The following is a 72,089-nucleotide window of genomic DNA, read 5'->3' as shown; positions in this document are numbered from 1 at the left end:
TAAAGTTGCAAATAAAAAGCTGGTTTTCTGCACACAGTGAAGGCAAAACCGTACTTCTTCTCCCCTCATCTTGAACACAAGACTGAAGTTCTTTCAATTTTTCACAGTCCCAAGCCTACATTTTGTGTACATGACCACTGGTTACTTGATGATAAGGTTTACAAAGTCCTTTTCTTTTGCAACAGTAACACGTGGTGGTTTCCCTAGCTCCATCCCATGTAATGGTCCAGAGCCCCACTGATATCTGTTGTTCTGTTAGATGAGTGCCTGGTTAGAATCTGAACTTGAGATTTCATATTCTTTAATGAGAGGATTGCCATAAAATTAATTTGACATCTTTTAAGGACACACTATAGTCCTGAGCAAATGTAAACCTAGATTAAGTAAGTAAGAAAAATAGTTAATCAACACTAGTAAAAAGCTGGAAATTTATTAGAGGAATAAACAACCTCCAGTTGATGACCTCCAGTTAATTCAGAAACTTGAAGTTAGTTGGTAGCTGATAAAGGTGAAGAAAAATATCTTTCTATTTTGTGCACCACTATCCCAGACACTTATCTTGTTTATCTCCTGGTCCATATAATGGAAATGATTCAAACGTAAACAAATAAATTAAAGTTTAATAAAATGAGTAATATACTTTTGTTAATAATTATCTTTTAAAAAATAATAAAAATTATCAAATATTTCACTTAGATTTTTGGTTATTGCCCATCTTGGTAAAATTGCATATTTCATCTACATGATTTTCATGGAAAATGAAGTTTGTCACCCATAGTACCACATATATGGGGGTTTCATCCCGTGACTCCTGAAATGATATTCTCAAATATTTGCTCTATCAAAGTACACACTTTCAATAATTATTCATAAATAATTCAGTAACTTGAAGCAAAAACCTTTCTTAAAGTTTTAGAAATAGAATCTGGTTAATAGGCATTAGCTAGATTATTCCAGAAATTAACAGGAATCTGAATTCTAACTGGTGTTGGATTATAGTTAATTTTTATGAATATATATTTATAACTTTGTGTGTCAATTTTCAAATAATAACAAAATTCTTTCATTATGCATCTTTTGTAAGTGGCTTTTTAGATATATGTTACATTTTTGGCATTATTGTGGGAGCCTTGATTTCTGTTCTGATTTTTTAAAAATTTTTGTCTAAAGGCTTCTTTCTTCTATCAGAAATCCCTGTCACTGCAGATGAAGCATATATCTTTACTGTCTCACTGATTTTAAATGATATGCTGTCATTTAGATGATGACTGCCTCAGCTCTGTCATCTCCGGTGCATGACATGCAAAATTATTGCATACTCTGTGAGAAAATAAAAGTTGTCACAGAAATTTTAAAATGAAAATATGTACACAGAATTATTATTTTGTGTGTGTATAAGAAAGAAAATGCTGTTAAGAGTTACTCACAGTGGGGATCTGGTCTAGCCTACTTTCTGCCTTACAGGTATGGTGTTTTTAAAAAGTGTTTTCTTTTCTTCCTCTGAACTTATGTACTCCAGATTTATGTATTGCACTGTCTCCTTGACATATGCACTTTACAGTCTATAGGGTGATTTTGAAATTTTAACATGCTGTGGGCTTTCGTCAGTGAGAGCAGACACAGCTGCAAACAGTCACAAAGTTCAAACAACTGAACGGCAGCCTTCAACTCCCCTCGGTGTATGTGCCCTGCCCAGGTCCACTCTCGCAAGCTGGCATATCCATCCCCCACCTGCCATCAGTGTTGACCGCTAATGGCCCCCACAGCTACCCACTTCTCTGAGAAGTGCCCTGGCCTAATAGAAGACCCCTCTTGTTGGAAAGATTTAATTATTACTTCTATATAAATATAGAAAATACTTTTCATATTATCTATTTCTCTTCGATGGCTTTTGGTAGTTTCTGTCTTTCAAGAAATTGGTCCATTTCTTCTAGATATCAAATGTGTAGTTATAGAGTTTTTTATACTCTATTCCTTTAATCTTTTAATGTCCATGGAATTAGTAGTGATGATTCCTTTTTCATTTCTGATTTTGATAATTTTTTACCAAATAAAACATTATTTTTAGTTGGTCTAGAGTTTAATCAGTTTTTAATCAGTTTTTATTGATATTTTGAAAGAACCAGTTTTGATTTCAGTCATTTTTCTCTGTTATTTCTCTGTTTTATTTTTAAAGTATAGAAATGATTGTTTTATTTTATCTTGTGTTTTGTTGAGTTATAATCAGCAAGCCAAACTGTAATGTGTTTAAACATGATGATTTGATATAAAGATACGTTGTGAAATATTTTCCACAATCAAGTTAATTAACATATTCATCATCTCACACTTAGTTCCCCTGTGTGTGATGTGTGTGTGTGTGTGTGTGTGTGTAAGACTGCTGAAGATCCATTCTCTTAGAAAATTTCAAGTATAGTCACTGTGCTGTGTATGTTAATACCAAATTCCTAACTTATCCCTCCCTCCACCCTCTTCCCCTTTGGTAACCATAGTTTGTTTTCTGTGTTTTCACTCTTTTTTGTCATTTGCATGTCACTTTAGGATATTTCCCACGGACATATCTTCAAGTTCACTGGTTCTTTGCTTGGTCATGTCAGGTCTACTGATGAGCACAATGAAGACAGCCTTCATTGCAGTTAGAGTTTTGACTGCTAACAGTTCCTTTTGAATTTTTCTTAGAGTTTCCATCTTTCTGAATATATTACCTCTATGTTCTTACACGTTGTTCACTTTTTTTAGAGTACTTAACATATTTTAAAAATAATTATCTAAAATCCCTTGTCTGATCATTCTACCATCTGTGTCATATCTGAGCGATTCTGATTTTTACTTTGTATCCTTATGCTCATTGTTTCCTTGTCTTTTGTTATGCCTTGTAATTGTTTTGTTGAAGAGGGTGGGGCATTGCTTCTAGGAGAGAGTCTGTGTGTGTTACAGCTCTTTTCACTACAATCCACTGTTATTAAACTGGAGCTTGTGATGTGGTAGTGAGGGGTAAGAAATTATAGTATTCCGTACTAGTCTGATTCTCAGTCTTTTAGTGGATTTGTGTCAGTGTGAGTGACTTTACAAGTTTTTCTGTCCTTTCTTCCCTCATATAGTTTTGTGTCACTTGCCCCCTACTCTTTTGGCCGGCTGCAGTTTTAATTTTTCTTTCTTTAAGTCTCATCCCTTGTTTAATAGGTTGTTGTCATTGTCCCATTTAGAGGAGACAGGAAGGCTGGAAGAGGATGGAGCGTGGGAGACATTCCCTTGAGCCTTCTGTGATGATGTTTCAGAACATGCTTTGGTGAATTACAGATGCTTGGAACTGTTCCCCAAGAATGAACAACATCAGTGCAATCTTAATATCCCATCAAACTAGAATGTCTTTAAGAATTAATCAAAAACAGAGAAAATAACACATGGAAAATAATCAATATTTTTTTCATCCCCAAGAACTCTTTATTCTTTAATATGTGCCCTGACCCATATCAGAGACCTTCTCTTAAAGTCAGTAGTGAGGCAAGGAAACGAGAGAGAGTGTAAATCAATTGATATGAATATTCAACTTTCGTAACAAAGTTAGTAAAATATAGTTCTTAAACCAAACCTTTGCCTAATGAACTTGCACTGCGCTACTAGAACTAATCTAAAATTTCAATTGACCATTATCACACTTAGAGTACTAATTCTTCTTTCTCAGTGTTCCCCGAATGTCAATGCTCTTATTTGCAATGTTATGAAGATTGATAGAGTAATATGAGTGTAATACCCTGAGTTCCTAGGGAGAAATTTAAGCAGAAAGTAGTAGTATTAGTTATTATATTGCTACTCATTTTTGCCTCATTTTTAGAATGAGATGGATGACAGAAAGCTAAAAGACGGAAAGTGAAATTAAATATGAGCTGCTTCATTAATGGTTCTTAGGTTATGTTGTAGCACTCCCCAATCCTTTCTACTTCAGTGTTCTCTGAAGTGCAAAGTGCCTCACATTTTCAGAGATTTTTTTTTCCCCTACTTGGGAAACATATATCCTAAATATTGAGAAATCAACACAACTTTTAACCTCATTCATTGAACTTTGGAGTCTGGTCACAGTCTTCTTCACTACCTGTCTTCTCAGATGCATTTACTTTTCTCATCAACCCCCATCACCCTCACCTAGTCCAAGATGCCATTATTTATTACCTGAATTAGTCTCTTAACTAATCATGTGAGCTACGGTATAGCGCATAAACACACTGCCTGCTTCAAACACTTTCATTACAGAGAACAGATATCTCTCCATGGGCCCCTTCATCCATACCAGCCTGATTTTGCCCTGACACTTTCTTGGCCACATTAACTCTTGAACATTCCTTCCGATATTAATTCAACTATCTCTTCCTCCAGAATCATTCTCTTAGTTTCTGGGTTTTATTAATTGATCCTATTGTATGACCTCATGGATTGTGTATTTCTCCTTCACAGAATATACGACAGTTAAAATTGTTAATACATTTATGTAATGACTTGATTAGTGCCAGCCTTACTTTGTGACTGTATAAGATGCCTAAGTAAAGGAACTGATTGTTTTAAACTGGTTTCATCTCCATCAATTAGCTCAGGTTTTCTTGTGCAGATGTTTTCTTCCTCTAAGATAAATGCCCAGGAGCGTGACTGATGAGTTCTAAGGTAAATGCATACTTAAATTTCAAAGAAATAGACAAATTATTTTCCAGAGTGGCTACAGCATTTTACATTCCCCTTATAATATCATGGTTTTACTTTTCATTTTCCTAAGTAAGCATGGTATTGAACATCTTCTCATGTGCTAAGTTGACATGCATATATACTGTTTGTTAAAATATCACTTCATGGCTTTAGCCCATTTTCTAATTTGTTTCTTTTTTAAATGTTGAGTTTTGAGAATATATATTCTAGATATAAGTCCTATGTCAATATATGGTTCACAAATATTATTTGCTACTCTTTAGTTAGTTTTACTTCATTCTCTTAAGTAGAGTCTCAGCACATTTTTAATTACAATGAAGTCCAATTTTTTCTTTTATTGATTATATTTTTGTTATAATATCTAAGAACTCTTCTCAACCATTAGTTCTTAGAGATTTTTCTTCTATGTTCCTTTCTAAAGTTTTATGGTTATCATCTACAAATAGGAACAGGTTTATTTTACTTCTCCAATCTATATGCTCTTAATTACTTCTCTTGCCTTTGTCTGGTTAGGACTTCCAGTACTGTGCTGAATTTGAGGCATGAAAATGGATATCCTTACCTTATTTCTAACATTGGGAAAAAGCATCAGTCTTTCATCATTAAGTGTAATGACAGCTATAGGTTTGATGTAGATGTTATTTAGAAAGTTGAGGAAGCTTCTGTCTCTTCCTGGTTTTCTAAGAGATTCTATCGTGAATGTGTGTTAAATTTGGTCAATTATTTTTCTCCATCAATTGATATGATCATAGTACTTTTTTCTTTAGTCTTTTATTATGGTGGTTATACTGATTGACTTTTTAATATTAAATCAGTCTTGCATCACTGGAATATTTCTCTAATGGTTGTGGTGGATAATTATTCTATCATACATCATATATCATACATAATTTTGTATATTGTATATTATATATATGTTACTGAATTTGATTTGGTAATATTTTGTTAAAATTGTTATGTCTATATTCATGAACTATACTGTTCTGTAGATTTCTTTTCTTCTTCATTTTGTCTGGTTGTTGAATCAGAATAACATTATCCACAAAAAAATGACAGGAAGCATTCCCTCTTTTTCTATTTTCTGGAAAAAATCATACAGTTCTATTATCAATTGTGCCATAAGTGTTTGATAGAATTCTTCAGTGTAACCATTGGGACTCAAGTATTTCTTTTTTGAGATTTAAAGAAAATTCAAATTCAGTTCAAAGTATTGAGTTGCAGTATCTTGCGCTTTTTAAGGATTGGTGCATTTCATCTAACTTGTCAAGTGTATCTCAATACTTTGGTCATAGTGTTCCCTTATTAACCTTTTTGATATCTTCAGTGATGTAGTGATACACCCTGTCTCATTCCTGATATTAGTAATCTGTTTCTTCTCTCCTTTTCTTATTTCTTGTGTCAATTTTTCTTAGAGGTTTCTCAATTTTATTGATCCTTTTAAAGAACCAGCTTTGTGTCTCATTTATTTTTCTCTATAGTCTTTTCTGTTTTCATTTTATTGATATCTGCTCTTATCTTTATTAGTCTCTTTCTTCTGCTCGCTTTGGGTTTATTTTGCTTCTTTTTCTAGTTTCCTGAGGTATGAGATTGTATTATTATCTTCTGATTTGTCCATTTGTAAAATGTATTTATTTAGTGCTATTAATTTCTCTTCCAGCACAGCATTAAAATATATTAAATACATTTTAATATGATGCATTCTCATTTTTATTTACTTCAATATATTTTAAAATTTTTCTTGAAACTTCCTCATTGTTAATGGATTATTGGCAGTGTGTTGTTTAGTTTCTAGGAGATTTTTCTGTCATCTTTCCGTTATTGTTTTCTAGGGTTTTTTCCCTACTGTGTTCAAAGAACACTTTCCACATGAGTTTAATTATCTTACATTTGTTGAAATTTTGTTTTAAGGCAAAAGATTTGGACTGTCTTAACAAGTGTTCCTTGGAAACTTGAAAAGAATGTGAATTCTGCTATTGTTAGGTGTAGTGTCATAACTGAGAATTAGATACTGTTGGTTCACAATGTTGGGTTTTTCTATTTCTTGATGATTATCTGTATACTATGAATTGTCTAATCATTCTACCAATTGTTGAGGAAAATACTAAGAAATTCTCAGATTATAATTGTGGATGTATATATTTCTTCTTTCATTTCGAGAAGTTTTATTTCTGCATGAAACAGTTCTATTGTTTGATGCATATGCATTTAGGATGACTGTGTCTTCTCACTGAACTTCTGTTGTTGTGTAATGGTCCTCTTTGTGGTAATTCTCTCTGCTGTGAAGTTTGATATTAATGTAGATACTCCTGCTCTTCTTGATTAATGTATACATGTTAAATCTTTCAATTATTTTACCAAACCTATTTCTATTGTAATATTTGAATTGTGTTTCTTGTGGACAGCTTATGGTTGAGACAGGCTGTTCTTTTATGTACTCTTCCAATATCTGCCTCATAAAAAGTATGTTTAAAATGTTTACATCTAATGTTACTAGTGATATTTTAAAACTTAATGTCTAGCTGGCATTTTGTTTCTTAGTTTCTGTTTGTACTCTCTGTTTTGTTTCTTTCTCTGCTTATGTTTTTTTCTGCCTCCCTGAGCACTACGTGAACATTTTTAGAATTGCATTCTGAGGTATCACTAGTGTTTTTTAATATATGTTTTTGTGTAACTTTGCTAGTGGTTGGTATGAGTAATCATGGTCTCCTGGTGTCACATTTTACTAGTGCAATGTAGAAAAAACTCAATTTAGGTCCCTTTACCCTCTCCCATTTATAATAATATTTTCTCAAATATTTCCTCTACATATACTGGGAACTACATTAAACAATGAAAGAATGGTTAAAGCAAGTTTTCTAAAAATAAAAGATATAATAAAAGAAGGACTCTTAGAACACTATGAGGGAAGAAATTACTACAGAGTAAAACCCTGAGTACCACAGTGGCGTTTCTCTTGAGCTTCCTAAATTATGCTTAACATTTGAAACAAAAATTATAACCTTGTTTAATGTTCTTTATATACAGAATTCTGGGTAAATAGTAAAGAAAATAGAACAAGGAAAAAAGAGTTTGAGATTTTTGTCCAATAATATATCAAAGTATTTAAAGGCCTATTTCTGTCAGTTTAAATAGCAGGCAAACAATAAACAGGAAAAATAGCTCAGAAAAAAAAAATTCTCTCTATTTTAATAAATAATAGTAGAAATTTTTGGACTAAAATTATTGTTTAATTAATTGTGTGAAAGCAAGTGATTGACCATTTAGAAACAAACACAACAATTAGCTTTTGCTTCAGAGCTAAATAATTTTGAAATAAATAATGGTTAACTATGACTGTAAAAAAATAGGAAAAATTGAGGAGATTCTTGCAAGAACTTGAAATGTAAAAGAAATTCTTAAACATAGAGACAATAGGAGAATTCACTGAGAATAATTGGTAATTTTTCCAAATAACAAATTAAATTTTTTCTCATGTGAAAAAATACCAAAATAAAATTTATTTTAAAAGAAGTATTGAGATTAAATAACTAGAATAAGCAAAACAGAAAAAACGTAGAAATATTTCTATTATTAGCTCCTAAAAGGTTTAAGAAAAAAACTACAGATATAGTATATGATAAATGAATAATTAAGTAAAGTTTTTTTTCTCTCTCTAAAGCAAGTATAAAAATGACTGTTTGAACTAAAAAAAGTTAAACTTCTTCAAATTATTTTTAGTACTTCTTAACTTTCTTTTAATTGGTTATACAAAATGTACACATATCTCTTTGGGACCTATTTCAAGAATTTTTATATTGTTTGACCTAGTTATACAACTTCATTCAAGATATATTATAGCTTAGTTAGTAAGGAAATTACCTCTGTGAAAAAGACTGTCACCATCTAACTGTGTAATATTGTGTAACTTATCTTATCTATAGAGATAATAATCTTATCTTCCTTACTGGGTTGTTTAAGATACTACAGTCTTACACTGCCAAAAAATCATATAGTATTTAACTATTAAATTACATTTTCAAACACTGTATTGTATGATATGATATTTAGCAATTATTTAAGTGATAAAATCCTATATTCATTATGTTCCAAATTTATGATAAATATATACAAATGAGCTAAATATACTACAGAGACACCACACACAAACAGACATGCGCATGCACGCACATATATTCTGTATTGTGTAATTAGAGGTCATTTAAAAATCTTCTCTTTCATGTCTACTATGTGTCCAGGAATTCCAAATATTTCCATTTTCCAAAATATCCCACTTGAGCGTGTGTTACTTATTGAGTCAGGAAACAATAAAAGCAATCGATAAACTTTCCAAAAATGTCTCTTTGTTCTCATTTTGTTTGTTGTTCAACAATTATGTAGTATGCCAAGACTAAAATTGCCTGGTGTTTTTTCTTCATGGGGAGTCCATATTTACTTCTGCCATCTGGAAATGTGGTTTACTGACACCATAGAGAGTAGCAGATCATAATACAATGAACTACCATATGTGACAGAATTCATTTTTGTTCCAAAATGTCGTACATTAAATCTTTGATTGTATGCAGTATTATACCACCTGCATTGTCACAAAGAGGTATTTCCTTTGGTTTTTCAACAATAAGACCGTTCATTTTTTACTTTGTTTTCTCCCCACAGATATTAACACTATAATTCATATATTCTCTGGTTAATTGAACTGTCATGAGTTGAAATTAGTCTAAGATAATTACTCCTCCCACCTCCTACACAAAGGAACAATGTCACTACATACAATAGAAACTGAATTCCTTAAAGCAATGCAATTCACTTCAGATTTGACTTTCTATTTTGTAATGGCACTTTTGCCAGGGGAAATAGAAAACATTTTTAGGGATGTTTGCATATAATCAAGTACTGGATTTGGAAAGTTTATTAGGAAAAATTATCACACATTCTTTGTCAAGATTTTCAAGTTACTTGAGATTTGTTTATAATTCTGAAAACCTTAATATATACTTTCTCTTTGCTTTAGCCATTAAATATATTTCTTTGTGTTAGGGTGGATGATAAAGTAAAAATCTTTCTATAACTCTTAACTTTTACCATATACTTTACATAATTCTAAATACTCAATATTAAAGTATCAACCCTATTCCCTTCTTGTTGCCACCATGTAACTGAGCTTTTATGAAGCAGTTTCGTCAACTAAGAAAATGTGCTTTAACTTTACAGAGGAAAATTCTGGGATCCTAAGTTTTCCCACTAATTCTAGCTAATCAATAATTTAGACTTTTAAATCATTTTTAATTGAAGTATAATTTACACTGTTAATGTTAGTTTCAGGTGTACAGCAAAGTGATTCAGTTATAAACACACACACACACACACACACATATATATATATTCTTTTTCAGATTATTTTCCATTATAGGTTATTACAAGATATTTAATATAGTTCCCTGTACTATATAGTAGGTCCTTATTGTTTATTTATTTTATATACAGTAATGTATATATGTTAATCCCAAACTCCTTATTTATCCCCCCCACTTTTCCTGTTGGTAACCATAAGTTTGCTTTCTATGTCTGTGAGTCTATTTCTGTTTTGTAAATAAGTTCATTTGTATCATTGTTGCAGATTCCACACATAAGTGATATCATATGGTATTTGTCTTTCTCTGTCTGACTTCATTTAATATGATAATCTCTAGGTTCATCCTTGTTGCTGCAAATGACATTATTTCCTTCTTTTTTATGGCTGAGTACTATTCCATTGTGTGTGTGTGTGTGTGTGTGTGTGTGTGTGTGTGTGTGTATCTATAAATCTATCTATCTATCTATCTATCTGTATATCGTATCTTCTTTATCCAGTCATCTGTTGCTGGACAGTTTGGTTTCTTTCATGTGTTGACTATTATAAATAGAGCTGCTATGAATACTGGAGTACATATATCATTTTGAATTAGAGTTTTCTCCAGATACATACCCAGGAGTGGGATTACTGGATCATAGGGTAACTTTATTTTTATTTTTGTAAGGACATCTATCCTGTTCTCCATAGCGGCTGCGCCAATTTACATTCCCACCAACAGTATAGGTTAATGTAGTTCTTTTTTCTCCACACCTTCTCCAGCATTTGGTATTTGTAGACTTTTTAATGATGGCCATTCTGACTAGTGTGAGATAAAACCTCATTATAATAATTTAGACTTTTGTGTCTAAAAAGAAATCCCTCTACTCCAAGTACTTATAACTGGCTTACTTCACTGATGTTGGCTCTACACCTTTACTTATATTTAGTAGTTCTTAAATTTTTCAAAATGATACTAGATAAAGAAGTTGTGTATATTTATACAATGTATTATTATTCAGCCATGAGAAAAAAGGAAGTTCTGTCATTTGCAACAGCATAGAGGGAGCTTGAGGGCACTATGCTAAATGAGATAAGTCAGAAAGAAAATGAAAAGTGCTGCATGATGGAATCTAAAAAAGCCAAGCTTGTAAAACAAAGTAACAGTAGAATGGTGTTTCCCCACGGCTAGGTGTTGAGAGAACTGGAGAGATGTTGCTTAAATGTGTAAACTTGGAACTAGTAGGTAAATAAATTTGGAAATCTAACACACAGCCTACATTTACCACAAAGGCAGTTGGCCACCTGCTGAGGGTCCAGGGAACAGCTGGTTCTGTGAGGTGAGCTGCAGCCCTGCACAAATGGGGAAACACCTTGACAAGTTAGATGTTCAGAGACAAACATTTTACAGAGCAAATAAGAGGCACATCTTAGGTATATAGTTAATAAATTTTGGTATGTAAGGTGAATGTGAACAAACTCAAGGGGAAATGATAAGGAAGAGTCATCCTGGTGCATACAGAGGACAAGTACATTTCAGGATGTGCAAGAGTGAATTATTGGCACCAATTCTCTGGACACAGTTTATAAAGTCACACCAGGCAAAAACAAAGACAATTACCTTTGCCACATATGGCTGAGTATTTTTGCCAATTGCTCAGCATTGAATGGATGTGACTATTATGTCTTTGCCAAAATTTAGTTACAGAATCTACTTCATCTAGCTTTAACAGAAAGGGTCTTATTACAGGCTATTTGTCGGCTGACAGTTTTTGGAAGGGTCAGGATATCAAACTGTGACACAAAGCCAGGACTTACTCATGTCCAAACAGCACAACTTTCATAACAGAAATAATTTGATCTACTGCATACCCCTAGATACTCAAAAGGCCAGGGCCAGATACCACACAGGCAGCATCTCTGCCAAAGATGCTACAGACCCAACACTAACCTCCACCTTGAATACAGCTGTGAGAGCCGAAAGCACACTCTGTCTTTACTCCAACTTTCAAACATCCTAGGAAACACCACTCTCTGATTCTACCTATGGAAGGTATGACTCATCATGTAGAGAAAAACCAAAATGAGGTCCTGGGCAAGAACATTTAACAAATGGTGACTATAATATAATTTCTCATTTGTTGCATATGATTATGCCTAACCTAGTGTTGAAATAAAATACATATTGTTTTCATCCCCAATAACAAAGCTTTCTTTCTTAGTTTAAATGTAATCTTCATGAAGTCCAGTGATCTTTGCATATATGATAGAGATAAACGGACTTGGCATACATGAACTTAATTTTGCCTTCAAATTTAGCCACACTGACTTGGGAAAACAAAATACACAATACAGGGCAGAGAAGGTATAGTTAGCAAGAGCATTTCTATCCTGATTTGCTAATTTTCACAGTAGTAAAATTTTATCTTATGAAATTTCAAAAGGAGGACATCTCTTTGAGAGTGGAAGCAAGCAAGTCTTACGAACTAGACTTTACGATGTTCTAACACACACATATTAAGAGGATATCTATATGTGTGTGTGTGTGTGTGTGTATATATATTTGGGGTATATATATAAACACTATGTATATATGTATTTATAATATTAGATACTATATATTTTTTATATAAAAAGATAATTCATAGGATTACCGTAAATGAAGACTGACAGTCAATCTACTTCTAGAATCAGAAAGATGTATAAACTAAATTTTCTGGTCAATAGTACGAATCTTAAGAATTGTGATCTTCCAGAGGTCTGTCTCATGAAATAAGAGATTTCCATCCAATGTAAACGCACTCTGTTTTTCTCTATTGTTTGAGCTTCCCTGTTTTATTCTTTTGAGGGCTCACATAATTAGGTTCCAATTATAGTTTGAGGTTACTTGTCCATGTCTTACTGAGGATATCCATAATTAGAGTCTGAGGTATCCAGGATATGTGACAAGCAAGTAAACAAAGAAAATTAGTAGCAAGTTCTTTATTGCTTGATATGTTTTCTCATCCCCTCCACCAATTTTACACACACATACACACATACACAGACGTGTGTGTGTGTATGTGTGTGTATTTCCTTTCAATTTTACTCATCTTGCAAACCAAGCCCTGTTGAATCCAATGTTTTCTCTACTCTGCACCCAGATAAGAGTACCTGAAAGCAGATACTGCAGCACATATTTCTTCCCTAGTAGGAAACATTATTATGTGAGTCCGACTCATTCCATTGCTGCAAGTATCATCTGCATGCTGGTGACTCATGAACAAAAGAGGTAACAGCAGGTCTGTAAATGGTTCCCTCTCTCCTGGGCATACATAAGGCAATGCTGATCTCAACAAAATCTACTTGTAAATATTCCAGTGGGATTTATAGTCTCAAGATATCTGAGGAAGTTCTTGTCTAAAAATGGTTTTTTTAAAGCATGACATACCATTTCTCTACAATGATTATTGAAAATAAACCTAAAATGCAGAGATGTATAGGACAAAGCAGACTGGAGAATAGAAGTTAGCTGCATGGACTATCTACCTCTGATTAATGGAGCATAGAGACCAGGAAACCTTGTATTAGACCTACTTCCTCTGAGCTAAATTGTCCCATACACATAGTTAGTGTAAGTCTCTTCCTCCAAAATCAGAACTCATAACAGGCATGGTCTTGCTTTGTTTTTTGTTTTGTCTTGGAAGCTGCATCTGTTGAGTTTGTGGCTATCTGAAAGTCTTTCCAGATGCAGCTTCCAAGACAAGAATTGTGCGGCTGCAATTCTCCCTACTTGTTTCATACATCTTGCACTACGCACTCAGAAAGTTTGATGCTGAGTTAGATCTATTATCTGTGTGCATTTACTTTGATAATCCAGCCATCTATGGTACTGCAGCTACCAAATAACACTACCCCAGACCTTTCCCTAAATTCTAAGCCTTAATGTCCAGTTTATCACCTCTACATGAATGTATTAAAAGAGGCTGAAACTCAAACTTCTCAAATCTCCTTTCCAACCAATTTAGTGTGTCCCTCCCGTAGACTTCTCTGTCTCAAGGGCTGTCAGCTCCATTTGGTCCAGCTGCCAAGGCAAAACTCTGGAGATATCTTTGACTCTGTCTCATCAGACCTAAACCATTTGCAAGGTTTTGACTCTACCTCAGAAATATATCTAGTATTTATTTTGCTTGCTCCATTTCCTCCTTAAATATCCTAGTCTAAACCATCATTATCTTTCAACAGATTATAGCAATTTCCTCTTATTTGAAAAGGTGGTTATAAAATCTCTTTTAAGTGAATCAGAGCATGGCCTATTTTTATTTATTAATTCAGTTATTATTTATTCATATCCCATCAATGGTTTCCTTCCTTACTCTGAATAAAATCTAAAGACCGAGTAAGAGCTGGCTTTGGGTTGTGGCTTTAACTTCTTTTGCTCTCTCATTTACTTAATTCCATGGTAATTTAGTATATGTGATTGTTGTGCATCTTTAGTAAAATCACTTATGTGCCAGTTATTATGCAGTGTGTTATCAAGCACATACTTGGGAGAATGCTGTGCTAAGTATTAAAATAAGAAAACAAGACTAAAGGAATCTGATTTTTGCCCATACACATAGTATAATCAGATATTCATCTGGTAACATATATAAAATAGAATATTGAAGAAAAAGGGTTTAAAGAAAATGTAAGGGAAATTTTTTAATTTATCTATTTATTTTCTCATTAAACCTTGTTTTAATGGGTCTCAGAATTCTGTCAAAGATTTTTGGTCAAGTTGTTTCTATCAAAAAGTACTAATTTTAAAAATGGATTGCTTACCTGTGCACGCGTGCTCACACACACACACACATACACAAATCAAATTCCCAACAAAACAGTCTCCTTAACTTCTGAAGGTTTTATGATGCATTGTTTTTATTTGCCACTAATAACTATTAAACTTTAATGGCCAATTGACACAAGTAGTCCTGAGATTCTTCTTCCATAACTAAGACTGGCATAGCAGAGTTTACGGATAACATCCATTTTTGCCTTCTGAACTTTCTGAGCAGACTTGGTGACCTTGTTAGCTCTGGTAGCCTTCTTGTCTACTGCTTTGATGACACACACAGCCGCTGTCTGTCTCATGACATGACCAACAAAACAACCCAGAGGATAGTCAGAAAGGTTCTCAGCACAGGTGGGCATGCCAGGAACCACATCAGTGAAGCAGAATCACCAGATTTCAAGAATGGGGCCATCTTCCAGCTTCTTCCCAGAACAGTGATCAATATTCTTCTCCAACTCAGCAAACTTGCAAGGAATGTGAGCTGATAGTCCACTGCAGGAGCACAGAAGCACTAACCTAGGCTGAACGGTACTGGATAATCACCTGAGCTGTGAAGCCAGTTGCTTCAACTGATGAGTCATTTTTGCTGTTTCCAGCCATGCTGCCATGACGAACATCTTTGACATTGAAGCCCACAATGACCCCAGGGAAAGCTTTACCCAAAGTTCTGTGGTGCATGTTAACAGATTTTACTTCAGTTGTAACACTGATTGGAGCAAACATGACCACGATGCCAGATTTGAGAACACCAGTCTCTGCTTAGACCACAAGGACAATACCAATACAACCAATTTTGTAGATGTCCTGCAGGGACAGAGACAAGAAGACCTGAAATCATAAAACTCCTAGAAGAAAACACAGGCAATATGCTCTTTGACATTGGTCATAGCAATATTTTTAAAATATGTCTCCTTAGGCAAGGGAAACAGAAGCAAAAAAAAAAAAAAAAAAAAAAAAAAGACACTACATTAAACTCAAAAGCTTCTGCACAGCAAAGGGAACTACCAACAAAATGAAAAGACTGACTACTGAATGGGAGAAGATATTTGCAAATGATATATCTGACAAAAGGTTAATATCCAAATTAAATCAAAAACAACCTGATTAAATATAGGCAAAGGAACAGAATAAATATTTTTCCAAAGATGACACACTAATCATCATGGAAATGCAAACCAAAACCACAATGAGAGATCACCACGAACGTGTCAGAATGTCTATTTATCCAAAAGACAAAAATCAACAAGTGTTATTGAGGATCTGGTAAAAAGGGAACTCTCATGTACTGATAGTGGGAATATAAATTGTTGCAGCTGCTATGTAAAACACAAAATTGAAAATAGAGCTGCCATTTAATCCAGCAATTCCACTCCTGAGTATATATCTGAATAAAATAAAAACTTTGATTTGAAAAGCTGTGTGTACCCCTATGTTCATTGCAGCATTGTTTACAACCTAAGTGGCCGTCAGTAGATGGATAAATGGATAGATGGATAAGAATGGATAAAGATTTGGTATATATATTCAATGCAAGATTACTCAGCCATAAAAAGAATGAAAATTTGCCATTTGCAAAAAAATGTTAAGTCAAATCATTGTACTGTACACCTTAAGCATGTGTAGTGCTGCAGGTCAATTATGTCTCAATAAAACTGAAAGGTAAAAAAGACGAAATCCTTAAAAATAAGTAACAACATTTTGGAAGACTGTACACTGACAATGTAACAACACCGAGAAATTAAAGATCTAAATAAATGGAAAGACATTCCATGCTCGTCGACCAGAAGACCTAATATTAAGATAGTAGTACTCTGCCGATTGAGCAACAGATTCAATCTGATCTCTTTGAAAGTCCTAGTTGGATTTTTATACAGAAATGGACAAGGTGATCTCAAAATTCATATGGAAGTGCAAGGGACCCTGAATGGCCAAAACAATGGTAAATAAGAACAAATTTGGAGGACACATGCTTCCCAATTTAAAAACATACTATAAAGATACAGGAAGTAAGCAGGACAATGTGGATGAACATATAAATCAATGAGATATAATTAAAATTCTAGAAATAAACCCTTACATTTATAGTCAATTCATTTTTGACTAGGGTACCAAGACAATTTACTGGAGAAAAATAGTCTTTTTCAAATACGGTTTTGGAAGAACTGGAAATCCATATGCAAAAGAATTTAAGTTGACCTCTACATCATACCACATGAAATAATTAATTTAAATTAATAACCTAAATATAAGAGTTAAATTATAAAAATCTTAAAAGAAAACATAGATGAAAATCTTCTTGACCTTAGATTTGGCAATCATTTCCTGGATATGGTACCAGAAATACATGTGACAAAAGAAAAAAAAATAGATAAAATGGACTTCATCAAAATCAGAAGTTTGTACTTCAATGGACCCTATTAGTAAAGTGAAAAAACATACATATTGGAGAAAATATTTGCAAATGATGTGTCTGTTAAGGGACATATGTCCAGAATATGTAAAGTATTCCACAATTCAATAAAAAAAGAAAGAAATCTGCCGAAAATGGATAATTGCCTTGGATGCCTTGAATAGAAATCACTACATAAAGGATGTACAGATAGCCTGTGAGCACGTGAAAAGATGTTCAGCATCATTAGTCAGTAGGAGAATGCAAATCAAAACCATATGAAACACACTTCATACCCACTAGGATTGCTTAAAAGATAAAAATAAAAAAGGCTGTGAAATAACTAGAGGTCTCATCTATTACTGGTTGTATCGCAAAATTGTACAGCCACCTTGAAATACAATTTTTTCCCATACACAAAGCTTCACATACTTAATGTATACAATTTGATGAGTTTGCTCTATGCATATACAAGTCACACCATAGCCAAAATCACAGTAATAAATATCAATGATCTCCAAGTATTTAATTGATTTCCTTTACCTTTCTCCCCCCTTGGTAATAAGAACATGTAATGTGAGATTTATGCTCTTAAATTTTTAAGTGTACAGTACCATGTTGTTACCTATAGGCACTATGTTCTACTGCAGAGCTCTAGAACTTACTCATCTTGTATAGCTTTATACCCATTGAATAACTCTCTATTCCCCCCCACACCCCACCCCAGCCATGGAAAACATCATTCTATTTTCTGCTTCTGTAAGTTTGACTATTTGATGCCTCATATGAGTGCTGTCATGCAGTATGTGTCCTCTGTGACTGACCTATTTCATTTAGCATAATGTCTTCAGATTCATCCATGCTATTACAAGTAGTGGAACTTCCCTCTCTTTTAAGGATGAATAGTATTCCATTGCATGTATATACAACTTTTTTTAAATCCATTTGTTTGTTGATGGACATTTGGTTTGTTTCCGTATCTTGGCTATTGTGAATAATTCTGTAACAATGATGAGTGTGATCTCTCTTCATGATGCTGATTTCAAATCTTTTGGGTGTACACCAAAAAGGGGGGTTGCTGGATTATTGGTAGTTCTATTTTTATTTTTTGAGCAACCTCTATACTGTGTTCCTCAGCAGCTGCACCACCGTACATCCCCACCAACAGTGTGGAAGTGTTCCAGTTTCTCTAGACCACTCCACATTTGGTGAGGTATGAAGAAATTAATATACAATTTGCCCATGACTCAAATTGTTAAACACAGTTACCATATGATTCAGTAATTCCACACCATGGCTTATATTTGAAAAATGGAAAACTGATTGTCTTTTAACCAATGAATGGATAAACAAAATATGGTGTACTCATACAATGGGATTTTTTTCAAACAGAAAAAGGAATGGAGTTCTTAAATATGCGAAAACATGGGTGAACCATAAAATCATTATACTAAGTGAAAGAAGTCAGTCACAAAGGCCCATAAATTACATTTATATGAAATGTTCAAAACAGGTAAAATGTACACACAAAGTAGAATAGTTGTTCCCAGGGCCTGAGGGATGGGGAGTGGCTGATAAGGCGCAGAGGATTTTTTTTTTTTTTTTCAGAAAATGAACATGTGTTAAAAATTAATGGTAATGATGATGCAGCTCTGTGAATACTGTAAGAATCACTATATTGTACACTTTGAAAGGGTGGTATGTCAATCATAATGTTCTTAAAAATGTATTAGGCAATTTAGATGCTGTAAAGGAAATGTGCGGAGCGCAGCCAAGCTCTGTCAGCAGAACATGCACTTGGCTGAGTTATAAATACCTCCCTTGTAAACTAATGGGGTTTGTGTGTCATTTGTAACCACAGTCAAATGTGACAAAACCTGAGAAGTACACACTATTTCTTTTATTTTACAAAATAAAGAATATTTAACATTAAAGTCTCCATGTTACATGAAAAGAATGTTTATGAGTTCAGTATTATAAAGTTTCAACACTGCAAAATTCAAGACTCAAACCTATTTTGGGGACATTATGTTAGGCTCAAAGTTTTATCACTCTGAGGTGGAATTTTAATTTGATAGCTTTTCCATTTTTATTTTATTTTTGTGGGGCCTTTGATAATGTTTGATAAGCTGACAAGAGTTTAGGTAGGTCATTAGAGCTTCACTGTGCCGTCTGTACAATGGCTTATGGTAGCACGGAGAATAAATGTAAAAGTCACTAGACTATTTATTGTTATTTGGAGAGTTGGACCACTATTGTGTGTTGCTAATCATTGGCTGGAGTCCCCCAAAAGCCATGTGAAAACGTTGTGTCCTACATGACAGCAGAGTAACATAAAATAAAATTACATTTTATAAGTGATTTTCTATGGCTTTGTTACAATTGCATACTCATATTTTAAGGGACAGGTGAATTTACCACTTTCTGAAGTTTATTGATATTTCCCTTTTATCTTGAGTAAAATATAGTAGTAATATCCATTCTCTGCGTTATGATACACTTGTCTAGGGGTGCCAGGACATGGATAAAATTGGACTACAGTTCTTAAGACTTAGTGTTTTACTATAAATCAGTTTTGTGGCCATCTCTTCCTCAGATGTAAATGATATTAGCTGTGTTATATGGAATAAAGTAAACATTTTAAAAATAAAAAGAAGAATAGATATATATTTTTAAGTTTGACAAATATAGTCATTGAAGTACTGATATATTTTAATAGATATTTCCTAATATCCACTAAGCTTTTAAGAAATACTGTAATAAATACTAAAAATTCATATTGGCTGGATATTTAGCTACTACCTTAAAATGAGCATTCAACAATAAATTAGTGACTTGTTAGGGTTTGATAGTGATATGATTTTTAAACAAATACACAAACAAAGGTGAATCATTCTACTTCTTGCAAGCTTTTGCATCAAATTTTAATGAAATTTATGAGATTTTAGAGACGTATTTATCATATCTTAATATTCTCAAATATTTACATGAGTAAATTCTTGTGATACTTCTTAACTGAATGTAAAAAAAGAAATAAATTGATTTTGGTATGTCATTCATTCTTCCCTATTTCAAATAATACACTTGATGCAACGATCTCTTGGTTTTCAAATATGGAATTTACAGTAAGCAAATGTTATCACCTTATAATTTCAAGTAGTTATTCAAGAAAATATCAGTTATATACAGAAAGCAAATTTCAAATTAAAAAATATAATTCTGCTACTAAATAAATTTCGTAACTAGTAGATGGCAAATAGCAAATAGTTTTCATATTTTGTAAGCAGATAATAATTGGGGGTTAGTGATTAAAATATGACTTTTCAGTATTACAAAGTGAACAGAAATTGGGTAAATATTAGCATGAAAGAAAACCCTCTGCATCAAGAACAGTTCATAAAAACATATAACTAGCCAACCACTGACAAAATTATATTTCAGGTACTATGCTAATATTGTACAGATACAGATATGAAACACATTGTCTTTGACTTCAGAAAGTTATAACATTAATATGCTAAGTGTGTTTAAATGAGCTTAAGAGTTATATGAAAGAGATTTATAAGGGTTAATAAATTATAACATGCATCTAATTGTAACTCTTCAGAAAATTATGTAATGTGGTTGAGTTAATATAAATATTTATTTCTTATATATAATATAGAATATAAATACTGAAATATAAAGCATATAAATATGGAGGACTGAAAGCTGGGGTTTTCGCCTGACTTTGTCTTTACCCAGTATTCCTTTCTGATCTTTTGATTCATTATCTACATAAAGGAGATGCCTGAAATACTTAAGAAAGCATTCAGTACATTTAGTTCATTTTTCCTTGGTCACTTTCTGGCAATATAACACAAACTTTAATGGATTATAAGTCAGAATAAGGCTAATGATTATGTTGTGAGATGCTCACATCTAAAAGCATAAATTATACAATATCTTTCAAACTTAGACTCACAGTCAATATTATTGGCAAAAATTAATGGGAAAAAACATCTATTTCTAAGATGAACTGTGTCATCACTACTGACAGTATGATTAATGAGAAATGTCATACTTATCTAATTGTCTAATTTTTAAGGAAAATAGCGTAATTTAGGTATGACTTCTGGTTTAAGATTTGAACATTAAGCCCAGATTTTTTTTTCACTTATCCCGTGTAGATTATTTTTGATTGTCAAAGGAAATGTAGTTCGATGGATTTATAAGTTTAAGGTAGAAGCTTACCTGGTTTTGGAATAACTGGGAAACAACTGCTTCATACTTTAAAAAATTGCATTTTTCAGAAGAACCTGTCACAGGTGAAGACTATATAAAGCTTTGACTACAATGAACTAGAAATTCTAGAAAGGAAACACTTATATCACTCTTCTGTGTGATACACTTCAAGTATTTATTGCAAACCCCCGTCACTGATGTTGCAAATTTGCTCTGAAAAGTGTCTTCACTTTTTCAAATTGATGAATACCTCAAGCCCCAGATTCTTGCAAATTATTTGAAGGAAAACTCAGTTCTCATTAATTCTGTCTGCAGGATGAATTAAGGCAATGTTTCCATTATGTCATGATTGAGACACCTCGTAGAAGAGTTTTAGGAATTCCTTTGATTTAGTTTTCAGGGATAAGTTCTAGAAAATTACTTTGGAAAATTATAATATATATCTTTGCTTACTCCAAAAGAAGTGAGTAGATTATACGGATCATTATCTATTTATTTCCATCTACAACCAGTGATGGAGTGCACTTCTCCATTTCCAGCTGCGAAGACGAAGCATTTGGCAAAGGTTGAAATAGGAATGTCTAGGACTCATCAGCCCTGCCTTATTTTTCACGTTATTGTGTTGGCCAGTTAGCGGCACACAGCTAGACACACATAAAGATTGACTTCAAATGACCAAAGTAAACAAATAGTAAGAATAAAATATATTAAAACTTGTAATATGAACATTTCTTACTTTGACTGAATTTTCTATAATTTGTTTGAAAATTTAAATGACATAAATGAGATGTCATGTTTTAAAAACAGAGAAGTACCACTCATTTAGTTTCTAACAGGGGAGACTCAGTCACAGAATTCATATTAATAATGAGTTTTGTCTTCATATGGAAAGGACAGTCTAGCAATTTCTGTCTAAATTTATATGTCATCTCCTCTTTCTTGGCTCAGTTTTTGCTATTTGCCTTCACTCTAATTATCCACTCTCCTTTTTGATATCTCTGCAATTCCATTTCTCTTTAATTTCCTCTTCTAGACACCTAATGTTTCCTATTATCCTTCACATTCATTCCATGGGCCTTTAATCACCACTCATTATAAAAGCCTGTCAGGAAGTTGAGGAAACTAGTAATTTTTACAGCTTAAAAAACCTTTTGGACTCACTGAGTTACATCTGAGATAAATTTTCTCTTGTTATGTGAATGGATATAACTTATCCCTCTTGTTGAAAGTACTATTCTTAAAAAGAAATTAATTTTACCTTGGTGCAAGCTAATACTTTGAAAATGAATTACTTCCCTATATTGTGAAATATGAATTATAAGTAAAATATATGAATAGAGGATATATATTTACGCATATCTATAAATGGTAACTGTATACACATGTTTGTGGGTGTGTAAACAAAGTATTCACAATATAGGATTCTTTACACATAATATTCAAGTATATTATTTAGTGTGTTCATTATTAGTTTACTATATCTATATTGTGATTTCTCCAGAAAGATGAGAAATCTTTATGAATACCTGATGGACAAATGGAACTGCTCAAAAAATAATTGAATTATTTTCATTGAGAATGGAAGCATGGTTATTGAATCATTTTGATGTTTAATTCATCATATAATTTTAAGGAATAAACAAGTTATAAAGAACTTTAAATACAAATTACATTTATAAAATATAAAGCATTATAAAGAATGTTGATTCATTGCCAAATATGTGCATCAGAATCCACTGTAGACTTAAATTTCACTCAACTAAATTTAATTTCCTCTGAGTCTGTCCCAGATAGGTTTCAATCATTATGTTTTAAAAGACTTTATCAGGGAATATTTTTAATTTCACTAGTCAATTACCACTGACTTTAAGAAAAACAGAAGCCTAAACATAGAACATCAAGTTTTCTGTTTCTGCTCCTACATACCTTGGAATCTCATCTGTAAAAGAAAGTAGTTGATACTTGTCATATGTAATATGACTGCTATTATGAACAAATACAATATTGGGCATGAATAAAACTATATATGGACTAGGGAAATTGTATATAAATTTAGACTTTATTATTTAAGTAAGTTCAAAGAATTGGTATTGTTTTCAATATTTCTTACTGTCAATATTTGTAGAGGCAGATCACAAATGTATACTATGATATTTTATCCACAGTAGACACAACTCATTTAGCTGACGGAACATGAGCAATGAGCAATTCAGAATTTTCTATGGCTCTAACCACCTGGCATGGCTCTTTTAATGCAAAACAGGTGAATCACCAATCCTAACTATAAGGATAATACTTGTGTTCAGAAGCCGTAAATATCACATTTTTTATATTCTTAAATTTAAATTGAAATTACATGTAAAAAGATACTCATGCAAATAATCTCTGACATTATTATTACTTGAAGACTGTGCATGGCTGTAAAAGAAATAAGAATCCTTCTTAGTGTTGTATATTCTGCACTTGTCAACACGTTTAACGGTTTTAGTATGCAAAGCTAAGAAACTAACAACTTTTAAAAGCTTCAGAAATTATTTGAAGCTCAACTCAAATGATCACCCTTAGAGTTTTCTCCTATCGCATATTTTGACCGTTTTTTTGGAGTACCTCTCCTTTTCTGACTTCCGAGAACGTGCACCTTGGCCCACTTTTCATGTGGATTTACTAATTTGTTTGAAGGTATATATTTTTGTTGTCATGTAGGAACTTATACTAGCCTCCTCCTGGTAAATGACAGGTCCTGGCAGAGAACTGATGGCCCAAAGGTCAGCTATGAACACAAGTATGCTGGCTGGTCTAAGATATTGTGGTCTGGAATCACACACTTCTTAAAATGTAGCCACATTTATGGATAAAGTGACAGTAAAAGCATAAATATAATACTATATATAAATACTATGTATTTTATAGCTGATAAAATTCAAAGTATATGATTTGTCCATTTAATAAATTTAAAATTTGTTCTCTGTTTAGTCAGAGCACAAATTCGTCTTGGATACATAATAAGGTATAATGTGTTCACAATTCTAACACTCATTTCCTTCAGTTGCACAATCTACCAAATACATCTAACATCAAAATTAGAAAAAAATAGTAATTTATAAAGTACTGAAAAATATATGCAGTTGTATATAAAATTATATTAATAAAGTTCCATCAGGAGTCTAGAAGAACTACTTTTATCATATTTATTTATTAAAACACTCAATAATTAAGACATTTTGTTAAAACTCACAAATATTTCATAAAGCTTAAAGCTTCCATTCTGTTTAATTAAATCATCTTCAGCTAATTTTTCCAACACAGTAATTTATATATGATTCTTTAGCTCATGGACATAATCTTTTCATATTGAGGGCATTTATGACTAAATATAAAAACAGCAGATGAAGATAAATATTCTTCACAATATGTTCTCAATAATGAAAAGTTTAAAAAACAATTTAGTAATATAAAATTTAATTTTATAGGTATAATTTCTGGTTTATAGCTATCTATATTAATGACCAAATATATGGCATGAACTTGGCCTCTGAAAGTTGCAAGATCTTCCAATGGTCTATAAGAACAACTTTTTAATAGCCTAACAATGGAGACTGAGTGAGTGAACTATAAATTTCACAAAATAAAGTGCTGTGTGTTTGGCTCTATAATGTGTATATACAAGTATATATATGAGTGTAATTATACACATGACTTTTGTTCATGAACATATATAAAATAATATACTGATGTTCATAAATTTGATGGCAGACATATCAAATTTCCCATAATACCTGAAATCATATTTATGTTCATGTAGCAGCAAAGAGCTCTGTGTATACTTAGGAAATTGTAAAGAAAAGGAAATATGTTTTCAAAATAAACATACAGGCAGAGAAAGAATAAAAGAAGAATGCATTTAGGAAGTAAAATATATCTAGGGAAATTTATCTTTTTATTGTTTCTATCATCTGCTTTCCTAAAGTTATTTTAGGAAAGTAATCATAGATATTAATAGAAACTACATTCATGTTTTCTTTGGGTATTTATTTTACTAATTGTTTTCTTCACACATTCCACATTCCTGGTTTCTCCTATTTCTGACTTGGTCCTGGGCTCCCTTGTTTCCTTTCTCTGCATTTTAAAATGTAATTTATTGTATCTGTAGCTATGCACTTCCAGTTTCATAATGAAAATCAATTTGAAAATATAACACACTATATTAAAATTTCCTCCACAGCTTTTAAAAGGGTATCTCTACCTATATTTTCATGATATTGGATGGGTGTTGTTAGTAATACACTTTCAAAAATGCAATTTAAGAATTTAATCACTATCATACTTTGTCAATTGCTGAAAAAACAATCTAATGCATAGGGATCTGGAAAAACTGATCCTACTGAAGTTCATTTACATACTGATGCAATCTCCTGTACTCGCTTGCTAGAGCTGCCAAAACAAAATCCTGCAGTCTGTGTGGCTTCAACAACAGCAGTATGTATGTATTTCACCATTCTGGAAGCTGGAAGTCTAAGATCAAGGTGACCTCAGGCTTGGTTACTGAGGCCTCTCTCCTTGGCTTGCAGATGGCTGTCTTGTCACTATTTCCTCACATGTTCTGTGTGTTTTCCGTGTTTAACCTATTCTTCTTCTAAGGACATCGGCCATATTGGATTAGGGCTGACCCACATGACCTCATTTTACCTTAATTACCTCTTTAAAGGTCCTGTCTCCAAATAGAGTCACAATCTAAGGTACAAGGGGTTAGGACTTCTACATATGACTTTGGGTGGGGGGCACAATTCAGCCTACATCTACATTTGTAAATACAAACAGGGATAGACCATTATTCAGCTATTAAGATCTTAAATATACTAGTGGTTTAAATCTTGTCATCAGATAATAAAAACATATTTTCTTAATAATAGTAATCATCTCTTGAGGATATAGATTGTTTTTTATTCCAAATATATCACTGACTTCTTTCAGATTTTCTGACATATATAAAGTATTCAATAAATGATGGTTTGAATGTATGGCTAATTGATAGAATTGAGTCATCACCAAATGAGTCATCTCCTGAGGTAACAAATGAAAAATACACAAATTGTACTAATTTTACCGTGCTATTACAATAAAGATACTAGTATACTTATGTGTGTGTTAATAAATCTACCAGTAAGTGGTAGGAGTGTTTTAACCTTTCTACCAATGAAAACCTAGTTCAAATTTATTTCCTTCAGGAATCTAAGTCAGTCCTACTCTGCTTACTTCAGTCTCACGGCATTAATTCAGCACTTGTGAACTGAGCTTAAACCACATGGTTGCTCTCATCTGCTGACATGCTATGTAAAAACAGTACTGAAATCCAGATGTGGAAATGTTTTGTCTGTGCAAATTAATTTGTATGACCATCAAGGCCAGAGGCTGCACTTTTTATTTCCCCCGTATAACACCTAAATAGGTTTTCTAGACACAATAGTAACCCAATAAATTTCCTGCTAACTAATGCATCACCCATTCATGAGCCCCCAGTTGATACTTTTTTGTCTTTTGCTGCCTGCAAGTTGAAGTGTACATTTCAATTAGAGCCCCACTTACTGCAAAGACAGATTTGTCACAGAAACCAGAGTAAGCAATTTGTCATGTTGTTTTCATGAAGCCATAAAATAGTATTTCAGACTCAAAGTGATATTTGGGGATTATTATGCCACATCCCGAAATTCATAAAATGCAATATATGTATGCATAACGGATGAGGTGCATTTCAGGAATGAAAATGATTGCAGTACACAGAGCTTGTAAATCAATTTGTGAAGCACTTCAGGATGAAAGGAGCTATACAATAAATATAACTTGTGGAAGGGTACATATTTGTTGTGTAAATACAGTCTCCTCTGCCTAGAAGTTTTTAACCCCATAACAGTCTCCAAGACAGATTTTTAAAACCTCCTTTCTTTAACGTAATTTGAACACATGTTTTTGATAGAAAATGATTCTTAACAGGGCAGACGCTGATTTCCTGAATTTTACTTCTGGTCTCGCCAAACCATGATTTAACTGCACTATGTTCCTTGTCTCTAGAGTTTCTTCTTATCAAGTACTGATTTTTATTTCCTGACTTGTAATTTCAACCCCTATGGTTGGCCTCACCTCAACAAGTAATTTTTATTTTCCCTGTTTTACATGTGAAGAAGTTAAATATAATTATATTTATATAACATACATATCTATACACATGTATGTATACATGCCATATTTACAAGTGTATGTCCAAAACGTAAAAACTAAAAGTAACTTATGTTTAGAATTTACTGTTTGTATTTGTAAGTATGAACACTCCTCAGCAAGGATTTCTCCAGAAATTGGGTGCGTGCCTGTCTCAGAAGTTTAGAGCTCTGACCTGGTGAGAAGGAGGTGGTCACAAATGGCTGCCCTGAAGTAACAGTGGTGAAGACACCCCGAAAGTAGAACTGGATGTTAGCTGGTAAAGACAGACAAAGGTGGCACTGAGGATCTGCAGAAGTTCATATCATAGCATAATTGTTAGATGCTAAAACAGACAAGGATTTCTCTTGAAACAGTGATACTGAAGTACAATAAAAAAGGGAAGATGTGGGAAGCCAGTGAGGGATCAGGTAAATTAGGGGAAGCAAAAATTGTAAAGAAACAGTGACGCTGTTGTACTGATTCAGATTTTTCTTTAATAAAATTGAAAAGTCATCTCTATAGATTTTAGGCTTGTTTACATGTGCGTTTTCACAAGATCTCACTTGTTGAAGGATGTATTGGAAGGAGGAAGGACAGATACAGGGAAAAAAATTGTTGCTATTGTGGTATTTCAGGAGAAACAAGGGTATTTCTACTAAAGGTGAAGGAAAATGGAAGGTTTCACGAAATGTTTATAAGGTGAAATTTATATGATTTTGGAAGTCATTAGTTATTTTTGGGGAGTGGATAGTGAGGGGAAAGAAAGTTACCATGGTGGACTCCTTTGTACAAGTGGATTTTACATCTTTGTATGTTGATGCTCCTTACTAAAATGAGTATTGCTGGAGTAGGACCATGTCTGGGTTCAACACGGACCTTTTTAACTTAAGGTGTTTGCATGACATTCATGAGATATGAGTCATCAAAATATATATGTTGGGAGAACAGAGGCAAAGCATAGCCTATTACAATTAGGGTATGGATAAATGATCATTAAAGTCATTAGTGTCTACGAGGGAAAGAGAATTCTAGTGAAAAAAAGTTGAAAATGACTGACCAAAGACCTGTTATTAAGGTAAAGAAAAGAGTCTTTTGAGAAAGATTCATTATTGATTACAAGTGTCAGGTACTATTGGGGGGGTCACTAAACTAAGATCTATTAAGTGCCACTTCCGTTAAAAGATGAGGGTTCTTATGCTCGAAGGCATAAATTTAAGTTCAGAATTTACTCCAGATCTTGTGAAAAGGCTGAATACATTTAATGTTTGCTTTCTTCCCTTTTACAACTAATTTGTATTACTGTCACCACAAAACATTTCTTGTTTAGAGATAAATCATACAAGCGACAAGTAGTATCAAAATTATTTTATTATCTCAAACATTTTTCTCATTAATCGGGACTCTAAATCACTGTAACAACAACTCCCAAAATCTCAACCAAGCAACAACCAAAAAACAAACAAACAAACAAACAAAATAAAAACAGAAAAGCAAAGAAAGAAAACAAGAAATCCTGAATCCTACTTTGCATTTTTATGCTTACTAAATATGTATGTGATTATTTTAAGGACAAGATTAACACGATAATGAAAAAGAGAAAGAAGGTATGTGAGATGATTTATGAATATCTAAAGAGAGTCATTGCCTCTATCTGAAGTGACTATGGAAATACCAAGAATAAGGGATTTAAAATAGGTCATGAAAAATTAGTAAGAACTCTATAAATTGAAATGGAAGTGAGGAAAGTCATCACCAGGGGCAGAACCAATAACCAGAACTGGGATGTAAAGTAGAGGAAAATATGAATTTTTGCACAGTAAATATTCCATTTTGAGTGTAACCTGTTTAAAAAGAGGTAGAAGAAAATATGGTTGTGCCTGAGTGTGGAAGACAGTGCAATGCTGGGCTAAAATGACGTGGCTGGTGTACCAAGTTGTGACTGGTCTGGAAAACACATATTACAGGTGCCAAATGAGGGAATGAGGTACCCACAGGAGCGTGGGAGGAGCTGTGAGAGAAGTTCGCAGAGGGCTGGGTAGAGTGCCATAGGGACAATCACTGAACATCAGTGACATCCGGTGACATCAGTGCAGGCAGGAAAGCTAGAGAGTTTAGAAGAGCATGGAGAGGGGTCATCTGGTAAGCAAACTGGGACAACTAGGTGGAATTTGGGGAGCTCTGTGAAATCTACCTTGACTGTGACAGCAGTCCTTGGGGCGACGAACGGGGACCATCGTGTCTGAGTAAGCAGCTGTGTGTGAGTGTGAGCGACCACCGCTTCTTCTTTACTTCCACCTTGCAATTTACACGTGACTTTATCTCATTGGCAAACCACAGGGGAGTAGGATTTCAGAAAACATAGGCACCAGTCTTCTGCGGGAGTGCTGGAGCCAGGTTGACAAAAATCAGGACGTATGAAACATGTGTCTGTGCCTGGTTTATAGTCCTCGCTCAAACCAATCCTGTTATGAATGAGGTGCTTGAAAGTTATATGCATAACAATGAAAGGAACAAGCGGAACTTCAGGGCAGGTAATGTGGCAACACTTTTTAAGCCTTATTTGAAATGTGGAGAACAGAGAATAAGAAACAATTTTCACTTTTAACAAATGGAGAACTAAAATGGGGATAAAATAGAAAGACTGGAACAGAGTATTCAAAGGCCGCTACCAGGAAGCACTGGAAATGTATATTGCACATACGTTTTTTCACACACTCTTTATCAGATGCTTTATTTTGTGTCAGGTTTATACGAGTATATATATGTTATATAGTAATTTAAACTATGCTAGCAATAGGACAGGATTTCTGAATGCATTTGGGACATAACACAGTGCACAGTCATCAATACAGTTTTACAAATATTTACAGCTCTGTTTTTCCAGGCTAATGGAAAAATTGAACTCTCCAGCACTCTTCAGAGTTTGTGGTAACCATGGGAATTGCTTTAGTCAATGTCCTTTAAACAAAATGTGCTCCTTACATGCTGAAACTTGAAGGACCAGAGTGCTTTTTATTATATTTTCTGCCCGCTGCTGTAGTGACAGGAGATCTGTCATATGGCTTAGCAGAGTCCCTCAGTTGACCCACACGGGACTTATAACATGAGCAAGAGATAAACTGACTTTTTGCTGTTCACTGAGATTGAGCAGTTGTTTGAGTCTACAGTAAAAGTTAGCCCATCCCAACTAATGCATCGATGTTGAAAGAGGGGCCAGGTTTAAATCCTTTCTCGGTACATTTTCGTGTGTGTGACTGCTGGGAATTCTGTACACTCTGAGTCGGTTCTCTAAGAAGTGTTATTATTGGTCACAATACACACCTAATACACACAAAACACTTAGTATAGAAGACATTCAATAAAATGTATGTATCATTAGTAGAAATTGGTATATAGTATAGCATTAGACTTGTTCACTCAATAAAACTGGTTGTGAAAGCAAAGATCATGTTAAGAGTGTAAACACATACTTCTATGAACAGTGATATATCCTTTAGAAATCTGGAAAGGGTTTAAGAAAAAAAGAAAAATCTATTGTTTCCCTGAAACTTTGGTTTTCCAAAAACAAAGATTAGCATTCCTTTCATTCATATTCACTTTTGAAATGAAACATGGAAATTCAATGAAACAAAGTGTAATAACTGTTTTCTCTTCTAGAGTTGTTATCAGCGTCCAGGGTGAGTGACACATCGTGAATAACACATTGAATCATTAGCACATGAAAGCAGCTTTCCTTCTGCTGTGTTTTGCCAAACGTCTGAGGTCTTTGATTTGAACTAAACGACATTTGGGCATGCTGATACTTCACAAAGGATTAGCCTAATGTGGAGAACCTAATCTTCTATCATTTGGGACATTTTGTATTAATTCAAATACTTAGAAAACAAATCTGTAAGTGAATGTTATGCAAAAAATGTTGCAGCTCCAATCTGCTTCTCTCATCCTTAAAATAGTGAGTTTTATTATGATCCATTTTAGATGAGGGATTTTTTTTTGTCACAAACAATTTCATGGTTAGATACACATTTTGTTCAAAATTACACGGAAAATCCAGAAGGAAACACATGTTCCACGTAGAAAATTCCACCAAGAAAGAACACTGGGAAACGTCAGCCTATGTCACTTGTACCCAGGGATGCATTTATTTGTTCTTTTATTCAGCCAATATACTGCATTCCAACAGCATCTAGGAATATGCAGATGACTAGGACAGAGGACCTTCCCTTAGTTATTTCATATTCTCTTAGAGATGCAGTCAGGTAAGTAAATTACTGTAACTTAATACTGGACATGTTCAGCTGAGCCAGGTAGTGTAAGACATGGGTGCTCAGACAGAAGTGGCAGACTGAGTTGTCTAACAAAGCCACACAGAGAATTTAACCTCTTAGCTGGATCTTACGTTCAGGCAGAGGAGAAAGAAATAAGAGACAGAGAAACACAGAAAGAGGAAAGCATATCTTTGGCAAAGGAGCAGCAAATGAAATGTAAACACATGTAAAGAAGAAAACAAAATGTGCTGGAAACTGAAAAACATTTATTTCAGTTGATAAGTTAGGTATATTTGTTTGAGATTTGAGAAGACAGAAGTTCTAATTTGAGGGCCAGGCAAAAAGTGATCTTGGATGCTTTGCCAAGAATTGACTTTTTGTGTGTGGGAGTGGGTAATGAAGTAACAATACACTTTTTTAAGTGTTAAAGTTAGATTAGATAGGGTTTTTAGAAAAATCATCTTGTACAAAGGCTAGCAACATTATATGTAGCATTATGGGATAACTACCGTACAGAATGTATTTTACGGAAAAAAGCACAAATATTTAAAATTTCTAATCAATAAATGTAAACAATACTATCTTAAATAATTACCTTTTATCATGTATGTGTGAATAAATGTTCATAACAGTGAGCTTGGCATTGATATATCAAAAATTAACCTTGAGTATTTTCAATGAAAATAATTTTTAAAGAAGTTTCCACATTTCTAGAATCTGAAAGGAAAAATATTCAAATGAGTAAATGACTGTTAATGCTTGAAATCTGAGTAAATTAAATGGAAGTTAATATAGAAAACTACTATCTGGAGCATAAATTTTGGATAAAGTTTCTGAATGATCAAGACTTCATTAGGATCATTAAGGCTTGAAAACATAATGTTTATATCACTATGCAATTATTTATTTGAATATATCTACTTTTTTTAACTATAAAAAATGCTAGAGAAATGTTCTATATCTCACTTAGAATTGTGTTAACATGGGTGTGAAATACAAATCTGTCACGTTATATAATTTAGATTTGACTATTTTCTTTTACATCAGGCAAATATCAATAAACATGAAAAGTATCCATAAGAAAAAATTAAATGCAATGAAGGGCAAAAAAATTAAGCAAGAACACTGGAATAAATACGTACAAGTAAAATTGGCTCACCTATTAATTCTGAAACACTCAAACTTTGTAATCATTGCCTTTTTTTCTTTATTGGCCTATATATATATCAGATAAATCATGTCTAAGTATTTTTCCTTCAGTGTGTAAAAACTGTTATGAAATGTTATAAGAATACCAGAAGGAAAAGAAAAAAAAAGTAGGTTAGCAATTAGTCCACTACTTGTCCAAAAAAAAAAAAAAAAAACAAAACAGGAAAGGAGTATAATTAAACAGAGAGTGAGTATTCCATATTTGATGGATAAAACTCTGTGTTTTGCACAATATTTGGAATGAAACAGTCGAATGAAAAACATGAATTAACAGAAGGAAGAAGTTAGAGGGAAAATAGCTTAAAAAACATACGACAGATTGTACTGTAGGAGAGGGAAAAGGGAAACAACAGTGAGGCTCAAGGCTGAAAGTAGAAGATAGACAACACCACTTAGGCAATAACAGTGTAGCCAGGAGGTACAGGAGCTCGCACAGAGCCAGTGCAGGGCTGGGGACGGGTACAAGAAGCAGGGAGGGAGGAGTAGAGAGAAAGGAGGAGGGGAGGGCGGAGCACTTTATTCAGTAATTAGAGGACTTCATATAGGTATTTTGACAAGCAGGATATACGATGCTCTTCAAACTTAAATGAGACTAATTTAATGCAGGTGATTACCACAGCCAATTTGAAGTGGAAATTAAAGAAGAATTGTTAGGTTTTTTTTTTTTTTTTTTTTTTTAGGACCACCGGTAATAAGAAAGTGACATAAACTGTATCCATTCCTTCACATCCTGCACAGTCTGTATATGAGGGAGGTTATAAATTGGCAGATTAAAGGTCTTTTGCTTTCAATTTATGTGAGAGAATGAGTAGATGATAAACTGTCTCGAAGCGTACAGTTCGTTGTAGAATAATAAAAATGAGCATCATTATAATAACAACAATAAAAATGAACGCTGTGGCACACGGTTCCTCCGGAGCACACATGCACCCTGGCAGTTTCTCTCTTCAGCACACACCAAGTGTCTTTCAGCTTAGTGAGATTTAAGTAACGAGGGTAGCAAATCTAGTAGATAATTTCCCAGTTTCCCGTTCTACTACTGGACGATTCTGGGAAGCATGATGTAAGTTTCTCAGAGGTCTTGTGAAGTGGAACTCCTTTCGATTACAACATTTCCTGTTGGTCGTTTCTCATTCCTTGTTTCACACTCCTTACTCCCTCATTCCTGTTTCCTATGATCTCCTCCTCAATAAAATTCCTACTCAAAAGCCTCTTTAAGATTTTTGGTGGGAGGAACTCAAATTAAGACATAATTATTATTTTCTTTTACATGTAGAACACACAGAAGTCAGATAGATTAAGTGATTTACCCAAGTTCGTTCAGTTCAGTAGTGGCAAACCCGGTCTACTGTTAACTAAGAACATAATCACAAGTCTGCAAGACCAGTGAGAGGCATGGGACAAGGGATGAAATAGATGCAAAAATAGAGACCTCTCTCCCTGTTGGCTGCTCACAGTGAGGAATGATATAACCAACATTTTTGTATCTGTTGGATCTATTGGATCTAGGCCACCATAGACAGGAGGGTACCAGCTGGAAAACAAATTGGGCAGGGCAGAGGGGTTGTTTGTAAATGCTCATGTCCGATGGGATCTCAGCAGAAAAAGCCATCAGGGCCAGTATTTGAAGCCAGATATTGCTGACAGTAATCTATGCTCTCAATTAATAAGCATCCTCATTCACCTTACCTGAAAGACAATGACTTAATCTCTTCTATAAACTCTGTAAGCTTCCACGTATTTGATTCTATAGCCTCTTCTCAATGAACTTCTATCAAAAGAACTATCATTAAATACAGTATTTTGCAAAACGATGGAAGACAATCATTTTGGAAAGCATTTATTATCAAATATTCAAGAACCTCACAATTTTTTACATAGATTGCATTGCAGCCGTTTCTGTCAGGTGATATAAATGTCCTTTTACTTTTACCTCATTGAGCATGGCTTATTTCTGAGTATATATCTTAGAGGTTTTCTAGGATGGTTTCTATAGCAGTTACTATTATGTAAATAAATGTTAACAAAATAACTTTTATTGGAGAGTTTATTTCAATACTAAGGCAGTATAAGTTCTCTGTTTAAGAGGGCCTTTGTAGGGGGAACAGTATAGCTCAGTGGTAGAGCACGTGCTTAGCATGCACGAAGTTCTGGGTTCAATCCCCAGTACCTCCATTTAAAAATAAATAAATCAGTAAATAAATAAATCAACCAACCAACCTAATTACCTCCCCCCCCCGAAAAAAAAACAAGATTAAAAAATTTAAAAAAAAAACAACTCTTTAAAGAAAAAAAAAAGAGGGCCTTTGATCACTCTATAAAATACTATACAAGAGAAAGCTTCTGAAACCAACAGTTTCTGTTCATTTAATTACAGTTCTGTTAATTTAATCACCTCAGTAGGGGATGTGTTACTTGGTGGGTGATATTTTCTTCACACCATGAGATGCACATTCACAGTGCTTGTCTCTATTAACTTAATTAAGAAATTACAATTACAAAAAGAGCTATCCATTGAACATTTATTTGAACACAGGGAGAAAAGTAATGGGAAGTAAGCATGTATGATGAGAAATTATTGTCTGTGTGAACCTTTCTGGTAACAAAATCAGCAGCTGGTATTTTAGTTATTGTTCAAGGGCTTTCTTATTGTCTCTCACGTTCTGCAAATCAGTCCCTGAAATTTTTTTTTAAACGTCTATGTGCAAATGAACTGTAGCTTTAAGAGTTTTAAAGGGATATGACAAACATGTATGAAGAACCACCTTTTACATTCCTTTGTTCCTAGAGAAGGGGGTTAAGACTATGTTTATTGAATAAGTGACATCTGCCTAATTCCATTGTGCTGAATTTCTTCGCTATTTGGGGGAAAAAACAAATCTAGTGTGTTCTTTCAAACGAGAAAAGTTATGTGTTTATTTTTCATAGCAGCCATTCAGCAATACATCCCTGAAGGCAAATCTGCAAAAATATCCAGATGTTAGTCAAACTCTACCCTGAAATGTTCGTGCTAAACTATTGCATCAAAGCAGAACAGGGAGAAGTACTTATTTTGATTTTTATTACGACTTTTAGAATAAAAGTAATTTATTCAAGAGGACAGGAAGAGTTAATCCACACACTTAAAAAGCAAATCATTTTGAATATAAAGGTAAAATGCAAGTTTTTCAAGAGAATAGCTATTTTTCACCACAGCCTTAGCCCCCATATTCCTTTAGAATCATCCGCATCATATAGTGCATTACATTGTGCTATAGAGGACTGTTTATTTAGAATTCCTCTTATTTCACCTCTTAAAACTCTCCTGTCCATGCGGGAAGATCACCGCTCTTTTATGAGATCTGTAGTGTCTCTTTACGGACTGTAATAGGAATCATGCAGTTTGTAGCCTTTCCAGACTGGCTTATTTTACTTAGCAATAGGCATTTCAGATTCATTCATATCTTTTTGCTGCTTGATAGCTCATTAATAATTCATTGTACAATACAAATAAGAACTCACTGCACAATAAAAATACGTTGTGCAAATGTACTAGTTTGTTCACTTACTGAAAAACTTCTTGGTTGCTTCTAGTTTTTGTTGATTATGAAAAAATTCTTTAACTATTTTGGGTGCAGATTTTTTGTGTGGCCATAAATTAAAAAATCACTTAGGTAAATATCTCAAAATACAATTGCTAGGCCATATGATAAAAATTAGTAAGAAACTGCCAAATTGCCTTCCAGAGTTGCTGTTCCAGTTTGCATTTCCACCAGCAGTGAATGTGATTTCTCTCGGTCTGCATTCTCAACAGCAGTTGAGGTTGTCAGGTATGAGGGCATTAACCACTCTAATAATCGTGTAGTGATAGCTCATTATTGTTTTATTTTGAAATTTTCTCATGGCAAATAATAATCCATATCTTTTACTATACTTACCATCTATATTATATTTGGTTCATTTTAAATTTTTTTAAATTTATTATTGGTTTTTAAAACATTGTGTATTTTTGATATATGTTCTTATTCAGATATGTATTTTGCAAATATATTTTCCTCAATCTGTGCCTTGTCTTTAATAGTGATATTTGCAAGCAGAAGTTTTTAGTCTTAATAAACGTAAAAGCACCAATTCATTTTTCATGGCTTGTGTCATCAATCCCAAAGTTATACAGATTTTGTCCCATCTTTTCTTCTAGGAGCTTTATCATTTTGGATTTTACAATTAAGTATTTGATCATTTTTAATTATTTTCTGTGAAAATGTAAGATCCTTGTCTAGATGTTTTTTTTTCACGTATGAACATCCAAACTTTCTACTACCATTTACTGAAAAGAATATCCAGTATCGTCGAATTGCCTTTGATCTTTTGTCAAAGCACAATTGTTGCTATTTATATGGGGCTCTTTCTGGGCCTCTGTTGTGTTCCATTGAATTATGTGTCTGTTCTTTGTCCAGTAAAATTCTGGACTGACCACAGTAGTTTTAAAGTAAGTCTTAAAATCAGTCAGTGTGAGTCCTCCAACTTTGTTCCTGTCTTCAATATTTTGATGGCTACTCTAGGTCTTTTGACTTTCCTTACAAACTGTAGAATAAGTTTGTCAATATCTACAAAATATCTTTCTGGAATTTTAATTGGAATTACATTGAATCTGTAGATCAAGTTGGAATGAACTGACTTCTTGATAATGTTGAATCCTTTAATCCATAAACATGGAAGACCTCTCCATTTCTTTAGACAATTTTAAGTTTTTAAATCAGAATTTCATCCATTTCCATATGTATAGTTTGTATATATTTTGTATATTTGTACTTAAATATTTCTTTTTCTTGGTGCTATTGAAAATGATTTTTTTTTAACATTTCACATTCCATCTGTCCATTGTTTGTGTTTAGGGAATTAATTTATGTTTTATATTAACCTTGTTTTATGCGACCTTGCTATTAGTTCCAACATTTTTTGGTAATTTTTTGGAATTTTCTATATAGACAATCATGTCACCTGTGAATTTTTTGTAAAAGTTTCTGTCTTTTACTGTAAAACCTCCTTCTTTTCCTTGCATTCTTGCACTGGATAGGACTGCCAGTACAATGTTGAATAAGACTGGTGAGAGGGATATCCTGGTCCTTTCTCTGTCTTAGGGGAATAGCATCCTTTGATATTATCATATGCTTTTCCTACATTAGCCTGTTAATGTGGTAGATTACATTGATCAAATTCTTCACAATGAACCAACCTCACATTCCTGGAGTAAGTCCCACTCAGTCATGTTGTAAAATTTTTTTTAGACATTGTTAGATTTGATATGTGTATTACACCTTTGGATATTATCCCACAATTATTCAATGTACTGGGTTTTTAGTGTTTTTCTTTGCATTTCAGTTTGGGAGTTTCTATTGTCCTCTCATGAAGCTCACTAATTTTTTTTGTTGGCCGTGTGCAGTACTGCTAAGCTCGTCAAAGGCATTTTTTCATTCTGTTGCAGAGTTTTTGATTTCCAGCATTTTTTTTTTATTTCTTTACACATCTGTGGTTACATTACTCATTGGTTACTGCATGTAGTCAACATGCATTAGAGTCCTTAACATATCAACCGCATTTATTTCAAATTCCCTGCGGGATAATGCTAACACCTGCGCTGTGCCTTAGTCCTGTTCCGATGTAGGCTTTGTCTATTTGGACCCTTTCTCCTTACCTGTACCTTGCTTTCTAATTTTTGGTTAGAAGGTGGGCTACTGTATCAGGTAATAGGAAATTAGTTCAGTCGGCCTGTAGTGTGAGGTTTTATGTTAATCTGGCAACGTGTTTGATTCATTTAAATGTTTGCTGTAGCCATAGTTTCCATAGTCTTTATATTTCTTTAATGTCCTTGTTTTAATCTCTCCTCTTAACTATGGGCTTCTCTAAGTATTCCTCCTCAGAAACAGGCTGTGCCTTTCAGCCGTTATCATGTGGGAGCCTGCAGATGAGATGGTAAATTGTAGGGGAGGAGTGTGACCTATAATACTATGATTAATTCTCAGGCTTGTAATGGGTCTGTGTCTCTGGGCTGCTATCGTCCTCCCTAAGTTTTCCTGCAGTCACGTGGCTCCTGCCTTCCATCCCCCTCACGTGAGGCAGGAAGTCTGGAACGTGCTGGAGCGTGGAGATATGTCTCCCAGAGCTGAAATCAGGTTTTGGTCCTTTCCTTGGCAAGCAGGCTTTTGTTACGGAGGGAGCCCTGGGTGTATTCCACACTATCATCCTTCTTCCCACCCCTGCCAGAGACATAGGGTGTTTTCTCTCTTTTTTTAACTTAGTGACACCCTGGTGGGTTCACAGAGGAAAACACCGCAACAGTGTGGGGATCCTTCTAAGACTGTAGCCATCCATAGTTTCTTCCTTTCATTTTTATCCACAAAATTTGCCATTTAAGCATCCTGTCAATTTAGGGCTCCAGTGACTTCTGCCCTAGGGAAGCAGGTCTCCCTGTGATTCTCTGGATTCCTATGTCTTTTCAGATTTTGTGGTGGTGGTTCATTGTGTGAACTTGGTTCTCTGATATTTCCAAGGAAAGGTATTGGTTTTCAATTCATTTAGCTTTTTTCATCTTGGAAGTACAGGAGTGACAGTGTCCAAGTTTGCTGCGTTTCACAGCTGCAGCGAGTTGTCCTCAGTACGTTTGTGAGGATTAAATGTTCTCTGTTGGTTCTTATATCAAATTGAAGATGATCCTTCTTAAATTGCATTATTGATTGAAAAACAAATCCCTGGACTCAGAATCAGGACAGTTCGTTTTCCACATGAACTCCTTCAAATGTTGAAAGGCAGTATTTTCTCCCCAGTCCTTCCTGTTTTCCAGATCACAGTTACTGTTTCTGCCGTTGTCTGTGAAGCATGTTTCTGCTTGTCTTCCTTCTGTCCAGTAGTGTACCAGGCCAGGCTTGTGGCAGTCTGAGAGAGCGGATTGTTTAGTTTTTATGTTTTTTTGTGTGTGTGAGCTGGTTGTCAAAACAGCCATTATTAAAAATTAAATAATATGAATTTAAAGTCCAGTTAATTATGTTAAAATGAAAGCTAATAAATACTCAAAACTCATAATTTCTTAATTATTTTGTTGCATTCTAATGTTATGTATACTCTTGAGGTTATTTATGTCTTGTGAGTCTGCATGGTACAATACTATAAAATAATAATGCTAATGTGCCTTTTTTCCCTCGATGTTACACTCAGTAACATCAGCTAGTTATCTGGAAATCAACCACAATGTCCCTATATATACCCAGAGCTTAACAAGTACTACAAATCACACTTGATTTATTGTTTTGCTAACTATCTACACTTCAAATGTTTTGGAGAAAATGTTAAGAAGTTGTGCTTAATTAAGCTTACACTTGAAAATGTGTGTATCTGTAGCTGTTATATTGTAAACAGCATAAGCAATTAAGAAACTATTCTCCCAGTACTTGAAAGTTGTTCACATCATTAACAAATGAGATGCACTTGAACATCTGGGTTCACTTCTCATTTTCATGTTACTGCCTAACATAAAGGAGACTGTCACTGCTACCCTTGTTTGTCAGTTGCAACTCTTGCTCAGACTTGGACACAAGCGTTCAGGGAAAACCAGTGAATGTATTCTTCAGGAAAAAAAATGACTTATGAGTTTATTATGAAGCGCAGTAATACTTCATTAGCATTTGTAAATTTTATGGTACATTTTCTTTACATTAGTCGAACATATAGTAAAATCACGTGTAGACGTGTGTAGATGCTCACTCCTCATCAGAGGGCCAGTTGTTAACTATTTGTCTGCACCCTACTGATTCTATCCCTGTACTATATATGCACTTTATTTAATAGTGTCTTTATTCTTATAAGATCTGACAAGAATAGGTGAAGGGGATTAAGATGTAAATAAATTTTTAAATAAGTAAGTCATTGAGATGTAATGTACAGTGGAGGAAAAATGGTCAATAATATAATAATTTTGTATGGTGTATAACATATAAAAATATCAAATCCCTATGTTGTACATATGAAAATAATATATTATAAGTCCACTTAAGAACTAATGCTGTGGTTTGCAGTGGAACGCATCTCAGAAACATGCTGACTGATCAACTCTGTGTTCAATTCATTCTGTTGCCCGCCTCACTCACTTTTTTCTTGATCTCCTGAGATCCTCCAGTTTATGCTCCTTTTCTATGCTGAACAACTTCATCATCTTTGACGCTTTGTATCGGTCCACAAGCTCACCCTGGTTTACTTAGTTGTTCTTAAAACATCTATGAATGTATTTCCCAATCAAAAATAGTGCTCAACTTCATAGCAAGTTTAAAGCAAGTTTTTAAATTACTAGCATCTTCTTCTTAATTTTACAGTTAGAGTAGATTTATCACATTTATTTTGTATGCAGGTACTAAGAGAAAGGAAAAGGAACCAATCATTGTAGAGTGTGGAAGAAATTTTCACGTTATTGCTTTCCTTTCACCCAAGAATCCTGTAAAATATGTATTGTTAGCTTTATTGCAGTGGTGGAGAAAGTTGCACAGCCTGACAGGGGGCGGGCAAGGATTTGCACTTTATTCTGCTTTGTTCCAAAGCCTCTGCTCTTTTCACTGAAACACTGTATGTTTGCTGATTTGTATAGAATGGTGCACGAAAGTTTCATTGTGCAGAGTACAGATGGAGACAAAATTAATCACAACCATGGAAGCTTGCCCTTGCTTTTAAATGGCATTTTACCCTACGTATCTTTGGCCTCGTGGGTTTTCCTGCTTTTGCAAAATCACAGGTCACGTTATAAATGAGTAAGACTAATGGTTTAACAAACATAGTATTTGGCCTCCACATATTGAAAATATGGAGACTGAATTGGTGTCAGGAGCCTTCCCTCATCTAGGCATCCAGATGATTCTTTGAAATTCATAGGGAAGCAGAAGACATTCTTTGTCATCACAGTACAGTTCACATATATGCCGAGTAGACAAGGACACTGTCCAATGCATTTCATGAGTTGTTCTTTCAGGGAAGAAATCATTCAGGCTTTGTGCTAGCAACACTTACACCCTTTAGTCCTGTAAATGGCACATCACCAGGTTTTCACTTCCTCTGTAAAGTCGTTGTTTTATCTAGCACTGCTCTTCCCTGTTCTTTGCATTATTATTTGAATCCTACCGGTCATAAGTGACAACATTTTTGCCACCAACACTAATGATTAAGAACAGATGCTATATGCACTCATACCTGTCATTTGAAAACCTTTATACCATGTAATTTAGCAGTATATACCCTACTTTATTCCACTGAACTAATCAAAAAGTCTTTTGTGTCTTAATGAATACAGTTTTACTAGATTGACAAATGCTTACATACGTGCTGTGCTTCAGATACTATGGTAATTTGTTGCATTACAGGTATTTTTCCTACAATAACACCTGTGATTGGAAATGATTAATATTTCTCCTTTTGGAATTGTCTAAATGGACTACATTGGGAACAGATGAATAAAAATAATTAGAGCATTATGTGGCATTAGAGTAGCAGATAATTGTTTGGATGCTTACATCTTGGTTGGAGTATTAAATGCTGGAGGTACTGTGGGTCCTCTAAATATGAATAAAAGAGCTGACTTCAGCTAACAACTCACTTTTGAGCATGGCTCTTTGACAGTTTTTATTGGTAATTGAAAAAAATGGCAAAGCAATTTTATGGCTGTGCTTGGAGAAAAGAGCCCAGTCCATAACACAAAATCAGCCAGCAAAGCATTTTCACTATGATTGCTCCAAACCCCAAAGCAATAGGACAATGCATTTTTAAAAGTTTCCTTGTTATTTATTTATTTTTAAACTTCACTGGAAAACATCACAGCCCACAGAAAGCAAGATACAGGTAGCACATCCATAATCCATCATTTGAACAACGTAAAAAAAAAAGGACAATCAAGGCTACATGCCAGTACTTAATCTAAATCCTTTAAAAATACGTCCAACATCAGGTTTACCTATAATGGTGGGAAGGGGAAAGAAAGAGAGGAGAGAAAGAGAGAGACAGTGACAGAAAAAGACAGTCACAGAGAGAGAGACAGTGATGGGACGGGAAGATTGAACTGTCTTCTTGTCGTTGGTGTTGTTTCCCAAGCATTGTAGACATTGTATGATTATAGAGGTTATTGTGTTGGAAAAAAATAAAATGTTGGGGAATAAGAAGAAAAACATTGGAGAAAATACATACTTATCTTGTATGGAACTGACCATTCTGTTGTTTGCATTCATTTAAGATTTGGGATGTGCCTTGTGAACTTACCATTTTAGACTTGGAATAAATTTTGCCTTTCTCAGGACTTAACATAGTATTTTACAAAAATCTAAGTGCTCTAAAAATTTACTTAATCAATCCTTGTTTCAATATACATTCCCTGTCATATTTTAGAATATGATTAAAAAATATTTATTCAACTCCAAATTTATAGAGTGTTCATTAGTATCGATCATTGTTCTCCTCCAAGTACTTGCCACACTTCCTTTTCCCCTGATACTCTTTCCAGAAGTTCTGCTTCATGTCATGGATCCATACGGACTTGGCTCTTCTCTGAGTCTGGGCTCAAGTTTGTTGCAAATGTTCATAATCTGGGGCTCAGCCTGGGGTCAGGGGAGCGTCTCTGTGGAAAGCTTCATGGCAAAGACCAAGATATTAAGAGGCAAGTAGAAGCGCACAAGTGTTCTTAAAGGGTAGTATCTTAACTATCTCATTCTCACATAAGATACAGATGACCACTGGACACTTGAACAGCTTGTGCCAATGGACCAGCAGGCAGGAAGCATCATCTTGGGAGGGTTAACTGATGCTCTTCATTAATTAGAGTAGGGCTGCTGTTACACATTGGAGACAGAGAAGCATATGCTTGGTACCATTTTGGTTCATTTGAATGTTCTTGATACTCAGTTGTCCAATTTTGATGGTAAAAGACAAGTGCAATAATCTTGGCCTCAGAATGACCTAGTGAGAGATTCAGGGTCATACTGCCAGTTAAGCCACTGAAACAAGGAGAGATGTTTGTTAGGAATGTGGGGATTCTAGAATGGATAGTTGCGAATGGATACGAAGAGAAACTCGTATATGACGTTGTGAACAAGATGTAATATGCTGTTCAAATCTTTCTTGGGTTACTGAACTTGTGTTTTTAAGCATACGTTTCAATGGATTTCTTTCTGTGTATTTGTTTTTTCCCTTTGGAAGATTTTTTTTTGGGGGGGGAACAAGGTTTTATAAATCTACAAAGGATAAATTTATGGAGATGACTGCATAGAGTTTTATCCCTGAGACTATGTTAACGTTCTCTATAGAGGATACCACAACAAAGATACCACAGCATAACATCTGCAAGTGAGGCTACATCTTGGTTGTGTTTGTGCAGCTACATCCACTGTTACCTGTGTGGACATGTTGGTTTTGTGGTGAATTTATTAGTGATATTGTAGATATGAATTCAACCATTTGTTGGAATTATATATAATCAGAGAATTCAAACAGAAAAATACTATGAATATACTTAACATTTATTTAGTCTCATTATGGCTCGGGCCCTGTGTGAACTGTATTCTGTGTGTTATGTCATGTGCTAGCAAGTCTATATGTTGGGTACCATCCTGCCTTCCATAGGTCTTTAAGGTGGGACTGATTTCCATCATTCCTTCTAGGCATTGATATTGCTTTTTATTTATTATTTTAGCAGAATAGAGGGAATTTTAGAAAATATTATGATCTACAGGAAGTTTTAGATAAAGTTGCCAAAACTTTTAATTTTGTAACAATAAAATAAACCTTTGATTAGATGCCGTGGGTTTAGTTTATTTTTTATTTAATGCAAACAGATGTTATTTAATACTTTAAACAATATTATTTTAAATACTTCTGAATATAGTTATTTTATAGAGCTACAAATATAATAAAACCAATATGTCAGTTAATACACAGCGTGTCAAAGTTATTTGATGTTAATTTGCATAACATCATTTGCATTCTAAATAGCTTTTAATTTGTGATTGATATAGTTTTACTATTTATAGATCACATACTTCTTTCTCAGTAGGTTTTTGCAACTCCTATTGGCATTAAATATATAATTAGGAAGTAATAAGAGCCTTCAGAAAGTACATTATTGGTTACAAAATCACTATAATTCAGGCTCTGACTTTAATTCCTTGCAAAACTACTTACCTTGATGAGTTTTTCAAGGGCAGTCTTTGATAGAAAGATCCAAAGTTTAATTTATCCTCTTTAAAAATGATAAACTATCTTCCCTAAATCAGAGACCTACTTAGACTGCTAAGTAGCCACTTAAAACTCTATACAAGTTTTCTTATCAGCTAATCAGAAGCATGTGCCTCTAAACCTGTATTTGCTTGAGAAACATAGATTTTAAGCTCAAGCTATTCATCCTTCACTATTTGCTGCATATATAAAAACAGAGGAATTAAATGGAACATGGTTACTGATATATTGCACATTTATTTACTCTCCTATGTCCCAGGCACTGTGCCAAGAGTTTTCCATCTATTATGCCATTTACTAGAAAGCTATGACATGAGACCTTGTATCTTTGTTTTACAAATGAACATGTTGGGCAGTTAAGTAGAATCTCCATATTTCTAGACATAGGGAATCAGACACAAGGCTGTCTAATGCTAGAGTGAATGCTGAGGCAACGACAACAGTCAATTTCCCACCACAGCACAATTTTCCATCCGTAATACAACTTGAATGTTTGCCAGGTTTGTTTTTGCCAGTGGTCAAACCACTCTCAGTTCCACTCTGCTCTTTCCTTTTTAACATGGTTTGGCTGAACATTGCACCTAGTTTCCAGTGTTCGTTAGCCCTATGAATTGGTAATGACCAAATTTATGAGTCAAAAATATCATTGTTCGTGAAATCACATGTGGTTATGTCCTTGGAGGATTTTTGAGACAATAAAATATATCCTATACAGGAAAGTTTAAAAAAATACTGACTTTACTCACTTTGCTCAATTGGCCCGGTGAGCAAATACACTGACGAGTAATGGTATCACTGATCCTAACCTGAGGTCTGTTGCTAGGTTGATTAAAAATGAAAGCTGCATCCCAAATTTTCTCTTCAGTTTTCCCTTTTAACTTGTGGAAATGATTTCAATGTATAATTTTATTAATTCTCCCTTAATGTATCATCCAGAATTTTTCAGACATGATAAAGTAATAAATTTAACTCAGAAATTTTCAGGTAATTCACAAAAATTCATAAGCTATATAGAAATGATGAATTGTTGAGTTGTTTTTTTTTTTAAGCTGAGTTTATTACTTGTCTTTCAGGCTGAAACCAGTTGTATAAAGTGAATCAAAATGATTGAACTTTAGTCAATAACACTTCTGCCTTAATGCAGGGCAGTCTACAGTGATTGACATAATTCATGCAATGAGTGATAGAAATTGACTGAGGCTAACTATGGTGGAATTATCCTTTTGACATTCAAAAGTTGATCATTTTTAAAAGCCAAACAAATAGCTGTATCTCTTACTCTTTACTAACAATCTGTATTCTTCCCACTGCTATTCTAGAGTGTACATTTCTATGTACATATCTTAAAAATTCAGTACAGTCTTTCTTCTTATCAAGTGGTACAGAATTTAAAAGAAAATTAATAATCATATGACATGCACACAAATAAGCGCTTTTGGTATTTTATTTCTTCATGTCTTTTTTCACATAAATATTGCATTAAATGATTTAAAGATCAGTGTTCTTTAACAAATAATTGAAATTAAGGTAGAATACTAAAAAGATTGTCTGATACGACTACAATAATACTTGGAAATTTCTTGTCTGAGAGTCAAGACGTCAGCCCTGACATCTGAATCTGCCCTCACATTTCTTTGTTGTTGTTGATTTATTTATTATTTACAGTATACTTTGATGTCCTCTTACATATTCAGAGATTTTGAGGGGAAAACGAAGGGACAAGTAAGTTTTCCTGAAAGTTGGTAATTATACTTTCTTAAAGGCCAAGTGTGAGCAGTAGGGTAGAGGTCAGATTACAGGGAATGTATCTCAGGCAAGTGGGTGGAAGACTTACTCCTGTACCTTATCATGGGCAACAGGCAAATCGTGCACCAGGAAGTAAAATGCAGACGCGTATAACTGGGGATCCGCAAGACGCTCCTTTCCACAGCAACGAGGCCAACTCTTCCTATCCGCACCCCAAAACAGACAAGAACCAAAGATTCAATATTTTGAGTTCAGATTTTAGGATAATCAACTAGCTGCTATCAAACATATTATTGAATTTTTTATTGATTTATAGTTTATTTATGATAGTTCAGGTGCCCTATGCTGTGCACTTGAAACTAATATAATATTACTTTATTATTTATATTACCTTACTTTCAACATTCTGGATTCTAAATCTAACATTTCTTCTTCTACACTCAAGTTGGCAGACTTTTTCTCACAGGACTCAGTTAGTAAATATTTCCACCTTTGGGGCCCAGCAGCCTTTGTTGTAAACACTCAAGTTCATCATTTTAGCAGGAAAGTGGCCAGGCACAATACATAAACAAGTGGACGTGACAGTGTTCCAATAAAACTTGATTTAAAAAATTATGCCCACCAACTGTAGTTTGCTGGCCCCTGAGGTACATTGTGCCATGTCTCTAACAACATTATCAAATACTTAATGTCTCAAGTATCATGAGAGGAAATACTTCTTGACTGAAAAATTTGACCAACACTTAGAAGTTAAGGTCAACTGAGAACAACAAGAAAATGGATGTTAAACTGAATTTCAAGTGTAGCTGAAGGTGCCGTCCTGATTTTGATGTTGTGTTTGTTGTTGTTGCACAGCACAAAGTCTACCCTGCCATTTCAGAGGGGAGTGGTTTCATTCCCACAAAGTTTTATGAAGCCAGCTCAGTGTTCGCTGAGTTTATGAGATGTTGAGGATACTCCAAGGAAAGCCGCTGACACTGCAAGCTGTGGTATTTGCAGTGTGCTGACAGCATGATCCACTCATTTAGGGGCTGGGAAAGGCTGCCAGCTGTTCTCACCTCCTGTTAGAAGATGTGTGTTGACTTTACAAAGATAAAACCCAGTCGATACAGCAACTATAGATTGAGCTGCAGATTTCTTCTGACCTCAGCTTTGCTCCTCTAAATCTGTAATCTGCCTTCGACTTACTTTTCTTTCAGTCTGTTCTGTCTGCTCCCCCAGTACAATAAATCGGTGTCCTGATTCTGGTATTTGGTATTTGACTCAGATTCATTTGCTACAATTCAGACAACCTCTGACTTCATGTTTCTAATTGTTGACTACTAAGCCCAGAGTTCAATCTATAAAGTAATTTTCACATATCGGTTTTACATCTGTATTGACGTTTTGGTGATTATCAGATGGAATTTTTTCAGCACTATTCTTGGTAAACTGTAAGTTTCTTTACTAATTATTAAAATAAATATATTGTATCCATCCATGAATTACTTTTGGAAATATGAATTATCTGTGTACTACAATTTGGCAGTCTAAGGAAGGACTCAGTCACACTTAAAGTGAAATCTGTAAAGTATGACATGGAAAAGATATTTCATAATTATGCAGCATAGGTTCCTGAGAAGCCACTGCTTTGTAGCATTCAAAGATGTTTAGAAATTCATACTAGTTAAATCAGTTTAGTGGTTCCTTTGCATAGTACAGTAGAAAACTTTTAAATTTGTTTTTATGCTCCAGAATGTATCTTTCAGTGATTTTTTTGCTGTTAAATGATGTTTCTCCTAACTTTGAGACAGGAAGGGGGCAGGGCACGGCCATTCAAGGAATGCTACAGCAGTTAACATTAAAATGGTGGAAGATTCAACCCCCAGGAGGCCTTGAGGCTCGAGGTGGTGGGAGATTTGACTTCTAGCAGATCTTGAGCTTCATTCTATGCTCATTGTAATATATTAACAGGGTGAATAACACCCCCCCAGGTGCCATGACAGTCCCAAGGCTAGCTTAAAAGGGTCAAGGAGTGGGAAATGGCCAACTTCTTGGGAATCCCAGCCCCTTCCCCAGGCTAGTTAGACTGGTCCTTTCACTTTTTAGCATATGAAGCCACTAAGCCCATGAAAACTGGCAACTCTGTCTATGGAGCATGTACCTACTTTTACTCTGAGCACCCAACCCCCATACCTCGTGGCCTTTCTCTTGCCTTTTGATGTATCTCTCTAAATAAATCTACCTTTACTCAACTGTGGCTCGCTCTTGAATTCTTTCCTGTGCGAAACCAAGGACCCACACTTGGTGGGGCACATTGCAGGGGCTCAAGTGAAGCCTGGGATAAAGCTCTTCTCACACCTGACATCTGTTTTTCCTGCATTAGCTTGGCTATCACTTGCTAATTCTAGGCTTGATGAAAGTGGATCTATTCAGAAACTATACCATATAGTAAAAAATGACCCTTTTGCATGTTGACAAGATCTTACGAAGTTTCTTCTAATTTCAATGCACAACAAAGCATTCATTTGTATATGTGTATAATTCAAAAGTGTATCATATTTTTATATAAAGAAACTGCATTTACATATTTTATATATTATAAAACTTCAGCTACTATGTGATTTAAATACTTACTATAATAACTCTGGTTAAAATTTTAGAAATTGAGAATTCAGCCAGCTAAACAGCATAATAAATTTGTCTCATGTGGAAATCAATTCTTAAATTAAAAATTTTAACAATTTCCCTGGCAACAGTAGCTGGTGCCAGCAGATGCATTTAGCCACCAACTACTAGATGAAAATGTGCATTTTCCATTACATTCTTCATTCAGGCACATATGGTTTATTTTAAAAAATAGGGCCATATATGCTCAGTGCCCTTGACTTGGTATGATAGCTGTGTCTTAAATAGGGATAGAAAATGACATCATTTTCCATATATTTTTCTATGTATCTTTAAGAAATGCTTTAAAGTTAGGTTGCTTTGGGGTGTTCTTTTAAAAAAGCAAGACAAAAAAATGTTTTATTATATATATATATATAATTTTATTTTGCAAATGCTCTACCTGCCCTCTTTGAAACAGGGTGTGATATTCTTAAGCCTATCTGATCAATACTTTGATAGAAAAATAAACCTTTGCTTTGAAGAATTAATGGAATCTCTGAGCCCATTTTAGAATCCAACATGAAACTTAATGTAAGGGTTGAAATTTAAGACCAGGCCTCTCATTTTCTTTTCAGAGTATTGGATTAGTTTCAATACATCTTTCCTCTTCTGGTCTACAGATTTATTTAATTTTCATTTTTTTACAGATTTTTTAATCCTAAATATTCAGTTTAGTTTAATAATTATACATTATTCTAGGTAGTATGTATGTTTAGACTGCTTCTTACATCTAGCTCATATTTTCTTGTTTCAAAACTAAGTAGTTTTTCTCCTAGATTTTGTGTAATGCCTTGCTTTAAAACCCCTAGTTTTCAAATTTTCAGTTTTTCTGTTTTATTTTTAAGCCAACTTCATTTCAGATTATTCCTCTTTATCTGAAATTAAAATTTGAACTGTTTTTGAAGACATGTTCTTGGTGACTTGAAGAAATAGCTTAAATTTCTCCTTTATTGCTCAGAAAACAAAGTAACTTAGAGGTTTGCTCCATAAATTACAAAATACACTGTCACTGCTTAGAACACCGGTGGATCCATGGGCCATCAAATTATCTTTATATGTACATTCCTTTTCCCACAGTTTGTCAGCAGTCTTAAGTGAGTAGGCCTTGGAACCCAGGTCAGAGTTCACAATAACTTGCATGTGTGTGAGGTAAAAAGTAAATGTACACATGCGCTAGTAGCATAAGTAGGCATTATGAACAATAGGTATGGGCCAATAGCATGAGTAAGCATTATGAGCAATACTCATGCACGGGCATGATGAAAACGACAAGTGCGTACACCTGGGGGCTCGCCACCCGCTTGTACTGCAATAGAGTGCTGTTTTGCTCTATAGTTGGCTCCTCGCGCCTTCTTCCAGTTGGGCAACTCACCTCCTCGGATCCCTCTCCAGCCTCCCGCGGCTGACCCAGTTATATTTGAAGAAGTTAGTTATGGTTTCTTTCTGTGTAAATACTACCAATTATGTGGACTGATTGCACCATATCAATAATCCTGGCTAAATCAGATTACAGTTTGTCTCAGTTTTTAAATCCAGTCATTTTAAGATTTTGTTTCACAGTTTTTAAAAAAACGGAATCCATTTGGGAATCCTTCAAATATATATTGAATTTAAAAATGAAAGTAATGGACTTTTAAAAGGGATTTCACAAAGTTTATGCAAATCACATACACAAATCACATTACACAGAGACACATTTCAAAACTGCAATTTTCTTTTTTAATTTTTTATTGAAGTGTAGTTGATTTACAATGTTAGTTTCAGGTGTACAGCAAAGTGATTCAGTTTTATATTTATATATATAAATAATACATATTTATTTTCTTTTCAAATTCTTTTCCATTATATGCTATTACTAGAAATTGAATATAGTTTCCTGTGTTATACAGTAGGTCCTTGTTTATCTATTTTATATATAGAAGTGTGTGTCTGTTAATCCCCAACCCCTAATTTGTCCTTCCCTGCCCCTTCCCCTTTGGTAACCATAGTTTGTTTTCTATGTCCATGAGTCTGTTTTTGGTTTGTAAATAGAATTTGTATCATTTTTTTGGATTCTGTATATAAGTGATATAAACTACAAAACCTAACTTTGGTTATGCCTTTGAGAAGAGCATGATTTAATTTTTTTTTTAAAAATAAAACAACGATATATTTTAAAATGTTTTATTAACTATCACACCACATATATTTTTCATATGTGAAATATATTTTCCTATAAAACATGTATGATTATAATTCCTGTAATGAACAGTCAGTTCCATGTCCAGAACTTGTACAGTCAAAACCTGATTCCTGGTAACAGAGATAAAACATAAGATATCAATTCTTAAAATATGTTACACTAGTATTTTCCATATATTGAAATTTTACATTTTAACTGCAGACTACTCTGAACAGCTCTGGCTATGGTTGAAGTATCTTTGCAACTTACTGAACATATGACTTCAGATGTACATACATCATCCTTATGGTTACAGTATTTATCTGAAAAAATTATATGTCTGCAACCAGATATGGAAATCATAAATAGTAAGGCCCAAATACTATAATAGTCTATAATTTTACAAAATATGCCAGTAATATTTCTCCAGAAGTTCGGATGCATACTTCAAATTTGACTCATTAAACAATAGGGATTTTATATCATGAGATTTAATTTAAATCAACAAACACAAAAACAAAAACTTTTTAAAAAAACACAGTAAGCGTATATATTTTTTAAAAAGATTTTTTCTGAGAAAAAAATGTTGCTGGATTCTTTTATGTATTTGTTACTGTATGGTAATCAATGTATTATCAGCATTTTTTGTATAATGCATATTCCTAATTGAAAATGTAAGGAATTAACTGAAACTCAGAACTTTATTTTTAAACTTTCTTTAACTTTGAAGCATATTACCATTATTCCAATGAGGATAGATTCATATTAACATTCTAGCCCATTTTAGTCCTTGTAATGAGCCTAAAATAGCTGCCAGCTTGCAGTGCTGGAATTAATGATAATTAAATGTAACACAAAATGTATTTCCATATTTTGTATTGCTCAAATGATTTCATCTCAGATGTAGTATGATTCTTTTTAGAGATGACTACTTCTATTTAATCTCTTTTTCAATTTTAATTTGAATTTCATATTGTTCCTGACTGTTTAATGAATATTTTGGGAGATGGCCATAGTGTTGTTAATTATACTGGAGACTGAGTATAATTAATTCTTTTGGACCCAAAGTCAGCTAGTTAATCGATTTCTGATGAAACTGGAGATTAAACACAGATAGTTCACCTCTTCCTTCATTCATTTTAATTCTTCTCTCTTTCAATTCAATCAGATTACTTTGGGAAGTCATTGCTGGCAAATCAATTTGTGGAGCTGTTTTGGATATTTTCCAGATATTAATAGATGGGTGATCTTTTCCGTCAAGGTAGCTTAATGTTGATTTCAAAAAAATTAAAGATTTTTAGTTTCAGTTATTGAGAAGCAGAAGACACCATTATTATTTATAATTCATATTTAAGTAATGTATAATTGTCTATTAACAATAGTCTCATGTAGTCACAAATACAAAAAGTCATTGGCATTGCATTTCTAATAATCCTAAAACAGTAGAGGCAAAGGTTTACAGTATCCCCAAATACAATTTCTACTGTATAGTACTTCCAATAATTGAGTTAGTAATTCATAAAGACAAACCTAATTTCTTAAACAATTCAGTGCTCTTAGTATTGTTTGAAAAACACTGAAGCATAGATGGCAGTTTATCATTTTCAGTGCTGTGTATAATGGCATACTATACAATGATACCATAAATGCCTTTAAAATTGAAAAAAAGAAAATTAGATATAGTAAACTGACACCATTCCTTTTAGGGAATAAAACTTTAAGGATCTTTTTCTCACTTTTCATATTACTAGAAGTAATTTTTAAATGTGTTTTGGGAAGCATCTTGTAACATCTTAACAGTGCTGACAAGTCCTGTGTTTCATAAATTATTATTTTATACCAAATTGTCAGTTTTTGTAAGCTTGTTTCAGTAGAAGTTAAAATTTTGCTAACATATTTTCCACACTTTGGAAGATGGATTCTTCTAGCTACTTCTGTTAGCTTTGCAATTTGGAAATTCTGCCACAGAATTCTGGGAACACCCCAATAGTCTTATAATCCAACACTGATGGTACAGATACAATCTTTTGTAATCTGGCCACTGAACGCGCAACTGTGCTACCAGACTCTACTGAGGAAGATAACTTTTGGCAAGATGAGATGCAGTTATGTATTAAGAGTCTTTTTCACCACATATAAATAAGCCATTGGGCAGTAATTCTCATGAGGGGAATGTAGTCTGAACTTGTGCAGCTGCTCGTGAATGAGTAAGCCGCTCAATACTCAGCACATGATACCAGGCAAGGAAGTCATTTCATTTTCGTAAGAAAGTGAACTGTACATTAGATATCAAAGAATTTAAAGAGGAGTCAAAAAATGTGATGCAAATTTCATTATTTAAGTATATATTTAAGAAACAAGCAACATTAGACTCATTACACTGAAGAAGTTTTAAATGGTATTTGAATTGCGTAAGCATAACATTTTAATATGCAAATCTTACCTCTATAATTTTGAACTAAAATATAGCATGCTTTCTTATGTGTATATTATAATATGATTAAAATAGTTGTAATTATATTACCACTTATGTTTTTTCAGGTAATTATATTTTGACTTTCTGAGATAGTTTATATTAACGTATCAATTCATTTTATGTGTCCTAGAAGCATTCAAAAACTTCCAAATAACACACCATTTTACTCATTCAAACTCATCAATGCGCAGTACTGGTTTTGCTTGGGATCATATAAGTAACATTTCTCAGACACGTTCCAAATCCATAATTTTTTGGCTAAAATAGTCGGAGGAAGACAGGAAAGCCTTTCTAGTATTTCTAAAAGCAGAAACAGAAAGGTTAGCCAGGAAAAACCAGATGAATAATTGAAACATGAGTTTGAACAGATTTGATAAATATAATAGCCAAAGTGAAAACAAACTGTTGAATAAGGCTGCAAGCCAGTTCATTTAAGGGTATTTATGGTCCATGAAAATTTGTAAAATATAAGGTGACTGACTGACGTCATTAAGAGCTTCACTATTCCTTGATTTTGAAGGGTCAGTTTTCCCCTCAGGTTATCTGTCAGTTGTGGAATTGCAGTGACTCTGTCTTTGAACTAGAAGTCTTTTTTCCAGATTTTAGAGGAAAGAAGATCTACTATGCTCAGGGTGGCAGAAAATAGGGGAGCTGGAAATAAGCAATAGCTCCTAAAGCTTCTGCTTGGATACGATAAAAGTGACTTTGTTTCACATCCCACTGACCCTGAAGTCCCTGACAGTGGGTGAGAATCTATTACCTTCTAATGCAGAAAAGGGAGTGAATCATAGGGAACAATAACACAGTCTCCCGCAGTGCTGTAGCTCAGCTTGCTAGATGCAGAGGGAGAAGCACTGCATGCCCAGCAGGCACACATCATTCCGGACTCATTTAAGCAACCCTACACTTCTGCAAAACGGTAGAGTCCGGGTTTGAACCCAGGAAGTTTGGCCTAATTTTAGCCATTAGGACATGCTTCTTTTAATGCTAGAGTTTCTGGTCTGTCTGACTTCAACATCCATACTCTTTAGAATCTGTAGATAGTTTCTGACTGTTATAAGATACTACCTGGCAGACCAATATCAAAACCAGTCAGTCTATTCAGCCTAATATTCTGCCAGTTACCACACCTTCTCTACCACCTATGGCTTCCAAGGAACATATCCTATGCTGATATGAGTATCTTCTCCACACTCCTTGTTTATCCTCACATACTCCCTCCACCCTTGAGCTTCTTGAAATATTATTTGTTTTTAAATGTCTTCTCTGAGTCAATTTCTCTATGAAACCTTGTACCACTATGTATTTTTAAAAAATCCTTCTTCCTATGTGATCCCACAGTAACTTAAAACCTCCCTCTGTACAACGCCTAACATACTGTGTCATAATAATTTACAAAATAGTTTAGGATCCATGAATTTCTCAATTAAAGTAGTGAGACAGGTTTATTCATCTTTATCCTCACAGACTCAATACATTACTGGTCAAATAGCTGGAATTAATTATATATTTGTTGCATAAATGAATTCACCTTAGAGGTATGTGAAACAAAAAGTTTGAGTTTATGATTTCATAAATACATGTATTATTAGTCTGACTGCATATTTATTTATTATCAACTCTGAAAAACCAAGTGAAATTTCACTGTATAGCTTGGCAAAGGCACACTCTGGAATCCCATCAAGTTTGCATTTTGTATAGGACATTTGTTTCCTAACTTGATTTGAGTGATTAACTTTACTTTTAACCATTTCTGGCACAGATAATCAAATTATGCATAAAGTGAAATGCTTCCATTCACTCAGACCGCTCTTACAGCAAACTGTTTGTGGTAGTTCTGTCGTTAGTATGCTAAGGACACAGTGATTTTAATTGAGGACATCACTAAGATTTATTGATCCACATTGCTAATATTGGAATTTAAAGGTCAAGAAGCTACAACACTGACACACACACAAAATGTCAGTTTATGGATTTGCTGCCAGACATTGGGTCATTCTTAAAAGACAGCCTAGATTCCCCCAAATTTTCGTGTACATTTGCTGTGAATGTCTTCCTCTTACCGTTATAAAGATATCAATGTCTCACTTCATCTTGATGTTTTATGAGATTGGGAAACACAACAGGATATTGCTGTGAGTGGAAACAGCCTTCTTTTAGACACAATAAGAAATAACATTATCAAGTGTACGGTTGATGTTTCACAAAACCCTCCCACCAATCGATTGCAGTCGATGTCCAACACTGGCACCCTATTCAAGCGGACAGCTGCTTGCATATCCCGAGGCATGTTGATCATTGGCCATGGCTGGTTCAGTGTTGCTGGATGGCTAAACTGACTTCAGTCCTACTGTGTTTTCAAAACAAATAGGTTTGAGATTTTTATTTTGTGAAAAATACTAAGGAAAATAAATGAGTTTAAGGATATTAAATATATTCTCTTTTTATGAGTAAAAGACTAAATAACCTATATAAATCATGTGTGCATTATATGTAATGCTATTAAGAAGAAATCAGAGGTACTCAGGACACAACATTTTCATTTTTTGTTTACTCGTTTTATTTCAGGATTTCTCCTCTTGCTTCACTTTTTTTTTTCTTTCTTAAGTGGAAGTCTTTACCACTCTCAGACCAGACACTGAGTTCCCTGAAACTTTCATTTTTTGCCCTCAAATCCTGATATTTGGATGTTGCTTCACACTTACAACAACATATAATCACAGAATTAATGTATTATTACAACTGGTAATTTTGTTGTTCTACTCTTTTGCATGGAAAACACAAACATGAACAGCATTGCTGCAAAGGTGTCTTACAGTCCATTATCAGACACAGAGTTCAATCATCTCATGAATATGTACTTAATTTCATTCAGAAAATGTTTGTTACCAATTTGTGTCAGGAATTTTAGAAAAAGAAACAGTCTCTATCCTTATGTAGTTGATAGTCTAGCGTAAAAAGTTAAACAGTGTAACACCACATTAGTACTGTGCGTATTACTATTGTGACTGAAGACATAAGGCAAATTAAGAAATTTTATGATGTCTTCTTAACCTAAAGCAGACCTGGAAAGCAGAAATTAGGTAGAATATAATTCAAGGATTACTTCAGTCAGCAAATATTTATTCATTGTCTTCCCTGTGCCAAACTACTTGGTATGTAGGGAAATAGAGAGTGAGTTGAATAAAACATCTTCCAAATGCTTCCATCTATTAGAGACATATTCATTAACAGATATTTTCCATTCAATGCAGTGAATTTTTACTAGCATTTGGCACTGAGTTCTAAAGAATTAGAAAGGGCAGGCATTCAGCCAAACCTGTACAAGGTCTCTTAGGGGAGACGAGATCCAAATTAAACCTTAAGGTAATGTGCAATAACACAAATAACGTAAAAATATATATTTAAAATAGACTAGGCAATGGCCGGCCTTTCAATGTTGGATATTTTACTGCTTATTGGGAATACCTCAGATATTTTATAGGTAGGATGACTTTTGAACTAGGTCTTGAAAGTTCGAAAGATTCCAATAATCAATACTATCATTTGCATTTTAAGAGGAATCATATTTGATGCTAATCTTCAAAGGAATAACTCTCCAAGAACTAAGTGCAAAAATAACCATTTTCATGATTTGCTTTAAAAGCCATCACGCATAAGGACCGTTTTATTATATATGTTATATGATTATGGAAAATTTGTAAGAACAATAGAAACTGTCAAATACAATAGGGTTACAAGACTGTTATTAAAGAGCAGCAGTCCTTTGCACTATCAATCTTAGGTAATTAGTAGATTATACCTTGTTTAATTTAAATCAACCAACCTTATTGATCACTGAGAATTAAATATGTGTATGTGTGAGGTCACAATATTTTCATCCTGAGGTTTGCTATTTTTAAGTGGAATATGACACTTTAAAAGATAACTCAAATAAATTAGTAGTTTAAAAAAACAGAGAAGTATAAGACTGAGCTTAAAATAAAAGTTAAAAAGCTTTATGGAGCCATTTGTACTGAATATTTTTTAAGTATTGTTATTTTTATAATTTTGTTATATTTTTATGATAAAGAGTTATTGAAACATGCAGAGGGAATTCAAGAAGACAAAAAAAAAAGGTTCTCATAATGAAGACAATGAGTAGAATATTTTGTCTGAAATATAGTTTCTGAGATCCATAAAGAATGATAAGGCCAAAAGTGACTGGATAATACGTGCAAAAATAAACAAAATATTTCTTAATGTAATGTTAATTATAACATGTCATCAATTAGGTAGAATACATATGAGGAAACTATTGCAATAAACCAAATAACGGAAGAATAAAGATTAAATTTGAAAATAGCAATGACCAAAAAGAAAAAAAAAACTGAAAAACTCACATCACTGTTTAAACTCCTTAATCCAACATTATATTGGCTGCATAGTTCAGGGACTTGCAGTGTTTGTTCATTATGGTAGAATCAGTAAACAGCACCTTGCCTAGCCCATCATAGGTACTCAGAATGTTCACTGAAGGGATGAGATGGTTATTGAGCAACTACTGTATACAAAACAAACCAAACCCTGTGTAAAAGAGCAAATATAATACACATAATAAATTTGAAGAAAGAAAACGTGATCTAGATTTAACTGTATGTAAGAGTATAAGGAGAAAAAAGAAGAGACGAAGTATTTTCAAGAAAGAAACTTGAATTACCTGAAAAACAAAAGTGATTTGACTAATAGATTGAGATGATTATTAGTTCTTTTGAAACAATATCTTTGCCAAGTCTATGACTCATGTACATTGAGACACCCAATGAGAAATTTAAGTGTGTTGAGTTGGTAAAATGTTCATCAAAGGCAAAGTCTAAGGTAAATTCTTGTAATATTCTAGACAAGACTCCTGGGAGAACGTTTAAGAATTAGATTACCTTTGTCTCTTGCATCTTTCTAAAAATAATTACACATGAAGGCTCTTCTTCGTTGTCACACATAAATATACTTCTCTGTTACCTCCAAACATAAGCAAATTTCTTCCACTTTCAGCTTTCATAAAAGCCTCATTTTTCTAATATTTAACCCTGACAGGCTCCACAGAAGCACTCTGTATTTTAAATTCTTCTCCTTACTTAAACTGTAATTTTCTTCATAATTCCTATTTCCTTAAAGGCTGTGTGATTATGCTTATTGGTTTATTCCTGTGATACAACACTTAAGTAACAATCTTAGCAAATGCTTACAGGTAAAACTTTAATGGAGATGAGATTAACAGTAGGAGACCTGTTTTTTTTGTTTGTTTTTTGTCTTTTTTTGCTATTTTGGTTTTGTTTTTTAAGTAGGGCAATCAAAAAATATATACATATATACACATATATATGTAAAGAGTAGGACTTGGTTGTGATGATTCACTTCTAGTACCTCGAATTTTGAACATAATTTCTTCTGGATAGGACTTACCATTTCTAAAAGAAACTTTTACTTTGAAGTTAAAATTATCTCTTGGAAGGCTTCCTCAAGTTACATTTTATTTCTAAAATGTAATTGCCCAAACTAAGATAATTCTTTTGGATTGTTTTCTCCCTCTCTTTTCCTCCTTTCTCCTTACTTCTTTCCTTTTCTTTCAAATAGTCAGTATGTGTCTAAAAATAGTTAGAAAAAAATAAAAATCAATTTCTACAAGTCATGTAATAACATGGAATGTCTTGTTACTGCACTTGTTACTAATCCAATTGATGGTGGTGAAGTACCCCATGCATCCAGTCATCATAAAGGAATGTTTTGTTATATGTCTGATGAGTCAATAGGGAGAACCCATTAATTTCTCATATAAATAAAAGTAGACAAATACAGATAATTCAGTAATGTCTATTATCTTTTAAATTGTGTTTATCCACTCACTAACTCATGTAAAAGTGATTTCAAGATACCAGTTATTTTTGGTAAAAGAATTTTTATTTCAATTCAAAGACTTTTGCATCTACAATTTTTAATGAATGTCTTGTTTTACAAATTGCATAGTTATATCCTAAAATGGAGAACAAAATCCACTAGGATTTTGATAAGGCACAGAGCAACAGCACTTGGTACAATTTTTCTAAGAAAATTTATTTTTGTCTTTGCATTGCAGTAAGAATGTAGATGTGTCTAAGAATTGTAACATTAGGTATTAAAAAGATGACATTAAATGTATTTTACTGACTGTAAACCTGGAAGAAAATTGGTAAAAATAAATTCAAAACCCTCTTCTATATAAGTAGGTTAGAATTAATTGCTTCACATTATTAAATGTTCTCTCACTTACCTAAAAATAATATATACCTGATAACAGTTCTACTTGGACTTGTTGATGAAAGGTTCTAAGATAAGATTAACCGGGGAGCTATAACATTACCATAATTAACACCAATATCAAATTCCTTTAATCTTTCCTCTTCATTTCAGTGTTTATAGTGTACATGCAGAAATTTTGTATTAAAATAATGCTCTACGGTGATAATCTATGACAGCCATAACAACTTAAAAATACCATATTTACAAATTCTTAAATATGTAATTAGCCTAAATGGTATGGCTTATACCAAGGGTTAATTTGTCACCTGGATGGCTATCTATTCAAATCACCTTTTCCAGTAAATTCTTTCAAAAGTATTCCTTTGCCTGGAATATGAATACTATTGATAGAAGGAAGGTAAGGATTTTACTGCAAGTATCTTCAGCAAATCTAAAGGCTACCTAGTTGTCTGTGACTTTCTTACATTATACAGAAGTAAATTTCACTAATTTTCAGAAATCTAAACTGGAAAAATAAACTTATCTGTAAACTACCTTTGAAAAATGACAAATGCTTAAACATTTTAAATATGTTCCGTTAAAATATCATATAAAATATTAGGTATTCAGCTTGCATCCCCAAAGCTTCATTAATTTCACATATATGTAGTTGTGAATACAGCATAAGCAAACACATTACAGTGAGGGGTATATTGAGATGACTATAGCAATGCCATTTATTTCATCAAAACCATGCATAATGCACCAAGTTCTAGTTCTTTGTATTATTATGTTTTAAATCACACAACTATTGGTATGTTTATCAAGTTGAAGTATGTCCTCTGTGAGAACAAATACCATGAGACCAATAATTTTGTTATTTGAATCTGGGAATTTTATTTCAGAAGAAGAATAAGTGGATACAAAAATATATTTTTGTTATTTTGGTTTGTGCACAGCTACATTGACAATATAAGCAAAAATAATATTATAATAAAGCCTCAAAATTGAATTATTTAACATTGATAAATCAGTCAGAATCCTGTTTTGATAAATCTAGGTAAAATATAGTAATGTTTAGTTGGCATGATCTATGCATAATGCCCAGGGCTTATTCAAAATTTTAAGATTTAAACCCAAGTTTTACATGTAGAAATAGATATTAAAATGACACAGAGTAAAAATGATTATGATCAAGCTTTTTACTAAGACATGAGTATACCGAACACCATAGACTTTTAAACTAAGGATTAACCTTCCTTGACAACTGTTTTGTGGAAAGGTAGAAAATAAAAATTTTAGATGCATGCAATGCTGCCCGAAGTCCTGCTTTAATTCATATTATCAGTAACTTAGCAGTCCTTTCTTTCATTTCTATAATGTATTCAGTATTTCATAAAATTGGACAAGGAGTGCAATTTATTTATCTGGAACTCAATACATCACACACTGTTGAAATAGTACAGTAGTTCACTCTTAGAAACATCACTATTACCATTATACATTATAACATTTTAGACAACGAAAAATACTGCTTTTGTCTCCACAGGTGCAAAGTGCTTTCACTGTAGAAAGGCTCCGCTGTAGAAGGGTGCTTTTGGCAATACACTGTTGCTTTGGTGTACTAACAGTTTCAATTACAGTTTAAAGATAAAAAGCAAGTGCCTTATCTTTTCTCCATTGAAATGGAGTGTCTTCCAAAGGGCTGTGAAATCAAAGCCATTTCTACTTTTGTTCTATAGGCAAAGAGCATGTAGAGGAAAGACCTCTGTAATTTGCAATAAGAAGAAAACGTGATGAAAATAGTACTATTCTTCCCCCCTTTAGAAAGTGCATGATAAAAAATGTGTGCTTTCTAAAGAAAATATTTGAATATTCACCTATCTTAGATAATATGTCTCAACATTGTAATTTTCAATAGAGCATAGAGGGAGAAATTATCCTCAACTGAAGTTATTTCATATGTTTAACCTACAGTTTAATTTATCATTAAATATTCCTCAGGTGACCCAAACCTTCCCTTCCAATTACTAATCTTCCAACTGACCACTGTCTCTATTCTGCTGATTTAGGTAGCAATCTTTCATCGTCACCAATTACTTCTGTGAAAATACTGCCAAGAATTGTATCCTATTTTAATTCATCAAAAAATATTTGCCAGATCTTATTTTATGAAAAGCTACTCTCAGAGTGACAACTAATAATGATGAATGGAATAAAATATATCTTGTTCAATGTTTCCCAAACATCTCAAAAATGGTAGATAAGACATGATTATAATTTTTCCTAGATTTATATTTTATGCATCCAAATTTAAACTACTAGCTTATGGCTGATTCAATATGTGTTTTAAAATAGTACACTAGAGTTAACAGTGAGTAAATGGAGAAGAAGAAGAGATGATTGATGAAAAAAATCTATAAAAATAAATAATTTCAATGGAATATAAAATCCAAAAAGTTATGTGCAGTGTTTAGGAAAATATGAGAATTAGAAAGATCTCCACCTCTTATTCTGAGTACACAGTGCCCCAGCATGTCATAGCCAGAGCTTGAGTTTTACTGGGGATTTCAAGGTAATGAAAGACACTATCAAATACATGCATAATTGACATATAAGCAGGTCAGAGTTATTTAATAACTATGAATTTCAAATTATGAACGAGGTGAATTTCCAAGCTAGGCTCAAATCATTGACATTTGTGGGATGTGAATATTTCTTCGTACATAAGAATATTATATAACTTGTCAGTTTTTATCAATTAACTATTTAAAATTAGAAATTTGACATTGATTTTGAGGAAATGATAGAAAAGAAGTTACTCTGAAAAATCTTCACTTGCTCAGTAATAAGAAAAATTACCCAACAAAAGTATGAGCAAAGGAAACACATAAGTGCACTAAAGGATTGCCAGCATTGGTAGTCGTTAGGAAAATTCAAATTAAACCATACAGATACCTCTGTATAACTATTTTAAAGTCTAAAAATTAGAATGCTTTAAAAGACTGACCATATAAAGTGTTGGTGAGGATGTGGATGGAGGGGAATTCTTGTTTACTGTTGATAGGGATGTCAAGTGATGCAACCATCACTGACAGCAACTGTTAGAAAACAGTTTGGCAAGAACAAAGCTGGAGGGAGCACATTTTTTTATTTTAAATTATATTACAAGGATATAATAATCAAAACAGTATGAGGTTGACATAAAAACAGACACATGGATCAATGTTACAGAACAGACAGCCCAGAAATAAATCTATTATTGTTATTATTATCATATATTATATATTATTTTTAGTAGGTGACATATGCTAGATAATGCTCCTCTAAAATGTCTGTGTCTCAATCCCTAGAGCATGTAAATATTACCTTATATGGCAAAAGAGATTTGTAGATGGGATTGACCTGGATTCTTCAGGTAGATCTGATAAAATCACAGGTGTCCTTTTAAGAGGGATGAAGATCAGAAAGACAGAAGGAAATGTGCTTCACATCCTCTCCAGCGTTTGGTGATGTCAGTGTTCTGGATTTGGGCCATCCTAATGGGCGTACAGTGTTATCCCATTGCTGTTTTAATCTTTACTTAATTGATGACATATCATGTGGAGCATATTTTCGTATGCTTATTTGCTGTGTGTATATCCTCGCTGGTGAGGCTTATGCTAAGATGTTTGGCCCATTTTTTAATCGGGTTTTTGTTGTTGTTGTTGTTTTCTTACTGTTGAGTTTTAAGGGTTCTTTGCATATGTTGGATACCAGTCCTTTATTAAGATGCATTCTTTGCAAATATTTCCTCCCAGTCTGTGACTTTTCTTCTAATTCTCTTGACGTTGTTTTTTGCAGAGCACTTTTTATTTCAGTCAATTTAGCTTATCAATTATTTCTTTATGGATTGTGTCTTTGGTGTTGTATCTAAAAAATCATCACTGTACCCAAGTCACAAAAAACTTCTCCACCAATATGTTTTAGGAGTTTTATATTTTTGTGTTTTATTTTTAGGTCTTGGATTCATTTTGAGTTAATTTTTGTGAAGGGTGTAAGGTCTGTGCCTGGATTCATTTTTTGCAGGAGGATGTGCAGTTCTTCCAACATCATTTGTTGAAGAGACTATCTTCTCCATTGTTTTGCCTTTGCCCTTTTGTCAAAGATCAGTTGAGAATATTTATGTAGGTCTATTTCTGGGCTCTCTATTCTGTTCTACTGATATATTTGTTCGTTTTTTCACCAACACTGCACCATCCTGATTACTGTAGCTTCATAGTAAGTCTTGAGGTTGGGTATCATCAGTCCTCCAACTTTGTTCTTCTTCAATATTGTATTGGCTATTCTGGGACTTTTTCCTCTCCACACAAACTTTATAGCCAGGTTGTTGATATTTACAAAATAATCTTGATTTGATCTTGATCTTGATTTGAACTGGATTAAATCTATAGATCAAGTTGTGAATAATTGACATTTTGATGAGTCTTCCTATCCATGAACATAAAATATCTCTCCATTTATTTAGTTCTTCTTGGATTTCACTCATCAAAGTTTTGTAGTTTTCCTCATGTATGTTTTATATGTATTTTGTTAGATTTATACCTAAGTATTTTACTTTATTGGGTGCTAGTATAAATGATACTGTGTTTTCAACATCAAGTTCCATTTGTTCATTGCTGATATATTAACCTTGTAATCCCGTAAACTTGCTAAAATCACTTATTAGATCCAGGAGTTTTTAAGTCAGTTCTTTATAATTTTCTATGCAGATAGTCATGCCAATTGCAAATCAAACAAATTTTATTTCTTCCTTCTGAATTGATATACCTTTAATTTTATTTTCTTGTCTCCTTGCATTAGCTAGAACTCCAGTGTAATACTGAAAAGTAGTGCTGAGAGGGGACATACTTGCCTTCTACCTGATCTTAATGGGAAAGCTTCAAGTTTCTCAACATTAAGTATCATGTTAGCTATAGGATTTTTGTAGATATTCTTCACCAAGTTGAGGGATTTCCCTCTATTTCTAGTTTGCTGAGAGCTTTTATTTTGAATGGGTATTGGATGTTATTAAATGTTTTTTTATTCGCTTCTCCTAATATGATCATGTGATTTATCTCCTATGGATATGATGCATTACATAAATGAATTCTTAATTATTGAACCAGCCTGGCAGACCTGCAAAAAATCTCACTTGGTCTTAGTAAATTACTCTTTTTATACATTGTTAGATTCAATTTGCTAATATTTTGTCGAGGAAGAATTTTTGTGTCTATGTTTGTGAGTTGTATTGATCTGTAGTTTTCTTGCAGTCTCTTTGCCTGGTATTGGTATTATGTTAATGCTGGCCTCATTGTGTGAGATAGGAAATATTCCCTCTGTTTCAATTCTCTGAGAGAGATTGTAGAGAATTGGTATAATTTCTTCCTTGAAAGTTTGGTAGAATTCACCAGTGACCTTATCTGGACCTGGTGTTCTCTGTTTTTGAAGGTCGTTAATTATTGATTCAATTCATTTTATAGATATAAGCCTATTCAGATGGTCAATTTATTCTTATGAGATTTTGAGGGATGATGTCTTATAAGAAATTTGTCCATTTTATCTAGATTTTCAGTGTCCTTACTGATTTTCTGCCTGCTGGATCTATCATTTCTGATAGAGGGGTGTTAAAGTCTCCAGCTATGAAACTGGCTTTGTTTTTGCCACGTACATTTCCAGCTAAACCAAGTCTACTTTTGAATAACACTACACCACTTCATAGGTAGTGTAAGTACTTTTTAATAACAAAATAATCCTAATCCCTTTCTTCCTGCTGCCCCTTGTATCATTGCTGTCAGCTCATTTCACTTATATATAAGTATTTATAGACATATACAGATGTGTATATATATAATATGTACTTACGCATACGCAAGCAAATATGCTATTAGTATTATTTTAGAAGCCATTTTCTATTAGGTCAATAAAGAATAGGAAAAAATAGAAGAGTTTTTATTTTACCTTCACTTATTTCTTTTTTGATGCTTCTTGTTACTTTATGTAAATTTAAGTTTCTTACCTATATTATTTTCTTTCTCCCTAAAGAATTTCCTTTAATCTTTTTTGCAAAGCAGGTCTACAGGTAACAAAATTCCCTCAATTTTTGTTTGTCTGAGAAAGTCTTTATTTTTCCTTGACTTTTGAGAGGCCATTTGAAGGGTACTAAGTTCTAAGTTGCTGTTTCTTTTTTCTCAACACTTTAAATATTTCATCCATTCTTTTCTTGCTTTTAGGGTTTCTGCGGGAAAGTTGAAAATCATTCTTCACTTTGTTCTTCTACAGGTAAGGTGTTTTTTGTTTATGTTTTATTTTGTGTGGCTTGAAAATGATATGCCATGATGTAGTTTTATTTGACATTTATCCCATTTGGTGTTCTCTGAATTTTGTGGATCTGGTTCTGTGCCTGACGTCAATTTGGGGAAATCCTCAGTTATTATTGTTTCAAATATTTCTTCTCTTCCTTCTCTCCTTCTTCTTTTTCTTCTGCAATCCCCATTACATATGGTACACCTTTCATAGTTGTCCCAAAGTCCTTGGATATTCTGGTTCTTTAAAAACAATCTTTGTTCACTTTGCTTTGCAGTTTTTGAGGGATCTATCAATATATTTTCTAACTCAAAGATTTTTTTTTTTTTTGGTTCTTTCTTAGGATTTCCATATCTCCACTTACAGTGCCCATCTGCTGTTGTATGTTGTCTGCTTTATCCATTAGAATGCTTAGCATATTGATCATAATTGTTTTAAGTTTCGGGTCTGATAATTCTAACTGGCATGTCTGGTTCTGATGCTTGCTTGGTTTCTTCAAACTGTATGGTATGCTTTGCAAGTTTTTGTTGTTGTTATTATTTTTTGTTTTGATGGCTAGACATAATGTACTGGTTAAAAGGAACTACTGGAAATAGGCCTTTAGTAATGCGGTGGTAAAATATGAAAGGAGAAATTATTCTATAGTCCCTCAGTAAGGTCTCAGTCTTTCAGTTAAGTCTATGCCTCCGGGCTGTGAACGTCAGGTGTTTCTCAGTTTTTTTTCTCCCCACTTAGGAGAGACAGGATAGCTAGAGTAGGCTGGAATTAACTTTATCCCTTCTTTTATATGAAAGGCTAGAGCTGGCTAGAGATGGGTATTTCCCTTCTCCCAGCATAGTTAAGCTCTCATAAAACCTAGCAGATCAGGCTCTGATTAACTAGTATCCTCTGAGGGTAGGACTTGTTATGAAGAACGTAGTGCACTGACATATTTCAAAATTTTTTCTGACCCCCTACCCTGATGCAAAAACCCAGTGTTTTTTCCTCTGATATTTACTGTGAGAGCCCGGCTGAACTCCTGGGGGGACTCTCTCAGTGTTGTGGTGACCCGCCTATGGCTGGCCTCCCTGGAGTTGTTAACTCTCAGACTAATCCAGACTGATTCTCCAACAATTTGTCAATGCAGTTCAGGCTTTCCTCTCCAGAGCTGACGTCTGGGGTAGTTTCTGCCCATGAGTCTCTGCTGCGATCCCCTGTTTCTGCTGTCTGTCTCACTGACCTTGGCTGCAGCAATCTCCTCAGTGTCCTTCCTCTCTCATGGATACGAGAGTTGTTGATTTTTCAACCTGCTCAGCTTTTTACTTGTTGGAACAGAGTGGTGACTTCCAGGCTTCTTACACACAGAATCAGAAACCTAACATCTTAACTCTGTTTCTAACAACGTTTTTTCTCTAAATGTTAGCCTCACTTTACCACAGTATATGAAAATACATACAAAAGCTTGAGGATGAGTGGCTTGGAGGAGTTGAAAATAAGCTAAGGAATTTTTGTCAGTTTCAAGTAATAAATTTTCCAGAATTTCTGAGTGAGCATTATGCTAATTAACTTGCCATGCACCAAATATTGGCTCATATTTATAAAGCAGAGTTGATATGAGAATTAAGAAATGTGTTTATTTAAAAAGATTTAATTTTTTTACTTGATACGTAAATATGGCAATAAAATTTGGACTTAGTGATCATGGATAGGTATTCAGATAATTTCTAAGTAGTCAATATATTATAAACATATTCCTTTCAATTTATTTTGAATTATTTTATACATCTTGTTCTGTAAGTCTGTTCAGGATGCTGGAATAGAATATCCTAGACTAGGTGGCTTATAAACAAAAGAAATGTGTTTCTCGCATTTCTGGAGACAGAGAATCCAAGACTAAGACATGTCTGATGAGACTCACCTGTCCTCACCTGGCAGAGTGGACAAGGGGGCTCTCTAGGGCCTCTTTTATAAGGGGTCCTGTTCATGGGGGCTCCGCCCTCATGACCTCATCACCTCCCAAAGGCCCCACCTCCTAACACCATCACACTGAGGGTTAGGATTCGACATGTGAATTTCAGGGGGAACAAACATTCAGTTGATTGCATTATAACTGATACTACTTCTATTCCTATGACTTTAAAAATATTGAAGTTTAAATATTAAACTCAATTAACTTTAATACACTAAATAATGCTTCTTTTTAAAAAAAAATCTGTATTTCAGGCTTGTATGAATATTTCAACTGATAAAACTTTCAAGCCAAGGTAAAGTGGTAGCAAGAGTAAAAACAAACAAAGCAAAAACCTCTGAGTCAGCATTCTTTTGTTCAATATAAGACAGAGAACCTTGGGGTAAAAGATTATTGCCTGCTGGAGGAGAACTATATTAAATACTATCTACTCAATTAAAGTTGATATTGAAACTGGCTCTAAAAAGTGAAAGTGGAATTGCCCTTTTAGGCTCTGACATTCTAAGGCATGAATCAAAATCAGTGCTGAGCAAAAAAGTATATGAGCCGGTGACAGATCTGATCCCCAGAAGTGCAGTGAGTGAGTGGTGTTTAGTGATTTGATTATCAGGGAAGGACTTTGAAAATCAGGTGAAAAAATGAAATCAGAAAAGAAATTGGAAATGGGGTGCATGAAATAAAAGACTTGGTAAGAAATATGTGGAGGAGATTGATTTTGCTTACCAGAGCTACACTTAGACATGTCAGATTTGTGGCAGGTACATACTGTATTCCACTGAGTAGCATGAGTTTAGACAATTAATAATGTGTTTTTATAGTTTTAAAAACACGTGTAAGTGTTGAAGAAATAAAAATTTTCCACCAAAAGCCACTAATTTCTAATAATCTAGCTACGTAAAATTTTCCTTTGAGTCTTCCCATATTTGACTAGCCTAATTGGAGGAGAAAAATCACAATACAACCAAAACACATTTCTCCTCAAATGCAAACGGCCTGTCTTCAATACCAGTATTCAGTGATCTCAGAACTTATTTTGAAATAATTTTAATCATATGGGTGGTGTAATTAAGAAACTACGCCTATATAATGAGACTTAGTTTACCAATGAGCATGTTATCATTAATAGAGTAAATCAAGAAATATGAATTTATTCAGCTTCCATTGGCCACTGTTTACTTTGTTGAATCATCAACTTAAGCAAAATTGAATGAGAAGGTGAGATGGTTCCTGCTGTATATGTGTGCTATTTGAGTGATTTCAATCTTCTTGTGGTATATTTAGAGACCTCTAATTTTTAGCAAGATATCTTAAAGAATTGTGAAATACAGTGCACAATATTTGTGATAAATACGCTAGCTCCTAGTCTGTACTAAGAGTTTAGAAGATGCTTTAAAATATAGTTTCATGAACTTTTACTGCGCCACACAAGTGGGAAAAAGAAGGGAAGTGACTAGTGAGGTAAAGATAAAATCTCCATGGGTTTTTTGTGAGAATTAAATGAATGTGTGTGCTTGTGTGTTTGTGTGTGTGTATAAATTCCTTAGAACATTACCTAGTAGACAAGAAGTACCACTAAATGTATGGTGATATTTTTCGTATGTATGGAATTATTATTGTTCTTATTTACCATTGTTATTTTAACAATGAGATATGTGTATCATGCTTATGACATTATAAATTTGATTCTTATTTTTACATTTTGTTTAATGGCTGTATTCCCCTTACTGTGTGACAATCTCAATATATTACATAAAAGTTACATAGAGAAAATTATTTCAATAGCTTATGAGAATTAAACAACCAAGTGGCAACATTATTAATCATATTTTAAAAAGATATATTTCGTAATTTAACCTAAAACTTCCTCATTAAAATGTTGCCATTAAGAGCTTTTTACAGAGTAAACACCAAAAGAGAATTCATGACTCAGAGAAGGGGCTCCCACTCTGTTTCTGAAGGTTGTGTACACCTGTACACAATTATAAATAGGTGAACACAGTTCCAGGGGCCACCACGCATGCCAGAGTCATGTGCTTGACCTTGTAGGTGCATTGCTCTTCCTTGCCCACAACCATATGGAGTGGTCTTGGTTAAGGGGCTACCATCAGTTTTAAGGCTTATTTTTCCTCTGATATTTTTCTATGCAAAAACCCTACTTATTCTGGCTTACTAATGTGTGTAGATAAACATATTATCAAAATTATATCAACTAGAGAGAATTTATAGCTATTTACTATGGCCATTGTGTCAATAATTTTCCTATATAGCCACTTGATTACATTAGGTTTTAATTTTGATATAAAAATGAGAGTGAATAATACCATGAGACAAATGGTCTTAAAAAGCCATAATGACACAAGGACAAATAAACTAGAAAGGGAGCAATGATTTAGGGTTAACAGGAAGCAAACACAGATGTAGTAGCTGATTTAACACAGAAGAGGACGCTGAATACAGAATAGGCTAATTGGAGTATGATGAAGACATGGAAAGACATTAGTCCCACTGTCCCCTGCAAAGCCTTGGGAACTGCACTGTTTTTTTGTTGAATTTGTTTTGCTTTCCCTACTGGTTTAAAAATCTGTGGCGTATTGACTTTTTAGTAGTGGCTTAACACATACGTATAAGCAACTACATTTAGTCATTTTTTAAAATCAATATGTAAAACTAAAATTCTTTCATAAGCCACCAGAAAAAAAGATTATAACTGTTTCATGAAGTATGTTTTTTTCTTAGCTCAACGTTCAAGGTTTTTCTTAAGCATTCTAGAGCTTACGTTCCAATTTTTATTACTTTTTACATTTACGGTACATATTTTCTATTTTGAGGAAATTTGGAAATTTTATAACTTTATGTCTTATAATCAACAGATATTTGGATAGAAGCTTAGGTTTCAGTTATATGATTTTCCTAAGTCATTTTTTGTGAAATGTTACATTGAAAAGTTCTCTCTGTTTCTCTCTTGAAATATATATGGGCTACTTCAAGTTACTGTTACCTCATACAGTGGTCATAGGTAAGATTTATTCTATTTCTGAGAATTCATTCCTTTTGCCTAAACACATGCATAATAATTACTGTGTATAGACATCTAAGATCAAAGATCTTTCCATTACTATTCTTATGTCATTGATTCGCTGGCTTTAAACATGTATTCTTGTAGAAGTGAGAGAATGTGAA

At 33.7% G+C, this 72,089-nt stretch overlaps 1 pseudogene; it reads right to left on the bottom strand.

Annotated features, from left to right (window-relative positions):
* Positions 1-14,947: 14,947 nt before the first annotated feature.
* On the bottom strand, positions 14,948-56,672 carry LOC116660605 (annotated as a pseudogene).
* Between the last annotated feature and the right edge of the window lie 15,417 nt (positions 56,673-72,089).

This window comes from Camelus ferus, chromosome 30 (genome assembly GCF_009834535.1).
Source record: "Camelus ferus isolate YT-003-E chromosome 30, BCGSAC_Cfer_1.0, whole genome shotgun sequence".
NCBI lineage: Eukaryota > Metazoa > Chordata > Mammalia > Artiodactyla > Camelidae > Camelus > Camelus ferus.
The sequence above is the reverse complement of the archived record's forward strand: the minus strand, read 5'-3'. Positions and strand labels throughout refer to the sequence as shown.